At 46.5% G+C, this 72,089-nt stretch overlaps 3 protein-coding genes and 1 long non-coding RNA gene across 6 annotated transcripts; 3 read left to right on the top strand and 1 right to left on the bottom strand.

Moving 5' to 3' along the window:
* The first annotated feature begins 3,998 nt into the window (after positions 1–3,998).
* On the top strand, positions 3,999–14,727 carry LOC125517133 (disease resistance protein RGA5-like). Its single transcript, XM_048682319.2, has 5 exons — positions 3,999–4,494; positions 4,983–6,144; positions 6,763–7,191; positions 9,070–9,072; positions 13,179–14,727. Exons 2-5 carry the CDS (start codon positions 5,288–5,290, stop codon positions 14,725–14,727), a joined length of 2,838 nt encoding a protein of 945 aa, XP_048538276.2. The 5' UTR covers positions 3,999–4,494; positions 4,983–5,287.
* A 4,839-nt stretch (positions 14,728–19,566) lies between these two features.
* LOC125516211 (phytosulfokine receptor 1) lies at positions 19,567–23,255 on the top strand. Its single transcript, XM_048681697.2, has one exon. The coding sequence runs from the start codon at positions 19,896–19,898 to the stop codon at positions 23,136–23,138; it is 3,243 nt and encodes a 1,080-aa protein (XP_048537654.2). The 5' UTR covers positions 19,567–19,895; the 3' UTR covers positions 23,139–23,255.
* A 17,032-nt stretch (positions 23,256–40,287) lies between these two features.
* LOC125515761 (uncharacterized) lies at positions 40,288–43,877 on the top strand. Of its 2 annotated transcripts, XR_007287115.2 has the most exons (8): positions 40,288–40,519; positions 40,611–40,853; positions 41,251–41,303; positions 41,376–42,532; positions 42,648–42,713; positions 42,788–43,022; positions 43,107–43,182; positions 43,314–43,877. It is a non-coding gene; the product is annotated as an uncharacterized LOC125515761 (long non-coding RNA). The 2 variants fall into 2 exon arrangements; XR_007287114.2 differs by lacking the exon at positions 41,251–41,303 and having other exon boundaries at positions 40,291–40,519.
* A 1,181-nt stretch (positions 43,878–45,058) lies between these two features.
* On the bottom strand, positions 45,059–48,635 carry LOC125513355 (uncharacterized). Of its 2 annotated transcripts, XM_048678451.2 has the most exons (4): positions 48,315–48,633; positions 46,977–47,023; positions 46,865–46,892; positions 45,059–46,439 (listed from the first exon to the last, which is right to left on the bottom strand). In XM_048678451.2, the coding sequence occupies exons 2-4, from the start codon at positions 47,004–47,006 to the stop codon at positions 45,364–45,366; spliced, it is 1,134 nt and encodes a 377-aa protein (XP_048534408.1). In that variant the 5' UTR covers positions 47,007–47,023; positions 48,315–48,633; the 3' UTR covers positions 45,059–45,363. The 2 variants fall into 2 exon arrangements, with proteins under 2 accessions (XP_048534408.1, XP_087385524.1); XM_087529398.1 differs by having other exon boundaries at positions 46,865–47,023; positions 48,315–48,635.
* Positions 48,636–72,089: the final 23,454 nt, after the last annotated feature.

Raw genomic sequence — 72,089 nt, forward strand, 5'->3', positions numbered from 1 at the left:
CATATGAGACAAAGTAAAGTTGATTATATATGGGATATATACTAGAAAATTATAAGGCGTCATATGCAAGTTGTCTGGAAATTCTGGCGAATGCATTGACTTTGGCCTCACACGGGGCAAGACATGAACATGATGCCTGATAGTTATCATCACTGCACCTTTGGAACTGTTCTTTTTCTTGCAATATCCTTCATCTAATGAGAGTTGTTACCATGCACATGTTAGCAATGCAGGTGAAAACGCTACCACAAAGCTTGGTTAAGTCTATTTTTGTGCAAATGAAATATATTTCCTTGGATTAATGATTTAGTAGATATTGGTTCAATACTGCTATCATTGATTTTTGTGCTAAGGGATAACTAGGGTAATTTTCTAGCCATGTCAGTAACATGCCTTGAGTATTCAAACTTGGTATTACAAATTTCTCAAATTGATATTTGATTCTTTCAAGGAATATTGTTGTTTGCCAAAATAACGAGATACTCGAGTCACTTAAGAAAAATGGTACGCCTTTGGAGGTGTTCACAGCGAAGGCTGCTGGTGTTGGCATCGCTGTTGTTTATAAGCTAAATGATCTTTAGCGTGATGGGAAGTTATCAACTCTCATGGTGATCACTAATTATCTTTAGCGTTGCATAGTGAGGATGAGATTGGACCACCCGTCTTCGGTAGAAAATTGATTCCCATTTGGTTAAGTTGTAGAGGGAGCATATAATGGTTATTATTGTCATTAATTGCATTGTGCTTTCCCTTCTTCAGCGGAATTGACTTTATGCCCATTACATAATCTGCACAGAAAATGTAGAATGCTATTGGCATAATTACTTTTCCTCTAGAGCAGTGTTTCTAAGCAAACAAAAATGGCCACTTGTTCTTTATAGTGCATGCAGAGGAGAAAGGTATGTGCTACCATATCCTGGTCGTCAATAGTAAATGTGTGTATGATCTTCACAAAGTCATAGTTCTGAAGTGTCTTTGCAACTTTAGATAGTGATTTTACTGTTACTATTTCTTTCATGTTAGAAGGCACACAATATTTTTATCATTTAATCTTTGCACATGAGTAATTATTATTTGTAATCAGATAGTGTGAGAAATGAAAGATTTATTTGTCTTAGCATTAGATGTTAAATATGCATGGTATCATATTCAATACACATATCATTTCCTTTCGTTATTCTGTGCCCATGTCAGAACTAATGCAAGAATAAGTATTAGAAATAATGCGATGGTGCCCATGTCAAGTCTTGCAGTGGATTAAAGAGGTTACCATGTAAAATCATTTTTGTTTGTTGTACATAGTATAATCATTAATTTGTGTGCTCCCGAGTCGTGGAGTAAATCAACCAGGATGAAGTTTGAAAAGTTATCTTAGCCCGTACTCCCTCCATTTCTTTTTACTCCACATATAAGATTTGGTCAAAGTCAAATTACACAAAGTTTGACCAAATTTATATAAAAAAATATGAACATCTACAATACTAAAACTATATAGTATGAAAATACGTTTCATGATGTATCTGATAATATTGATTTCATATTGTGAATGTTTATATTTTTTAATATAAAGTTAGTCAGACTCTACAAAGCTTGACTTTGACCAAATCTTATATGCGGACTAAAAAGAAACAGAGGGAGTATAAAGGTTATGATTTTCCTTTAATGTTTAAGCTTCTAGGATATTTACTGTAGCCGCCAAACATTAATAGAGGTGTGAGAGAGAGATAGAGGGTGAAACCCAGAGAGAGAGAGAGAGGGGGTGGGAGAGATGGAGGATGGTAGACAAAGAGAGGAGTATGCATTTTATTCATATATGTGTAATCAAAAAAAGTCGTGGCAACGCACGGGCGTTCTACTAGTTGTATGTAAGGGCGGAGATCCAACCAGAGAAAAAGGCATCTCACCACGGGGATCGTCTTGAGATGTTGTCCTTGGGCGGTGGGATATTAGAGAAATACAGAAGGTAAAAGAAAATAGCGTCGGGTCCTTCCCCCCAAACTTGGCCACCTGGGTCATGCCTGTCAGGTCGGCACGTTAGCACGCACCGCCATGAGCCAGGCACGACACAGGCTAAACAGGTTGTGCCTGACACGCGGCATGCCTTGGGCCATGCCTAGGCCTGAAGGTTGGGCACGCGGGCCAACACAACGTGGTCTCTTTTTTAATAAAAAAATCAAATATTTTTTAAATAGATGACCTAAAATATAGCTGAATAGGCTTAAAAAATAGCTCAACAGGCAAAAAAATATGCAGCCTAGTGTGCTAAACGTACCACAAGCCGACCCGTTTATTAACTGGGTCGTGTCTAGGCTAGAGGACACAACACGCGGACTGGCACGACACGACCCGACTAATAATCATGCCACAACGGGTCGTGTCGTGACATGCCCAATTAGGGTAGGCCGTACCGTGCCATGCCAGGCCGACACGTTTGGCCAGCTTTGCTTCCCCTAGGATACACATGCGCTTTTGGTTTGTACTGAGTCTTGGACCAACCACATATCGACACCTATATGTACCTACTAATAAAGGGATTAGTACTTCTGCCTGTTTGTCATGAAATTGCCCCAAAATTATAAAATATTACCCACCGATGCAACCTATAAGTGACAAAAAAAACATTTCACACAGGGGAACACCCGCCTGGGCCATCCCACGCAGTAGGGACCTCCTATACGGTGGTTTGCGTATTGGGAGAAGACACAACGCGCCCGTTTGGGCCGCCCATGTGCGGTCGGCCTGATTTTTTAATCTGGTTATTCTTTTTTCTTTTTCTTTTCTGTTGTTTTTTTCTACTTTAAATAAATTGGTATTTCAAAAAAGTTCCAAAATTTTAAAAATTGAGAATTTTGAGATAAAATGTTTAGTAAATCATTAATTTTTTGAGGATTCAAAAAAGTTCGTCATTTTCAAAAATTGTTCCCGATTTTGGACAAAAATTGCCAGGAAATAAAAAACTATCCAAGATTTTGAGAAAAAGTTCGTGTATTATTTTCAAAATAAATTTAAAAGGTTTGCTAATTCAAAAAAATCATGAATTTTTAAAAATGTCCTGAAAGTTCAAAAGTTGTTCATGAATTACAAAATAGTTTCTTGATTCATAAAATATTTGCTGATTCAAAAAATTATCATGCATTTCAGAAATTTTTCGTTGAATCAAAAAAATGTTCAACAATTTGAAAATTTGTTCCACCAATCTCCAAAAACAAAAATGTCCGTTGATTCTAAAAATGTTCACAGATTCAAAAAAAATTAAAAATGTTCACAATTCTATATAAATATTACTAGTAAATAGTATAAAATGTTCATGACTTCAAAAAATGTCCGTGATTTTAAAAAAAGTTTGCAAATTTGTAAAAAAAACACGAATTTTAAAAATATTCTTGATTTCAAATATGTTCGTGAGTTTAAAAAAATGTTCATGATTTTCAAAATTGTTAACAATTTCACCAAGATATTCACAAATGTGAAAAGATGTCCACAAAAAATAAACAGAAATATAAAAGGAAAAATAAAAAAATAGAGAAGAAAAAGAAAATAAAAAAAGAGTTTAGGGAAGGTTCTAGAACCTTCTCAAAACCATGAGGAAGAAATCCAAAAATGGACCGGCCCAAAGCAGGATCAAAGGCAGGACGGGGTGCATGCTAGGACTCTACACGCCAAATAGGAAACCCCCATCATACAGTAATGGCTAGAGAAATACTCCCTCCGTTCCAAAATAGATGACTCAATTTTATACTAACTTTAATACAAAGTTGAGTCATCTATTTTGGAATGGAGGGAGTACGTTTTAGGTTGGAGAATCTGCCCACCTGGGCCGGCCCACACAGTAGCGGCTGAAAAAATATGTTTGAGAATGCCCTACCTGGCCGGCAAACGCAATGAGAAAGAGAATGGTATTGTATCTCGATGATGCTGCCAAATATGATCCATTAAAAATTATGATTTTTTTTCTGTCGCAACACAGGGCCATTTTGCTACTAGTGAGTACTAGACTTGGCCATAGGCAGCCCGGCCCGACCTTGTCCATGGGCTGGGCTCAGGCCTAGATTTCAAGGCCGACGGCCGGGCCAGGCCTGGGCCCGTCATATTCATGCATTAACGAGGAGGCCCGGCCTGTGACCCGAGGCCTGACAGGCTTTTACTATCATGGGCCGGGCTCGGGCCTGATTTTTAGGTCCGATGGCTGGGCCGGGCTTAGGCCTCGGTTTTTTGCATCGGGCTTTGGTAGGCCCGGCCCGGCCCGACAGATGGCCAGGTATGGTGAGGACCAATGTCCCCAAACATCTGCACTCCAATTTGCTCCTCTTGTCGCGTTGGGTAATCCAAAGCAGGAAGGAAAGGCTCCAAGCCTCCAAGCGGTCGGAGCTTCGGAGGCGTCGGTGCCCGAAATCAGTGGATGCCAACAGGAAGCCTTCCCTTCTCCCCCCAGCCCTTGCCCGGAGCGCGGCCGGCCAGATCCGCGGCAGGGGGCGGCCACCGAGGGCACCGGAGGTGATTACTGACTCCTGGAGTAATTGCCTAGCACAGTTACTGATTTCTAGTTCGGTCTATTTCTGTTTCTTCGTCTTAATCTTAATCTCGGTGTTCATCTTGACATGGAGTAGAGCGTCAAACTTGCAATTTTGTTTATCTGCATGCAAATGCTACAGTACCAATTAGTATGTCAGCGAAGTTAATCATTAAACGAGGTCCAGTCGAAAACGGAAATTTCATCAAATCTCTTCTTGTGATCAAACGCTGTAGCCGTGTAGCAGGTTCTAATTGATTCAGGCACACATATGCTGCATCAACAAGAGAGGCAGCGTCAGTCATATCACATCACACCGCAGGAAACGAACCCAATGAATGTTTGGCATCTAACTCCCAAGTTTTACTTTTGGTTTGGTGTCGTGCAAAGAGTATCTCATTCTCCATGCATGCTAGCCTGTTGTTACAGAAATTAACAATGGGTTTATTTGTCTCTGTTGTGATGAGTTCAGGATTGGGGAGAAAAAAATAGCAGGAAGAGGCCACAAACATCAGCTGCTGTTTGCTCGGTAACTGACAATAGTAATCTTTGTGCTGTGCGCTTGTGCCTCCTTCGTTCCACACGCGTCATTTCATTTCAGACCCCAACTCAAGAAGAAACAGAAATAGTGGAAGAAATGATAAAAGGAGAGGAAGAAGCAGAGAAATGGAGTGCAACTTCTGTGCTATGCCTCCTTGGTTGATCGCTTCATCTCCAAGTCCCTGAGCACTGAGCAGTGACACGGCTTCTTGAGTGGAGGCTAACAGAGGAAAGGCCATGGAAGCCGCGGTGGTGAGCGTGTCACACGGAGCCATAGGCTCCCTTCTTGGGAAGCTCGGCGATTTGCTCGCCGGCGAATACAAGCTGCTCAAAGAAGCAAAGGGCGAGATCATGTTCCTTAAAGCCGAGCTCGAGAGCATGCGTGTGTTCCTAGAGAGGACGTCGGACGCGGAGGAGGAGGAGGCTGACAAACAAGAAAAGTGCTGGGCTGAGGAGGTTCGTGACCTGTCTTACGACATCGAGGACAATGCCGACGACTTCATGCTCCGGGTGGAATGCGAGTCAAATAGCAAGCCACATGGCTTCAAGGGGTTCATTGAAAGGAGCAGGTTCATTGAAAGGAGCATGAACTTGCTGACGACAATCAACACTCGGCATAAGATCGGCAAGGAGTTTCAAGGTCTGAAGAGACGTATCATGGAGGTGAGCGAGAGGCGCATGAGATACAAGCTTGACAGCACTGCCTCAAAGCCAAACAGCACGGCCATAGATATACGCCTGTTGGCGCTCTATGTGGACGCAGCGGGCCTCGTCGGTATCAATGAACCGAGGGACGAACTGATTAAGGTGATGCTGGACCAAGATGGTGTTTGTGCACAGCAGCTGAAGGTGCTCTCTGTTGTGGGATTTGGAGGCCTTGGTAAGACCACACTTGCAAATGAGATTTATTGCAAACTAGAGGGGCAGTTTCAGTGCCAGGCTTTTGTTTCTGTGTCCCAAAAACCTAATATAAGGAAGATTCTTAGAAACATACTCTCTCAAGCTGGCTATGTGGTCCTGGATCAAACTAATATGGAATCATGGGATGAGGATCAGCTGATCAGGACACTTCGAAGATTTCTTGCAGACAAGAGGTACTCCCTTCTGTAGTCTATAGTGCTCGGTTTAGTTTTGTGGGAATATATTCTTTCAGCTTGCTTGTATGCTGTTTGTAGAAATTCCTGTGGATGTGGGTAAGAAACTTACATCTTAGATCCTCTGGATGGGCACTTTATTAGTGAAATTAGTTACGCCATCAAGTTCCACGAAACCTCTATAATCAAGTAATTTGTTCCATATTTGATTTCTTTTGTTGTCACTGAAAAACATGACACTAGATTAACACTAGTTTGCAAGTCAGAAATGTTACAATTAATTTTCATATATTCTAAAAGTAAAATTCCTCAAATGAACATCTCAATTCTTACAAATGCCTGCATAATTATTTTTTTAAAAGAGGCAACGCCTGCATAAGGTTCAGTTTTAAAGCATTTACTCATTGATTCACAGAAAAACAAGGCAACACGAGCTATCATTTATGCAATTCTAAAACCAAATGGGCCATTTTGGCACCACCAAGGCTCAACTATCATGTATATGCACTTTTGGAAAACTTAAAGGAGGTTTTCTTGGGTGTGTTTTAGCCTTTTAAAGTTCATTTGAAGAAAGTGAGGATGCTTATGATGCTGCATATAATTTAACCTTCTTGGCAGGTACTTTATTGTAATCGACGACATATGGGATGCAACCACGTGGAGTATTGTTAGATGTGCTCTGCCAGAAAACAGCAATGGCAGCAGAGTAATAACAACTACACGAATCGAGACCGTGGCTACAGCGTGCTGCTCCAATAGCTATGATTATCTTTATAAGATGAAATTACTTAGCAATGAAGAGTCAAGAAAGTTATTTCTCAGAAGAGTTTTTGGTTCAGAGGATGGTTGTCCTACGTATTTGGAAGACGTTTGGGCTGAAATTCTAAAAAGATGTGGTGGCTTGCCACTCGCAATTATCAGTATATCCAGCCTATTAGCTAGTCAACCAAAGATGCTGAAGGGGCAATGGGAGGATATATTGAATTCTTTGAGCTCCAACTTTGAAGTGCATCCCACCTTCGAAGGAACGAGAAAAATACTAAACCTGTTGAAAATATTAGCACTTTTCCGATTAGACTTATCCACGAGTAAACAGTAAGCATGACATAAAAGGTATGCATCTCATAGCGATACCTAAGCATACTAGCACGTACAGAACATAGAATCGAACCATCTATGAGCAGCACATATACGGCTAGCATAAGTACGAGTAAACGAGGGATGAACAGATCATACCCTCCGGTTGGCCAGGCCAACGCGGCGGCAGCAGCAGCCTCGGCGTCGTCCGTGGCCTTCTTCTTGGAGGCGGCGTCGTCGGCCATGGTGTCGATGCAGGGGAAGTAGTGGAAGCAGAGGCAGACGAAGTTGGGGACGGATCAGGAGCAGTCGCGTCGAGACGCTCCCCAAAAACCTTATTGCCGTTCTTCCGGGCAGGATCTCGAACGACAGGGTTCCGGAGGCACCTGCTCTCCCGACCAACCGTGCATGCGGTCGCCGGGATGGGATCGCCGGAAGTAGCACAGAGAGAGGAACAGTAGCTGACGGCTAGGGTTGTACGAGAGGGAGTGAGTGAACTGAGTTAGGGTTCACTTCACTGGCCAGTGCCTTCTTATATAGGCCGTCAAGTAGATGGGCCTGGGCTAGGCCCACGACCGAGTCCGCGAACAGCCCACGGTCCAACGTCTCGGACAGTGGCGCTTCCGTAAGCGACTCGTTAATTAATTAACCATTCCTGCGCGGCAAAAATAATCTTCGGCTCGGCTCATTCCCGCAACTCGCGGCGCGCGCGCGTCGTGACGAGGCGAGGCGAGGCGGGTGGCGGAGGAGGAGGAGCGTGCGTGTACCACTCCTCTTCCCAAGCTCCCAATGGCAAGTGGTAGAGCAGCCCTTATAAAGGGGTCTCAACTCTTCTCAAATAGCAAGGTGGGACTAAACTTCCCACCACCTGCCATCTCATACATGGGCCTCAAAATTAACCAGGGATTAGTGTCTTATATGGGCCTAAGCCCATCCATAATCCAACAATCCCCCACCAGATCTCGAGGCACATAAGTTTATCAACTATTCCAAACAATGTTTGATATACCAGAATTTTCAGTGGAGACTGTTAAGTTGAACTTCCACCTAGAGCAACAGGATTAGACTTCTTCACAACTAAACAATGGACTATGCTTTGAATTGTTAGTTTGGCGTGCAGAAGTTTCGCCTATTGTCAGCTGATACATGACTGCCGAAGGCTAAACCCCACGGGTGGAGCTTATTAGTCATACTCCGTACCTTCTCATGAGCTTAATAGAGATTACCCAATCTCATAGACTGTGACCAGTAGTCGGGCTCACATAGGTGTGTTCCTCCAAAGAATGCTCTGTAGGTTAGCATCTTGCTTACACAAGCTTTGGAACGCATTAAGACAAAAGTCAGCCTGCCTTACAAAATTGAGAGTATTGTGCATCTCCAACGGAGTGGGTTAATTAAGGATACTCTCCTCAGTTGACCGCTGAATTGTTTTCCCAGGTCCTAATTCACGGGATCTCCGATCACATAGGTTGGGTTACCCCCATGGCAACTTATATGGGTCTCATACCCATCTCCCTCGATGCATTTTCTATCACAATCCGTGATAGCCCTTTCGTAAAAGGGTCTGCCAGATTCTTAGCCGTCTGGATGTAATCCAACGCTATTACTCCGGAGTTTCTTGATTTTCTGACAGATTTCAATCTTCTTCTTATGTGCTTTGTGGATTTCATGTTGTCCTTTGAACTCTTAGCCTTGGCAATCACTGTTTGATTGTCATAGTTCATAAGGACAGCCGGCACTGGTTTATCAACCATCGGCAAATCCATCAAAAGCTCTCGAAGCCATTCTGCTTCGACGTATGATGTGTCTAATGTTGTGAGTTCTGCTTCCATAGTCGATCTGATTAAGATCGTCTGCTTGCAAGACTTCCAGGAAACAGCACCACCACCAAGTGTGAAGACATGTCCATTTGTGACTTTCATCTCATCAGCATCAGATATCCAATTCGAATCACTATACCCCTCAAGTACCGTTGGGTAGCCAGAATAGTGAATTCCATAGTTCGCAGTACCTTGCAAATAACGCATCACTCGCTCTACAGCATGCCAATGCACATCTCCCGGATTGGAAACAAACCGGCTCAGTTTGCACACAGCAAATGAGATGTCAAGACGAGTAGCACATACTAGGTACATCAGTGAACCAACCACTTGAGAATATCTCAATTGATCTACAGCCGTGCCTTCGAACTTTCGAATCCGCACACTAGGATCATATGGTGTTGCAGAAGGTTTGCAGTCCGAATATCCAAAACGGCTCAAAATCTTCTCAACATAGTGGGATTGCAAAAGTGTAATTCCACCCTCATAATTTCTCAGTAGCTTGATGTTCAGGTTAACATCAGCCACACCCAGGTCCTTCATCTCAAAGTTGTGAGATAGAAAAGACTTGACCTCCTCAATGACCTTGAGGTGGGTCCCAAATATCAGTATGTCATCGACATATAGACATAGTATAACTCCTTCGCCCCCACCATAGCGATAGTATACACATTTGTCAGCTTCGTTCACAACAAAGCCAGCAGATGTCAGAGTAGTGTTGAACTTCTCATGCCATTGCTTAGGCGCTTGTTTCAGGCCATACAAAGATTTCACTAGCTTACACACCTTTCTTTCCTGACCATTTACTACAAAGCCATCCGGCTGTTGCATGTAAATTTCCTCATCTAGCTCTCCGTTAAGGAAAGCCGTCTTAACGTCCATCTGATGAACGAGAAGACCATGCGAGGCAACCAAAGCGAGTAACACTCGAATGGTTGTCAGTCTAGCCACAGGTGAATAAGCGTCAAAGAAATCCTCTTCTTCTTTCTGGGTATAACCCTTGGCCACAAGTCTAGCCTTGTACTTCTCAACAGTACCATCGGGCCTAAGCTTCTTCTTGAACACCCACTTACATCCTAATGGTTGACAACCATAGGGACGATCAGTGATCTCCCATGTCCCATTAGCCAAGATGGAATCCATCTCACTACGGACCGTAACCTTCCAGTAGTCAGCATCCGGAGATGCATAAGCTTCTGAAATGTTACTGGGAGTATCATCATCCACGAGGTACACTAGGAAATCATCACCAAAGGACTTTGCAGTCCTCTATCTCTTGCTCCTAACAGGAACTTCCTCGTCATCCTCCATGGAACTCTCATCACTTTTATGTTCATAGTATTCCATCGGAATAGCAGGTTCAGGAGTCTCATCAGATTCCAGTCTAGAATTGCTTTGCATATCTCTCATGGGGAAAATATCCTCAAAGAATGTAGCATCCCTAGACTCTATAATTGTACTGACCTTCTGGTCAGGTACCTCAGATTTTACCATTAGAAATCTATAGCCAACGCTATGCTTGGCATAGCCAAGAAAAACACAGTCCACAGTCTTTGGTCCCAACTTGCGCTTTTTGATTATCGACACGTTGACTTTCGCCAAACAGCCCCAAGTGCGCAAGTAAGAGAGTGTGGTTCTTTTCTTTTCCCATTGCTCATAGGGAGTAGTCTCATTATCCTTTGTGGGAACTTTATTCAGGACATGACAAGATGTCAATACAGCCTCCCCCCACCATACCTTGGATAAACCCGATGTATCTAACATGGCGTTAACCAAATCAGTTAGAGTACGGTTTTTCTGTTCGGCAACCCTGTTTGACTGGGGTGAGTAGGGAGGCGTCCTCTCATGAATAATACCATGTTCCGCATAGAATAAATCAAACTCATTAGAAAAGTACTCTCCACCACGATCAGACCGGACTCGTTTTATTTTCTTCTCAAGTTGGTTCTCAACTTCAGTCTTATAGACTTTAAAGTAGTGTAGAGCCTCATCCTTAGTATTTAACAAATACACATAGCAGAATCTAGTGGAATCATCAATCAGAGTCATGAAGTATTTCTTTCCACCTTTAGTCAACACACCATTCATCTCACAGAAATCTGAATGTATGAGCTCTAGAGGTGCCAGGTGTCTCTCCTTCGCAGGCTTGTGAGGCTTACGAGGTTGCTTAGCTTGCACACACGCATGGCACTTAGAGCCTTTGGCTAAAGTGAAACTCGGGATTAAATCCATTTTAGCTAGCCGCGTCATTCAACCGAAATTTATGTGACAAAGACGTGAATGCCAAACCTCAGATTCGTTCACATTAGAATGAATTTGGTTCACGACTTTATTGCAGAAATCCTCTAGGGAAAGGCTGAACAAACCACCACAATCATACCCTTTTCCAACAAATAGTCCATACTGAGATACGACTACTTTGTTAGACTCAAATACTAACTTAAACCCTTCTTTACATAGAAGGGAGCCACTAACGAGATTCTTCTTTATGGCGGGGACATGCTGCACGTTCTTCAGTTGCACGATCTTTCCCGAAGTAAACTTCAGATCTACCGTGCCAACACCATGAACAGAAGCATGCGAGCCATTCCCCATCAGGACGGAACAATCTCGTGCGACCTGGTAGGAAGAAAACAAAGACACATCAGCACACACATGAATATTGGCCCCAGTGTCAATCCACCAATCAATGGACTGACAGACTGAAAGTATGGTAAACAGATTACCATACCCAGATGCCGCATCATTGTTGCTCAAAGTGACATTCACAGACTTGGAGTCCTGTGCTGGCTTCTTATACTTGTTTGGGCACTTGTTCGCCCAATGTTCATCTGAACCACAAGTAAAGCAGCCATCTCTCTTTTTGTCTTTCTTCTTACCCTTCTTCTTAAAGGTAGTATTCTGCTGGATAGAGTTCTTTCCCTTGAACTTGTGGAAGTTCTTCTGCACCACATTGGCGCTAGAAGAACCCTCTGCCCCTTTCACGTGCGAGTCATTTGCTCTCGAGTTCTGCTCAACACTGAGATGACCAATGACATCCTCAACAGAGAATTCACGTCTCAAGTGCTTGAGAGAAGTAGCCAAGTTCCTCCAACTAGGAGGGAGTTTTGCAATAATGCAACCCGCGACAAACTTGTCCGGTAACTCACACTTCAGGAGCTCTAGCTCCTTAGCAATGCATTGTATCTCATGAGCCTGGTCCAATACAGAACGGTTATCAACCATCCTATAATCATGGAACTGCTCCATGGCATACAGCTCACTGCTAGCATCAGTTGCGCTGAATTTGACTTCGAACGCATCCCACAAGTTTTTGGCAACGCCCATATGAATATAGGCGTCAACCAACTTGTCTCCAATCACACGCAGAACTGCTCCCAGAAAGATTGTGGTTGCCTCCCTAAACGCCTTCTCCTGTTCAGGAGCAATCGTTTCTGTGAGGGACACACCACCAACCCAGAACACGTTCATTGCTGTGAGCCACAAGGTGGTCCTAGTCTGCCAACACTTAAAATGCGTCCCGGTAAACTTTTCCGGTTTCAGAGTAGCAGCAAAGCCTTGAATCGAAAAGTGCCTAAAATAAGGTTTTTGGATTGTTGGAAATATTAGCATTTTTCCGATTAGACTTATCCGCGAATAAACAGTAAGCATGGCATAAAAGGTATGCATCTCATAGCGATACCTAAGCATACTAGCACGTACAGAATATAGAATCGAACCATCTATGAGCAGCACATATACGACTAGTATAAGTACGAGTAAACGAGGGATGAATAGATCATACCCTCCGGTTGGCTAGGCCAACGCGGCGGCGGCAGCAGCGTCGGACAGTGGCGCTTTCATAAGCGACTCGTTAATTAATTAACCATTCCTGCGCGGCAAAAATAAGCTTCGGCTCGGCTCATTCCCGCGGCGCGGCGCGGCCGCGGAGGAGGAGCGCGCGTGTACCACTCCTCTTCCCAAGCTCTCAATGGCAAGTGGTAGAGCAGCCCTTATAAAGGGGTCTCAACTCTTCTCAACTAGCAAGGTGGGACTAAACTTCCCACCACATGCCACCTCATACATGGGCCTCAAGATTAACCAGGGATTAGTGTCTTATATGGGCCTAAGCCCATCCATAATCCAACAAAACCTTAGCTACACAAATCTTCCTCATTATTTGAAGACATGTATGCTGTATTTGGGTATATATCCAGAGGGTTATACAATCAACAAGAATGATTTGGTCAGGCAATGGTTAGCCCAGGGTTTTATAAGTATATCACACGTGCGGGAACCAGAGGCTGTTGCAGAGGGCTATTTCAATGAACTTGTCAACAGGAGCATTGTTCAACCGGTAGATACAGATCATAATGATGAGGTGTTGTATTGCAAAGTGCATGATATGATGCTTGATCTTATTATGCACAAGTGCAGAGAAGAGAATTTTATCACTGCAGTAGAAGACTTACAAGCCTTGATTGGACTGCAAGGCAATGTTCGCCGACTCTCCCTCTACTTGGATGATGTAATAGATGGCGCTACATTGGGAACTGCCAGGCTCTCACAAGTAAGAGCGCTAGCAAGATTTGGCATCTCCACATACACACCTCCTCTATCAGAGTTCAAGCATCTCCGAGTTTTAACTCTTGAATTTCCAACTAAGCGTGTGACACTTGACCTCACAGGAATGTGTCATTTGTTCCAGTTGAGGTATCTAAAAGTTGTAGCAGCTTATGGTGAAATAGTGCTACCAAGGAAAATTCGGAGACTGGAGCAATTAGAGACGCTGGAATTAAGAACTTACGAATATAGCATGGTTCAAGTTCCGTCAGATATTGTTCATCTGCGCCGGTTATTGCACCTGATCGTTCCTATTGGGATAAGTTTGCCCTCTAGGATCGGCAGCATGAAATCCCTACGGACACTGCGAGGCTTCGACTTGGGCATGAACTCGGTAGAAAACATCAGAGACCTCAGAGATCTGACCAATCTGAAGGATCTTGAAATATGCCGTGTCTACCGGAAGCAGTTGGATGAAGCAGAAGCAACAAAACTTATAAATATTCTGAGATTCTCCCTAGAAAAACTTTGCAACCTCAGATACCTGTGTATGGAATCTTATCTCCCCAGCGCATGCTCGGATGCATTGGGTTCACTATCCGCTTCTCCCCGCCTTCTTCGCAGGCTCCATTTACGGGGTTGCATGTTATCGAGGGTTCCCAAGTGGATTCAGGAGCTCCATAACCTCTATGACCTTGCACTAGGGGTTAAGGAGGTGTTGGATGATGATGTTGGAATCATTGCACAGTTGCACTCCCTCATCCACCTGAACGTGTACATCTTTGGAACTCCTAAAGAGAGGGTCACCATCTGCGGAACAGGATTCCTTGCTCTCAAGCATTTCGAAGTCACCTGCCGTTGGACATCATACCTGACGTTTGCGGCAGGGGCAATGCCCAGGCTCCAGAGGCTCGAGGTCGCATTCAACGCGCGCGGATGGGAGCAGCACGGTGCTGCTTTTGGCGGCGTCGAGCACTTGTCAGGCCTCAAGGAAGTCTCGGTGCGCATTGGGGGATATGGCGCCGAGGAATCAAGTGCAAGAGATGCGCAGTCCGTGCTTAGGGATGCCATTGGCATGCACCCGAGTTGTCCTGCAGCTAACATCAAGTGTCTTGAAAACATGAATTTCACTTTTGATGACTAGAAAAAAGAGGAGGTTGTGAACTCTAGCACTTGAAGGCCAAATTCTGGTAAGAACCACCCAATTAGGCGGCAACAGATAACCCTAACACCATCGCTCTCTCGTTGATTTTTAATAATCTCTTATGCTTGCGCCCTTTATTCCCTGCAAGTTTTATTTCGTGTCATGCCTGAAATGTGAAACTCTTTCCACATTTCTACATGAATCGAAGATTTTCATGTGAAGTTCATGCAAAAAAAAATCAAACATGCTCTTAATCCTGATGTGTTTGATTGTTGTCAACAGTATTTCTGTGTCTCACCCACAAAAAAAAACAGTATTTCTGTGTCAAGCTGGACTGACCAAGTTGTTATCCTGCAGCGGCATCTTGGCACCCCACTCGCTCCATGTCATCATTTGTAACTGATGAACTCTTCGCTAAGAGATGTGGAAGACGTGGGCCTCTGTATACGCAGGTACATCTGCGTGCTTCATCGTCACAAGATTGTGCTGCCACCATTTACCATATTTCTGTTAAGAACCTATTTTTGAAGATCTGTTGTACGCACTGTTCCTAGATTGAATCACATGTGAAATTTATTCTGCTTGCTAGTTGTGAGCTTGAGTTGTGTGTTTGTGTATAATCGAACGATGAATTGGTGAAAAAGTGATATGTTTCTGAAATTTCGAAACATTCAGCTGTTATATGTAAATCAGTGTGTGTGTTCATGGGAAAGCTTATCCATGTATTGATCACGATCGGCTTCTTCCACCGATCAGATGTGCAGATTTCACATGTTCCATTTTAGTCTTTGCAACATCTGAATGAAAACTGCAGGCTGTTGGTGCCAGAAAGAAATGGTTTCAGTTTTTATCTTGTTCTTGCCGGTGAATGCGCAGCTGTTAATACTGATGTGTGCTGTTATTATTTGAGGTGTCCCTTGCCCGATCCGCTGATGCTACAGCCAACAGCCTTATGTGGTGCTGGTTAGTTTTTGCTGATGTTTAGACTGATGTTTTTGCTGGTCACCGGCTCACCACTGGCCTCGCTGACAAACGCCCATCACCGGCGCCAGCAGTCACTGGTAGGCGGTGACAGTGCCATCTTGAATCCTACAAGACAAAGGATGTTTGATCACACATCAACAAAACACAAGGATCTCCCTAGTGGTTTCAGTCAATGGAAAATGAATCCTGTAAAACAAAGTGCAAATTAATCCTTAAGAAAAATTTGCATATGCATTGCACTCAACAACAACCAACAAGATTTTATTTACAATCCTTCAAAATTCATTTGAACCAATGAGGCCCTCTTTTTAGATTAATGCCGCCTTTTTGTAAGGGAAAATTTATTTCTCCATGGCCCTCATAAAACCCAACTGAGTCTCTACAGAATCATCCATGGCTACCAACAGGTGTGGAAGAAATTAAATAGAACAACTTCCTGGTTGGACTTTTTTCAGTCCACAAATGAGTGGCCAAAAGCCTGATGTCTGCTCCACTTGGGAGCCTGTCTACTCACACACTACACAGAGGCCACCAGATGATGCTGCCGGCCCACTGTCTGCAAGTGCTGCAGTCTTTTCTCCTGCACCCCTTCCACAAAGCAATGGATGATGGATTCCCAAATCCCCTCCTTTTTTTCATTAGCAAACACCTGTAAGTGTGTGCCTGGTTACAGTTTAATCTAATCATCATTGTCCACCATATGCATGATATGGGCATCTCACCGCCACCACAAGAGAACACTAGGATTATCGCATTCGGTTTCAGTCATTTTAGCTAATGCGGGAGAATAATATTATGTGTCGATCCGGGAGTGAGCGTCGTACTGTCATGGGAAGGGATTTATTAGGAGTGGCTATTTAGTTGGTGCTTGACACTTGTGGGTGCAATTGCAGAGCTTTCCCCTGTCCACCAATATTATGTGCTGCCTTTTCTTCTCTGAATTTAAAGAGTGCCAACTTCAGCACTAATCAGTGCAGCAGCATAGTGCTGGAACCTTCCAGACTAACTGAGTGGAGTATTCTGTTTGATGAAACTTATGTTCACTAAATCTGTTAAGAGGCCCATTCTTTTAGGAAATCCATTCTGTCTTGTAGCAAGTTCATGAGCTGTACAGAATCTCTGAAATCATACCATATTATCATATTTGTGGACATATACTATACGAGTCTTGTATTTTTTTTCAACCCAAAAAACATATATATGAGTTTTCAGAGAATTAAGCTATAAATTTTAGGTGTATGTAAAGGACAGCATGAAGTGGCCATGAAGATCTGCAACATCCTCTATCTTAACATATATATTTGCCTCTTAGCCAGACAACAAGTGGATTCCACCACCTCCATCCCAACAACATGCTTTATGCCTGCACAGACAGTTGACATGTTCTGAGCCGTTGCTTCAATCCAGTGCTCCTCATAGGATTAAGCAAAGCCAATTAAGCAAAAGAGAGCACCATCATCGATCATCCATCCCTCAAGGAAGAAGCACAAAGATATCAGGAAATTCAGAAGATAACATTTCCATGAACATCAGGTCTACTTGGCAATAGTGCTATGGCTGACCCATAATAATCATGCGGTTTTGTTTAGCATATCCTCCATGCGCCCTGCCATTCCGACGCTAACTTTGCGGGTGCATGAATGGTTATCAGAATATCAGAAAGGTGGCTGGAATTTGTCTAGTGGAAAATAAAGTTGACATATACTTGATATATGAAACCTTGGACCAGGGAGAGGCAAAGGTTGATTAGTTAATTAGAAATTAGTAGATGCAGCTATCTTATGGCCAAATGGTAATAAGTGATATGGCCACCTTGCTCTGATCAGTTGGTCAGCTGCAAAGTATGCCACTTTCTTTCAGACTGGCCATGAAGCATGCCTTTCGGTCCTCTGATCCGAGAAAAAATAATTAGTATCAGTACATCTGATTAGCTATCTGATCATAGATTTTGTGGCTGGTAAAGATGGCACTTGGAGTGTAGCTGAAGGGACTGGTAGCTCCTGGATTTTTGTTTGGGTGAAGAAAATTTGATCATGTAATTTAAATTTTTCTTGTGCTTATATAGTACATATGTCAGAAGTTTCCCGTATGCATCATATGCAGGCCATTTTCAAGATATACGTTCTATTTAATTATTTTCGGCAGTTTTTCCGGGTTGACCATTTCTGTCTTAATCATGAGAACAAGTTATTTTAGGTCAGTCATGCATCACAAGTAACTAAACATGGGAAAAAACAATTTCAAAATTCAAAAGAAATACCGCAGCTAGCCCTATCCCAGTTAATTTATTTAGCACCAACTCCTCTGTATAACATTTTGGTTGATATGAATTATGAAATCTACTTGGTTGCTTCATCAAGAGACCTTCCATACCTGAATATCTGAAAGTGACAGGTCAATCCTTGAGGTTTGGACTTCTGGCCATTCCTCATATCATTGTTCAACTTGTCAATTGTTTTTCCCTTCAGAAAGTAGACTAGCCAAAAAAAAAAACAGTTTTCTTGCAACAGACTGCAAGTGGCTGATGTGCTAATCTGCACCGATCTATGTCCACATCTACATGCATCATCCTTAATTAATCTTTTGTGAGGTTCACCTTACCTACCCAGTTCAGTTCATCTCATATTTTCACAGTGGTGTCCAAGTCCAGGGCAGAGCGCAGCTAGTAACCTGGTAATTACCTCGTTGGATCCATTAAACCTGTATGATCCAGAGGTCTCAGCCATGCAGTATCCTACAGGCCTAGACTAATTTTCATCTGATGTAGAGTAGTGCTTGGCTTAATTATATCTGAAGGCAAGGCATAGATCGCGGAGTTAGGAAACTTGTGTTAAGAAACATTACATCTGATCTGACTTTCTTGCAGATAGGTGCATGCACAGAAACAGGAAGCTTCTGATGTTAGTTAACTCTTGAGTGATCTGAGCAAGTCACCGGCGCCGGCCGGCTGTTTTCTGAAGAACAATAAAATAAAAAAGTACACTTGCTTAGGAAGGCGTGACCAAGGCGTAGACCTGAATCTTTGTTGCCGGTAGAAATTTCCTGCCGCCCTTGCTGTTTTCTGAACTTTTACTTTTGTGCATTTTCCACCAAGCCGTAGACCCGCATTTCACTGTTTTCTGAATTTTTGATGCAAATACATTTTTCTCCATAATTCTCACAGGAAATTCAGCTGGTTCAAAGCTCATTCTGAATAGTGACAGCGCTGTGATTAGTACTGATCACTCAGCAGAGTAGTAATCACTCACGGTTGGAGTAGAGTAGAGAACTTGGGTTGAAGAAACATTACGGCTGATCTGACTTTTGTGCAGGTAGATGCACAGAAAGAGGAAGCTGCCGATGTTAATTAATCCCTAAGTAATCCGAGCAAGTCACTGCCGCCGCCGGCTGTTCTCTGAAGAAAAACAAAGATAAAATACACACACTTGCTCAGGAAGCATGCATGAATGGCCAAGGCGTAGACCTGAATTCTCGTCGCCGACACGACATTTTCTACTGCCACTTGTAAATAATTTTTCCTCCTATATATATATATAGACAGATAGATAAATAGATAGACCTGCGACTTAGATTGCGTAGTTCTCATGAAATATTCACCTGTGTTCAAAGCTCATTCTGACTTGTGACAGTGCTGTGATTAGCACTGATCACTTAGGTAAATCCTCTGTGTTCATTTGCGTGCGTGATCTCACGATTGGAGCTGGGGGCGCCACGTGTCAGCCATCCACGAGCCGTTGACCTCGCTCCTGTCCCGCCTGCCCACCTCCCCTACCTGACCTGACCGCCATTAAAGTAAGCAATCAAGCTCCTCATCCACTGTGATCAGAAAGGAACCATGAAAATGACGCAGCACAAAACAATGCCCCCGATCTAGTCTAAAGTCTAAACATACTGGCTGGCTAGTAGTTAGTGTAGGTGTATATATACATATATATACACATGAATCCACCTACATCCAGGAATTCCATTTAATCAGGGGAAGACGACGACGAAGAAGAAGAGGAGGAGGAAGAGGAAGCAAGGTTGGTTAGTTAGCCAAGAGTCAAACCCCGCCGCTGAGTCTGACAGACAAGCTTGGATAGTTAGCTACAGCTGATCAGCAATCTCCATCCTTCGACGACAAGGAGGTTTGCTTCGATCGATCCACCGATGTGGGTTCTTGAATGAGCGATCGTTAGCTGGGAATGGCGGGACGAGGTAGACTGGCGGCGGTGGCGGCGCTGCTGCTGCCGGTGGTTGTGCTGCTGTCGCGGTGCCGGAGCGGCGCGGCGCAGTCCTCGCCGCGGTGCGGGGCCGGTGACCTTGCCGCGCTCAGAGGGTTCTCGGCCGGTCTTGATGCCACTGTGGATGGGTGGCCGGCCGTGCCTGACGATGACAACGGCTGCTGCGCGTGGCCCGGCGTGGTCTGCGGCCGCGCGGGCGTCGTCGTCGGGGTGGTGCTGCCGAACCGGACGCTGCGGGGGGAGGTGGCCGCGTCGCTCGCCGGGCTCACGGCGCTCCGCGTGCTCAACCTGTCCGGCAACGCGCTGCGGGGCGCGCTCCCGCCCGGGCTCCTCCGGCTCCGCCGCCTCGAGGTGCTCGACGTCAGCTCCAACGCGCTCGCCGGCGCGATCGGGCTCGGGCTCGAGCTCCCGGCGGCGCGGGTGTTCAACGTGTCCTACAACGCGTTCAACGGCAGCCACCCGGTGCTCGCCGGCGCCGTGAACCTCACGGCGTACGACGCGTCTGGCAACGGCTTCGAGGGGCCCCTGGACGCCGCCGCGGTCTGCGCGTCGCCGCCGGGGCTGCGGGTGCTGCGGCTGTCCATGAACAGGCTCTCCGGCGACTTCCCTGTCGGGTTCGGCCAATGCCGGTCGCTCCTCGACCTCTCGCTCGACGGCAACGGCATCACCGGCGCCCTCCCCGATGACCTCTTCGCCGCCACGTCGCTGCGGTACCTCTCCCTCCACACCAACTCCCTCTCCGGCGAGATCCCGCCGGGGCTCCGCAACCTCACCGGCCTCGTCCACCTCGACCTCTCCTTCAACGCATTCTCCGGTGCGCTGCCCGAGGCGTTCGACGCGCTCGCCGGCACGCTCCAGGAGCTCTCCGCGCCGAGCAACCTGCTCACCGGTGGCCTTCCCGCCACGCTCTCGCTGTGCGTGAACCTTCGCGTCCTCAACCTCCGCAACAACACGCTCACCGGCGCCATTGGCCTCGACTTCCGCGCCGTCAATAGCCTCGTCTACCTCGACCTGGGCGTCAACAAGTTCACGGGCATCATCCCGGCGAGCCTCCCCGCGTGCGCCGGCATGACGGCGCTCAACCTCGGCCGAAACCTCCTCACCGGCGAGATACCGCCGTCGTTCGCCGCGTTCCCGTCGCTCTCCTTCCTGTCCCTCACCGGCAACGGCTTCTCCAACGTCACGTCGGCGTTGAGGATACTACAGCGCTTGCCCAACCTGACGAGCCTCGTGCTCACCAAGAACTTCCGCGGCGGCGAGGCGATGCCAGAGGACGGCATCGATGGGTTCGCCAAGATGGAGGTGCTCGTCATTGCCAACTGCGAGCTCACCGGCGCGATCCCGGCGTGGCTCGCTGGGCTGCGGAAGCTCAAGGTGCTCGACATCTCGTGGAACCGGCTCGCCGGCCCGATCCCGCCGCTGCTCGGCGAGCTCGACCGCCTCTTCTACCTCGACATATCGAACAACTCGCTGCAGGGGGAGATCCCGGTCAGCCTGACGCGGATGCCGGCGCTGCTGGCCGGCGGCGGCAATGGCGGCGGCGACGGCGACGACGAGAAGGTGCAGGACTTCCCGTTCTTTATGCGCCGGAACGTGTCGGCGAAAGGACGGCAGTATAACCAGGTGAGCAGCTTCCCGGCGTCGCTCGTGCTGGGGCGGAACAACCTCACCGGTGGCGTGCCGGCGGCTCTGGGGGCTCTGGCCAGATTGCACATCGTCGACCTGAGCTGGAACGGCTTCTCGGGGTCCATCCCACCGGAGCTGTCGGGGATGACGAGCCTCGAGTCCCTCGACGTGTCGCACAACGCGCTCTCCGGCGCCATCCCGGCGTCGCTGACGCGGCTCAGCTTCCTCTCCCACTTCGCCGTCGCGTACAACAACCTCTCCGGCGAGATCCCCATTGGCGGCCAGTTCTTCACCTTCTCCAGCGCGGACTTCGCGGGGAACCCGCTCCTGTGCGGTTTCCACGTGGGACGGAAGTGCGACAGGAAGGGGGTTGATCCGGCCACGGACGGCAGCACGACAGGGAGCAATGACGGCCGAAGGAGCGCCGCCAGCGCCTGCGTCGTGGCGGCGATATGCGTCGGCACAACGCTGCTGGTCGCCGTGGGCCTCGCCGTGACGTGGCGGACGTGGTCGAGGCGGCGGCAGGAGGACAACGCCTGCAGGGTGGCCGCCGGTGACGACGAGGAAAGCACCGACTCGTCCGCGGCGAGGTCGTCGACGCTGGTGCTCCTCTTCCCCGGCGACGAAGAAGAGGAGCAGACGACGGCGGTGATCACGCTTGACGAGGTGGTGAAGGCGACGGGGGACTTCGACGAGACCCGCATCGTGGGGTGCGGCGGGTTCGGCATGGTGTACCGCGCGACGCTGGCGGACGGGCTTGACGTCGCCGTGAAGCGCCTCTCCGGCGACTTCCACCAGATGGAGCGCGAGTTCCGTGCGGAGGTGGAGGCGCTCTCCCGCGTGCGCCACCGCAACCTCGTCGCCCTGCGCGGCTACTGCCGCCTCGGCAAGGACGTGCGCCTCCTCATCTACCCGTACATGGAGAACGGCAGCCTGGACCACTGGCTCCACGAGCGCGCGGACGCCGGCAAGGACGCCCTGCCATGGCCGGCGCGGCTGGGGATCGCGCGGGGCGCGGCGCGCGGGCTGGCGCACCTGCACGGCGGCGGGGGCGGCGCGCGGGTGATGCACCGGGACGTGAAGTCGAGCAACATCCTGCTGGACGCGGCGATGGAGGCGCGGCTGGGGGACTTCGGGCTGGCGCGGCTGGCGCGCGGGAGCGACGACACGCACGTGACCACGGACCTGGTGGGCACGCTGGGGTACATCCCGCCGGAGTACGGGCACTCGCCGGCGGCCACGTACCGGGGCGACGTGTACAGCATGGGGGTGGTGCTGGTGGAGCTGGTGACGGGGCGGCGGCCCGTGGACATGGCGGCGCGGCTCGGCGCGCGGGACGTGACGGCGTGGGCGGTGCGGCTGCGGCGGGAGGGGCGGGGCCACGAGGCCGTGGACGCCGCCGTGTCGGGGCGGCAGCGGCACCGGGAGGAGGCGGCGAGGGTGCTGGAGCTGGCGTGCGCCTGCGTCAGCGAGGACCCCAAGGCGAGGCCCACGGCGCAGCAGCTCGTCGAGCGGCTCGACGCCATCGCCGCCGCCGGCGCCGCCCCGGAGATTCGCTCCGGCACGGTAGATAACTGAAGCTTGTGTAGATAACTGAATCCATACTACAGTAGCTAGCTGTGACAGTAACATCTCGTGTAAATTTTGACAAGAGTTGATTCGTGTATACAGATTGAATGGATGATGATTAACTCAGCGGGATTGCTAAATCTCAGTCGAAGCTATATTCCCTTTTCATGAAGATCTGTGTAAAGTTTTCTTTGATTTTTTTATATATGTTCTATAAGTTTATCAAGATTTAGTTAAATCTCGGCCAGCTAAGATCTAGCCACACCCTTAATTCAGAATTTCAACTCTGCACCGCATCCAGGAAGTTAATTTAAATAAAAACAAGCAATACATTTCCCACAAAAAACAAACCAACAAGCAACAATTTTTTGGCCAAAAGGCAAAACATATATACTGCATTTAGTTAACCATAAAAACACAAGCAAATGCAGGGTATATCGATCCCGCACCGATTTCAAAGGGATCATTTGAAGTTTTGATGCCTTTGAAAACATAATTGACAAACTGGTATCTTAAAATAGGTTTTCGATCCATTTTATAAATAAAGCAACAACTAAAGAATTAGCCACGGCACCTAAAACAACTGATTTTGCCATAATGGACGTACTGGACGCTGCCCACCGGTGTCTCATGGAAGCCCTTTGAATGGATGATGATTAACTCATCGGCATTGCCAAATTTCAGTCGATGAAGTTTTATATGAAGATCTATGTACATTTTTTCTTTATTTATTTTCTTACATGTTCTATCAGTTAACCAAGATTTAGTGGCCTACTTCTGTACATCATATATACATACGTTTGTACATGAAAAATACAACACGTAATTTTCACGTCACACATGGTATCAGTTTCCGGGTTTTAATCCTAGCCTTCCGCTGTCGCCGCTGCCGCTCACGCGCCACCCGCGCCAGCCGCCGCTCCTCCTATCCCTGCGCGCGTGCACTTTCCCCGATCGCCCGCCCCTAGTCGCCCGCCCGCACTTTCCCCGATCGCCCGCTAGCCTCGCCAGCCGCCATACCTGATCGCTAGCCCCGCCAGCCACTGCACTCGCACCCGATCACTAGCCCCGCCAGCCGCTGCACGCCGCACCCAATCGCTAGCATCGCCAGCCGCCGCACCCGATCGCTAGTATCGCCGGATGCCGCCCTCGCATCCGATCGCTAGCCGCATCACTCCTGCCTGCCTCGCTGCCGAACCCGCCGCATCGCCCGAAGCCGCTGCTGCCGCCGAGCCACCTCATCCTCGCCATGTCGTCTGTCACGTCTTCTGCGTCCACCAACTCCAACCCATTCGCCGACACCAACCCTCCCGACATGAGCGACATCCGCAACCTGAACATCTTCAGCGGGGCCGGTTCGTCTTTCCCAGGCGGACTCCTCCTACTACACGTGGAAGACGTATTTCTCCCTCGTGTTCCGGGAGTATCATCTCATCGACCGCGTGGACGGCACCGTCGACTCCAACCCCCCCCCTCCCCCGAGTTTCATGACTGGTCCACCATCGACACCACGATCATCCGCTGGTTCTTCCTCACCATCTCGCCGGACCTCTTCCAGACGGTCGTGCAGGACGATGATGATGCCTGCGCTGTGTGGACCAAGCTGAACGGGCTCTTCACCGACAACCAGCTCCAGCGGCACGTTTTTTTGCAGGAAGAGTTTTTTGGGTGTCACCAAAACAAGACCTCCGTCGACAATTATTGTCACCGCCTGAAGACTTTCGCCGACAAGCTCCGTGATATTGGCACGAAGATCGATGATGACCTCCTCCTCAGCACGCTCACCGCCGGGCTCAACGAGGACTTCGGCAACGCCGCCGCGAACCTCAGCCTCATCCCCAACCCGACCCTTCGCCAAGTTCGTTGCGTACCTCCGCTTGAAGGAGCGGCGGATGAAGCAGGTGAAGGCGCGGGTCATCCACACCGCTCTCGCCGTCGGCACCACCCGCGGCGGGCCCTCAGCGCCTCCCGCTGCCCCGGCCACGCCCCCGCTGCCGCGCCACCCGGCGTCCTTCTTGGCGCTGCCACCGTACCCGGCGCCCCAGCAGCCGGGGCTGCTTTTCGCTGCCCTATGGCCCGCCCACCCCTCCCGCCGAACGGCGCCGTGGGGGCCGGCGCCGTGGGAGCCGCCGCGGCGGTCAGCAGCAGCAGCCGCAGGGCACCGACCCGCCCCGTCAGCAACAACAGTTCCAGGTTCCACGGGCTCCTGTGCCGCCTCGTGAAGGACACTCGAACCAGGATGGTACTTCACCGATGTGACAGCCTCGACGAGCTCTATCTGGTGCACCCGCTGTCCACCTCCACCATCGCACCGGTTGCTCTCTCCGCTGGCGTCGATCTCTGGCATGCTCGTTTGGGTCATCCCAACCCCGTCACACTTCGTCATATTCTTAGGAGTTTCAGTTTCAGTTGTAATAAGATAGAGGATCACACCTGTCATGCATGTCGTGTCGGCAAACATGTTAGCCTCCCGTTTAATAACTCCACCACCATAGCTTCATTTCCTTTTCAGTTGATTCATAACGATGTGTGGACCTCTCCGGTTCCTAGTAATCCGGGCTATTTATATATCTGGTTATCCTTGATGATTATTCTCACTACGTGTGGACGTTTATTTTAGGACGAAAGTCGGATGCACTCTCCACTTCGATGGCTTTTTACTCCTATGTCAGCATACAGTTTGGGCGTCCTATCCTTGCTCTTCAGATTAACAATGGAAAAGAGTTCAACAACCTTGCTTTCCGCACTTTTCTGCCGCCCCACGGCACAGTTTTTCGTCTCACATGCTCGTATACTTCACAGCGTAACGGGCGAGCCGAACACGTACTTCGCACTCTGAACGACTGTGTTCGCACACTCATGTTCCATGCTAATGTGTCGCCTCGTTTCTGGCCAGACGCAGCTACTGCTTCACTTCTCCTTAACCTTCGCCCCTGCCGCCCATGATGGGACTATGCACCTCACCATCTTCTTGTCAGTACGCCCCCATCATATGATGGCTTGCGTATTTTCGGGTGCCTTTGCTACCCTCGCACTGCCGACTCCGCTCCTCACAAACTCGCACCTCGTTCTGTCGCTTGCATCTTCATCGGCTGCCTCTCTAACTCCAAGGGATATCGGTGCTACGATCCCGTCTCCCACCGTGTGTTCACTTCCCGGCACGTTTACTTTGATGAGCATGTGTTTCCATTTTAGTAGGTACCCCCGGCTGTTCCTCCCGCCACCAGTGACACGGGCTCCTCGACGCCTCTCCCAGGGAGCTTGCACGCCTCTCTTGGCCCGCCCCCGGTAATGGTGCCCGCGGCCCCTCGGCATCCTCTTCACCGGCGCTTGTGGCCGGTCCGGTCACCCGCGCCCGTACGGGCGTTTTTCGCCCGAGCTCGCGCTACGCTTCGGGTGACTACGTCCATGCGGCGTCCACCTCTGAGTCGTCGCCGTTGCCTTCCTCCGTTCGAGCCGCTCTTCGTGACCCGCTCTGGATGGTTGTGACGCAAGAGGAGTTTGATGCCCTGTTGCGCAACCGGACATGGCAGCTTGTTCCCCGTCCCCGGCACGCCAACATGATTACCGGGAAGTGGGTCTTCAAACACAAGCTCCGTCCTTATGGTACCCTTGATCGCTATAAAGCACGCTGGGTCGTTCATGGCTTTCGATAGCGTGCTGGCATCGACTTCACCGACACCTTCGCTCCGGTCGTCAAGCCCAGCATGATACGCATGGTTCTCCATCTTGCGGTCTCCCGTACTTGGCCGGTGCACCAGATGGACGTCTCCCACGCCTTCCTTCATGGGCACCTCGAGGAGCAGGTCTCTTCTGCCGGCAGCCCACCGGGTTTGTTGATCCGGCACTTCCCGACCACGTGTGCCTGCTTTCATGGTCATTGTACGGACTCAAGCAGGCTCCGCGCGCTTGGTACCAGCGCATCGCGGCGTTTCTACACCAGCTTGGGTTTCGCTCCACCCGCTCGGACGCATCGCTCTTCGTCTATCATCAGGGCTCTGACACGGCCTACTTGCTGCTCTATGTCGACGATATCATTCTGACGGCATGTACGACTGGTCTTCTCATTCAGCTCATGGCTTGTCTTCGCGCTGAGTTCACCATCAAGGACTTGGGTCCTTTGCACTACTTCCTCGGTGTTGAGGTGGTGTGCCATCCGGATGGCTTCTTTCTTCATCAGCGGAAGTACGCTCATGAGCTCCAGGAGCACGCTGGCATGCTTAACTGCAAGCCCGTCACTACGCCTGTTGATACGAAGGCCAAGCTTTCTTCCACGGATGGTTCTCCTGCTTCGGATGTTGCTTTCTATCGGTCTATTGTTGGTGCTCTTCAGTATCTCACTCTGACTTGACCAGAGATCCAGTATGCCGTGCAGCAGGTGTGTCTCCATATGCATGCTCCTCGGGACGTTCACTGGGCTGCTGTAAAGCGGATTCTCCGCTATGTCTGCGACACTATGGATCTTGGCGTCATGCTTCACGCCTCCGCCGACACCGCCCTCACCACCTACTCCGATGCAGACTGGGCGGGCTGCCCTGACACTCGTCGCTCCACCTCGGACTATTGTGTCTACCTTGGACCCCCACACATCTCGTGGTCGTCCAAGCGACAGCCTACGGTCTCTCGTTCCAGTGCTGAGCTGAGTATCGTGAGGTGGCCAACGCCGTCGCCGAGTGTTCTTGACTCCGTTAGCTGCTTCAGGAGCTCTCTTTCCCTGCTGACCGTGCCATGGTGGTCTACTCTGACAACGTCTCAGCGGTCTACCTCTCAGCTAACCCGGTGCATCATCGACGGACCAAGCATATTGAGTTGGATATTCATTTTGTTCGGGAACAGGTGGCCCTTGGCCATATTCGTGTTTACACGTCCCTACTTCCCAACAATTTGCAGATATCATGACCAAGTGCTTGCCTATGGCGTCATTTGAGGAGTTCCGGTCCAGTCTTTGCGTCAGCCGCGGTGCCGCTTCGACTGGGGGGGGGGGTGTTGAGTATATGTGTTGTGCATATCTGTGTATTGGGCCCACCTCCTAGTTGCCTTGTATAGTTGAGATCGTGGCCCACTCATGTACATCATATATACGTGCGTTTGCACCTGAGGAATACAACACGTAATTCCCACATCACACAGACTGAAATATAGTCACACCCTTTATCCGAAATTTCAACTCTGCGCCGCATCCAAGAAGTTAATTTAAATAAGAGCAAGCAATACATTTCCCGCAAAAAACAAACCAACAAGCAACACTTTCTTTCGCCAAAAGGCAAAACATATATACTGTATTTAGTTAACCATGAACACAAGAAAATGTAGGGTATTTTGACCCCGCACCGATTTCAAAGGGATAATTTGAAGTTTTGATGTCCTTGAAAACATGATTGACAGACTCTTGAAATAGGCTTTTGCCTCGCTTTATAAATAAAGCAACAACTGAAGAAGTAGCCACGCCATCTGAAACGACTAATCTTGCCATAATGGACGTACTAGACGCATCTCATGTAAGCCATTTGCGGTCGAAACGAAGGATAAGCTAAACTGGTTCATGGGGAAAGGACTAATAGTCGTTTTTCCAAATACTCGTTTGTCCGGTTTTTGGGAAACCAAGTTTTTCCTATCCATGGATTAGCTATACTAACCAAACGTGGTTTTGGGTGGTTAGATGCCTAAACATGATTAGCAGAAACTGGTTTGGTATAACCTGTTGGGGAACGTAGCATAAATTCAAAATTTTCCTACGTGTCACCAAGATCTATCTATGGAGAGACCAGCAACGAGGGGAGGGAGAGTGCATCTACATACCCTTGTAGATCGCTAAGCGAAAGCGTTCAAGAGAACGGGGTTGATGGAGTCGTACTCGTCGTGATCCAAATCACCGGAGATCCTAGTGCCGAACGGACGGCACCTCCGCGTTCAACACACGTACAGCCCGGCGATGTCTCCCACGCCTTGATCCAGCAAGGAGAGAGGGAGAGGTTGAGGAAGACTCCATCCAGCAGCAGCACAACAGCGTGGTGGTGATGGAGGAGTGTGGCAATCCTACAGGGCTTCGCCAAGCACTATGGGATATGAGGAGAGAGAGAGGGAGGGCTGCACCAACGAGAGAGATCAAATCGCGTGTATTGGGCAGCCCCTAGGCCAAGTATATATATAGGGGAAGGGGAGGGGGCTGCGCCCCCTCTAGGGTTCCCACCCCTAGGGGGGCGGCAGCCCTAGATGGTTTTGGGTGGCGGCCAAGAGGGGGAGGAGAGGGAGGCGCAGGGAGCATGGGCCTTAGGGCCCATCTGCCCTTAGGGTTTGCCCCCTCTCCCCTTTCTAGGCGCATGGGCCATGGTGGGAGGCGCCCTAGCCCACCTAGGGGCTGGTGCCTTCTCACACTTGGCCCATGTATGCCTCTGGGGCCCATGGCCCCCCCGGTGGACCCCCGGACCCCTCCGGTGGTCCCGGTACATTACCGATAAACCCCGAAACTTTTCCGGTGACCAAAACAGGACTTCCCATATATAAATCTTTACCTCCGGACCATTTCGGAACTCCTCTTGACGTCCAGGATCTCATCCGGGACTCCAAACAACATTCGGTAACCACATACAAACTTCCTTTATAACCCTAGCGTCATCGAACCTTAAGTGTGTAGACCCTACGGGTTCGGGAGACATGCAGACATGACCGAGACGTTCTCCGGTCAATAACCAACAGCGGGATCTGGAGACCCATGTTGGCTCCCACATGTTCCACGATGATCTCATCGGATGAACCACGATGTCAAGGACTTAATCAATCCCGTATACAATTCCCTTTGTCTAGCGGCATTGTACTTGCCCGAGATTCGATCGTCGGTATCCTGATACCTTGTTCAATCTCGTTACCGGCAAGTCTCTTTACTCGTTCCATAACACATCATCCCGTGATCAACTCCTTGATCACATTGTGCACATTATGATGATGTCCTACCGAGTGGGCCCATAGATACCTCTCCGTCACACGGAGTGACAAATCCCAGTCTCGATTCGTGCCAACCCAACATACACTTTCGGAGATACCCGTAGTGTACCTTTATAGCCACCCAGTTACGTTGTGACATTTGGCACAGCCAAAGCACTCCTACGGTATTCGGGAGTTGCACAATCTCATGGTCTAAGGAAATGATACTTGACATTAGAAAAGCTTTAGCATACGAACTACACGATCTAGTGCTATGCTTAGGATTGGGTCTTGTCCATCACATCATTCTCCTAATGATGTGATCCCGTTATCAACGACATCCAATGTCCATGGTCAGGAAACCGTAACCATCTATTGATCAACGAGCTAGTCAACTAGAGGCTTACTAGGGACATGGTGTTGTCTATGTATCCACACATGTATCTGAGTTTCCTATCAATACAATTCTAGCATGGATAATAAACGATTATCATGAACAAGGAAATATAATAATAACTTATTTATTATTGCCTCTAGGGCATATTTCCAACAGTCTCCCACTTGCACTAGAGTCAATAATCTAGTTCACATCGCCATGTGATTAACACTCACAGGTCACATCGCCATGTGACCAACATCCAAAGAGTTTACTAGAGTCAATAATCTAGTTCACATCACTATGTGATTAACACTCAATGAGTTCTGGGTTTGATCATGTTGCTTGTGAGAGAGGTTTTAGTCAACTGGTCTGAACCTTTCAGATCCGTGTGTGCTTTACAAATCTCTATGTCATCTCCTAGATGTAACTACCACGTTCTATTTGGAGCTATTCCAAATAACTATTCTACTTGGAGCTATTCTAAATTGTTGCTCCATTATACGTATCCGGCATCTCTACTCAGAGCTATCCGGATAGGTGTTAAGCTTGCATCGACGTAACTTTTTACGTTGAACTCTTTATCACCTCCATAATCGAGAAAATTCCTTAGTCCACTAGTTACTAAGGATAACTTCGACCGCTGTTCTGTGATCCATTCTTGGATCACTCTTGTACCCCTTGATTGACTCATGGCAAGGCACACTTCAGGTGCGGTACACAACATAGCATACTATAGAGCCTATGTCTTAAGCATAGGGGACGACCTTCGTCCTTTCTCTCTATTCTGCCGTGGTCGAGCTTTAAGTCTTAACTTCATATCTTACAACTCAGGCAAGAACTCCTTCTTTGACTGATCCATCTTGAACACCTTCAAGATCATGTCAAGGTATGTGCTCATTTGAAAGTACTATTAAGCTTTTTGATCTATCCTTATAGATCTTGATGCTCAATGTTCAAGTAGCTTAATCCAGGCTTTTCATTGAAAAACACTTTCCAAATAACCCTATATGCTTTCCAGAAATTCTACGTCATTTCTGATCAACAATATGTCAACAACATATATTCATCAGAAATTCTATAGTGCTCCCACTCACTTCTTTGGAAATACAAGTTTCTCATAAACTTTGTATAAACCCAAAATCTTTGATCATCTCATCAAAGCATACATTCCAACTCCGAGATGCTTACTCCAATCCTTAGAAGGATTGCTGGAGCTTTGCATACTTATTAGCATCTTTCAGGATTGACAAAACCTTCCGGTTGTATCACATACAACCTTTCGTCGAGGAAACAATGTTTTGACATCCTATCTGCAAGATTTCATAAATAATGCAGTAATCGCTAATATAATTCCAACAGACTCTTAGCATCGCTACGAGTGAGAGAGTCTCATCGTAGTCAACTCCTTGAACTTGTCAAAAAACATCTTAACGACAAGTCGAGCTTTTTAATGGTGACATTTACCATCATTGTCTGTCTTCCTTTTAAAATCCATCTGTACTCAATAGCATTACGACCATCGAGCCGTTCTGCCAAAGTCTACACTTTGTTTTCATACATGGATCCTCTCTCGGATTTTATGGCCTCGAGCCATTTATCGGAATCCGGGCCCACCATCGCTTCTCCATAGCTCGTAGGTTCATTGTTGTCTAGCAACATGACTTCCAAGACAGGATCACTTACCACTCTGAAGTAGCACACATCCTTGTCATCCCACGAGGTTTGGTAGTGACTTGATCTGAAGTTTCATGATCACTATCATAAGCTTCCACTTCAATTGATGTAGGTGCCACAGGAACAACTTCCTGTGCCCTGCCACACACTAGTTGAAGAGACGGTTCAATAACCTCATCAAGTCTCCACCATCCTCCCACTCAATTCTTTCGAGAGAAACTTTTCCTCGAGAAAGGACCTGATTCTAGAAACAATCCCTTATTGCTTTCGAATCTAAGACAGGAGGTATACCCAACTGTTTTGGGTGTCCTATGAAGATGCATTTATCCGCTTTGGGTTCGAGCTTATCAGCCTGAAACTTTTTCCACATAAGCGTCGCAGCCCCAAACTTTTAAAGAAATGACAGCTTAGGTTTCTCTAAACCATAGTTCATATGGTGTCATCTCATCGGAATTACGTGGTGCCCTATTTAAAGTGAATGTGGTTGTCTATAATGCCTAACCCATAAACTATCGTGGTAATTCGATAAGAGACATCATGGTATGCATCATATCCAATAGGGTGCAGTTATGATGTTCGGACACACCATCACACTATGGTGTTCCAGGCTGTATTAGTTGTGAAACAATTTCCACAATGTCTTAATTCTGCGCCAAACTCGTAATTCAGATATTCATCTCTATGATCATATCATAGATACTTTATCCTCTTGTCACGACGATCTTTCAACTTCACCCTGAAATTACTTGAACCTTTCAATAATTCAGACTCGTGATTCATCAAGTAAATATACTCAACATCTACTCAAATCATCTGTGAAGTAAGAACATAACGATATCCACTACACGCCTCAGCACTCATTGGACTGCACACATCAAAATGTATTACTTTCAACAATTTGCTTTCTAGTTCCATTTTACTGAAACCGAGGCTTTGAGTCATCTTGCCCATGTGGTATGATTTGCATGTCTCAAGTGATTCAAAATCAAGTGAGTCAAAACGGTCCATTTGCATGGAGTTTCTTCATGCATATATACCAATAGACATGGTTCGCATGTCTCAAACTTTTCAAAAACGAGTGAGCCCAAAGATCCATCAACATGGAGCTTCTTCATGCGTTTTATACCGATATGACTTACGTGGCAGTGCCACAAGTAGGTGGTACTATCATTACTATCTTTTGGCATGAACATGTGTATCACTACGATCGAGATTCAATAAACCATTCATTTTAGGTGCAAGACCATTAAAGGTATTATTCAAATAAACAGAGTAACCGTTATTCTCCTTAAATGAATAACCGTATCGCGATAGACATAATCCAATCATGTCTATGCTCAACGCAAACACTAAATAACAATTATTTAGGTTTTAATACCAATCTCGATGGTAGAGGGAGTGTACGATATTTGATCAACCTTGGAAATACTTCCAACACATATCGTCATCTCACCTTTCAGCTAGTCTCCGTCTATTCCGTAGCTTTTATTTCGAGTTACTAACACTTAGCAACCGAACCGGTATCTAATACCCTGGTGCTACTAGGAGTACTAGTAAAGTACACATCAACACAATGTATATCCAATATACTTCTATCGACCTTGCCAGCCCTCTCATCTACCAAGTATCTAGGGTAATTCTGCTCCAGTGGCTGTTCCCCTTATTACAGAAGCACTTAGTCTCGGGTTTGGTTCAACCTTGGGTTTCTTCACTAGAGCAGCAGCTGAATTGCCATTTCATGAAGTATCCCTTCTTGCCCTTGCCCTACTTGAAACTAGTGGTTTCACCAACCATCAACAATTGATGCTCCTTCTTGATTTCTACTTTTGTGGTGTCAAACATCGCGAATATCTCAAGGATCATCATATATGTCCCTGATATATCATAGTTCATCACGAAGCTCTAGCAGCTTGGTGGTAATGACTTCGGAGAGACATCACTATCTCATCTGGAAGATCAACTCCCACTTGATTCAAATGATTGTTGTACTCAGACAGTCTGAGCACAAGCTCAACAATTGAGCTTTTCTCCCTTAGTTTGCAGGCTAAGAAAAATCGTCGGAGGTCTTATACCTCTTGACATGGGCACGAGCCTGAAATCCCAATTTCAGCCCTCAAAACATCTCATATGTTTCGCGACGTTTCAAAAACGTCTTCGGTGCCTCAATTCTAAACCGTTTAACTGAACTATCACGTAGTTATCAAAATGTGTATGTTAGATGTTCGCAACATCCACAGACAACGTTCGAGGTTCAGCACACTGAGCGGTGCATTAAGGACATAAGCCTTCTATGAAGCAATGAGGACAATCCTCAGTTTACGGACCTAGTCCGCATAATTGCTACTATCAACTTTCAACTAAATTTTCTCTAGGAACATAACTAAACAGTAGAACTGAAGCGCGAGCTACGACATAATTTGCAAAATCCTTTTTGACTATGTTCAGGATAAACAAGTTCATCTTATGAACTCCCACTCAGATAGACATCCCTCTAGTCATCTAAGTGATTACATGATCCGAGTCAACTAGGCCGTGTACCATCATCACGTGAGACGGACTAGTCAACATCGGTGAACATCTTCATGCTGATCGTATCTACCATACGACTCATGCTTGACCTTTCGGTCTTCTGTGTTCTGAGGCCATGTCTGTACACATGCTAGGCTCGTCAAGTCAACCTAAGTGTTTCGCGTGTGTAAATCTGTCTTACACCCGTTGTATGTGAACGTTAGAATCTATCACACCCGATCATCACGTGGTGCTTCGAAACAACGAACTGTCGCAATGGTGCACAATTAGGGGGAACACTTTCTTGAAATTTTAACGAGGGATCATCTTATTTACTACCGTTGTTCTAAGCAAATAAGATGTATCAACATGATAAACATCACATGCAATCAAATAGTGACATGATATGGCCAATATCATATTGCTCCTTTTGATATCCATCTTCGGGGCTCCATGATCATCATCGTCACCGGCATGACACCATGATCTCCATCATCATGATCTCCATCATCGTGTCTTCATGAAGTTGTCTCGCCAACTATTACTTCTACTTCTACAGCTAACGGTTAGCAATAAAGTAAAGTAATTACATGACGTTTAAGTTGACACGCAGGTCATAAATAAATAAAGACAACTCCTATGGCTCCTGCCGGTTGTCATACTCATCGACATGCAAGTCGTGATTCCTATTACAAGAACATGATCATCTCATACATCACATATATCATTCATCACATCCTTTGGCCATATCACATCACATAGCATACCCTGCAAAAACAAGTTAGACGTCCTCTAATTGTTGTTTGCATGTTTTATGTGGCTGCTATGGGTTTCTAGCAAGAACGTTTCTTACCTACGCAAAGACCACAACGTGATATGCCAATTGCTATTTACCCTTCATAAGGACCCTGTTCATCGAATCCGATCCGACTAAAGTGGGAGAGACAGGCACCCGCTAGCCACCTTATGCAACTAGTGCATGTCAGTCGGTGGAACCAGTCTCACGTAAGAGTACGTGTAAGGTCGGTCCGGGCCGCTTCATCCCACGATGCCGCCGAATCAAGATTGGACTAGTAACGGTAAGCATATTGAACAAAATCAACGCCCACAACTACTTTGTGTTCTACTCGTGCATAGAAACTACGCACAGACCTAGCTCATGATGCCACTGTTGGGGAACATATCATAAATTCAAAATTTTCCTACGTGTCACCAAGATCTATCTATGGAGAGACCAGCAACGAGGGGAAGGAGAGTGCATCTACATACCCTTGTAGATCGCTAAGCGGAAGCATTCAAGAGAACGGGGTTGATGGAGTCGTACTCGTCGTGATCCAAATCACCGGAGATCCTAGTGCCGAACGGACGGCACCTCCGCGTTCAACACACGTACAGCACGACGATGTCTCCCACGCCTTGATCCAGCAAGGAGAGAGGGAGAGGTTGAGGAAGACTCCATCCAGCAGCAGCACAACGGCGTGGTGGTGATGGAGGAGTGTGGCAATCCTGCAGGGCTTCGCCAAGCACTACGGGATATGAGGAGAGAGAGAGGGAGGGCTGCACCAACAAGAGAGATCAAATCGCGTGTATTGGGCAGCCCCTAGGCCAAGTATATATATAGGGGAAGGGGAGGGGGCTGCGCCCCCTCTAGGGTTCCCACCCCTAGGGGGGGCGGCAGCCCTAGATGGGTTTGGGTGGCGGCTAAGAGGGGGAGGAGAGGGAGGCGCAGGGAGCATGGGCCTTAGGGCCCATCTGCCCTTAGGGTTTGCCCCCTCTCCCCTTTCTAGGCGCATGGGCCATGGTGGGAGGCGCCCTAGCCCACCTAGGGGCTGGTGCCTTCTCACACTTGGCCCATGTATGCCTCTAGGGCCCATGCCCCCCCCGGTGGACCCCCGGACCCCTCCGGTGGTCCCGGTACATTACCGATAAACCCCGAAACTTTTCCGGTGACCAAAACAGGACTTCCCATATATAAATCTTTACCTCCGGACCATTCCGGAACTCCTCGTGACGTTCGGGATCTCATCCGGGACTCCAAACAACATTCGGTAACCACATACAAACTTCCTTTATAACCCTAGCATCATCGAACCTTAAGTGTGTAGACCCTACGGGTTCGGGAGACATGCAGACATGACCGAGACGTTCTCCGGTCAATAACCAACAGCGGGATCTGGATACCCATGTTGGCTCCCACATGTTCCACGATGATCTCATTGGATGAACCACGATGTCAAGGACTTAATCAATCCCGTATACAATTCCCTTTGTCTAGCGGCATTGTACTTGCCCGAGATTCGATCGTCGGTATCCTGATACCTTGTTCAATCTCGTTACCGGCAAGTCTCTTTACTCGTTCCGTAACACATCATCCCGTGATCAACTCCTTGATCACATTGTGCACATTATGATGATGTCCTACCGAGTGGGCCCAGAGATACCTCTCCGTCACACGGAGTGACAAATCCCAGTCTCGATTCGTGCCAACCCAACAGACAATTTCGGAGATACCCGTAGTGTACCTTTATAGCCACCAAGTTACGTTGTGACGTTTGGCACACCCAAAGCACTCCTACGGTATCCGGGAGTTGCACAATCTCATGGTCTAAGGAAATGATACTTGACATTAGAAAAGCTTTAGCATACGAACTACACGATCTAGTGCTATGCTTAGGATTGGGTCTTGTCCATCACATCATTCTCCTAATGATGTGATCCCGTTATCAACGACATCCAATGTCCATGGTCAGGAAACCGTAACCATCTATTGATCAACGAGCTAGTCAACTAGAGGCTTACTAGGGACATGGTGTTGTCTATGTATCCACACATGTATCTGAGTTTCCTATCAATACAATTCTAGCATGGATAATAAACGATTATCATGAACAAGGAAATATAATAATAACTTATTTATTATTGCCTCTAGGGCATATTTCCAACATAACCATCATATCCAAACAACGCCTTAGTGTTGAAAATTGCCTCCATGTAATTCCAAAGTTGCCTACCTATGATGCTCAGTTGCCTATATATGACGAAAGTTGTGTGCTATCATTTCTAAGTTTTCTACAATATACTTGCTAAGTGAATTCACTAGTACACATGATTCAGGAAAGTTGCTTATGTTTAGCACTAAAGTTGCCTCATCTAGCATTGAAGTTGATTTTGAAAAAAAAATCACCAAAACATATCCATGTGATCTAGTTTTGAAGAGCTCGTCGTGAAAAGCCTAAGGGTAAAAACGGATCTTCGGTGGTCCACTATAGAGCTCGTATGTAGTCGTTTGTTTTCTCGCTTAACTAATATGTCGTTGGTGCTCTTCAGTATCTCACTCTGACTTGACCAGGGATCCAGTATGCCGTGCAGCAGGTGTATCTCCATATGCATGCTCCTCGGGACGTTCACTGGGCTGCTGTCAAGCGGATTCTCCGCTATGTCTGCGACATTATGGATCTTGGCGTCACGCTTCACGCTTCACGCCTCCGCCGACACCGCCCTCACCACCTACACCGATGCAGACTGGGCGGGCTGCCCTGACACTCGTCGCTCCACCTCGGACTATTGTGTCTACCTTGGACCCCCACACATCTCGTGGTCGTCCAAGCGACAGCCTACGGTCTCTCGTTCCAGTGCTGAGCTGAGTATCGTGAGGTGGCCAACGCCGTCGCCGAGTGTTCTTGACTCCGTTAGCTGCTTCAGGAGCTCTCTTTCCCTGCTGACCGTGCCATGGTGGTCTACTCTGACAACGTCTCAGCGGTCTACCTCTCAGCTAACCCGGTGCATCATCGACGGACCAAGCATATTGAGTTGGATATTCATTTTGTTCGGGAACAGGTGGCCCTTGGCCATATTCGTGTTTACATGTCCCTACTTTCCAACAATTTGCACATATCATGACCAAGTGCTTGCCTATGGCGTCATTTGAGGAGTTCCGGTCCAGTCTTTGCGTCAGCCGCGGTGCCGCTTCGACTGGGGGGGGTGTTGAGTATATGTGTTGTGCATATCTGTGTATTGGGCCCACCTCCTAGTTGCCTTGTATAGTTGAGATCGTGGCCCACTCATGTACATCATATATACGTGCGTTTGCACCAGAGGAATACAACACGTAATTCCCACATCACACAGACTGAAATATAGTCACACCCTTCATCCGAAATTTCAACTCTGCGCCGCATCCAAGAAGTTAATTTAAATAAGAGCAAGCAATACATTTCCCGCAAAAAACAAACCAACAAGCAACACTTTTTTTCGCCAAAAGGCAAAACATATATACTGTATTTAGTTAACCATGAACACAAGCAAATGTAGGGTATTTTGACCCCGCACCGATTTCAAAGGGATAATTTGAAGTTTTGATGTCCTTGAAAACATGATTGACAGACTCTTGAAATAGGCTTTCGCCTCGCTTTATAAATAAAGCAACAACTGAAGAAGTAGCCACGCCATCTGAAACGACTAATCTTGCCATAATGGACGTACTAGACGCATCTCATGTAAGCCATTTGTGGTTGAAACGAAGGATAAGCTAAACTGGTTCATGGGAAAAGGACTAATAGTCGTTTTTCCAAATACTCATTTGTCCGGTTTTTGGGAAACCAAGTTTTTCCTATCCATGGATTAGTTATACTAACCAAACGTTGTTTTGGGTGGTTAGATGCCTAAACATGATTAGCAGAAACTGGTTTGGTATAACCATCATATCCAAACAACGCCTTAGTGTTGAAAATTGCCTCCATGTAATTTCAAAGTTGCCTACCTATGATGCTCAGTTGCCTATATATGACGAAAGTTGTGTGCTATCATTTCTAAGTTTTCTACAATATACTTGCTAAGTGAATTCACTAGTACACATGATCCAGGAAAGTTGCTTATGTTTAGCACTAAAGTTGCCTCATCTAGCATTGAAGTTGATTTTGAAAAAAAAATCACCAAAACATATCCATGTGATCTAGTTTTGAAGAGCTCGTCGTGAAAAGCCTAAGGGTAAAAACAGATCTTCGGTGGTCCACTATAGAGCTCGTATGTAGTCGTTTGTTTTCTCGCTTAACTAATATGTATAAGGCGATAAAGCTGAGATTAGACAACGGTACGAGCACTTAGCACAATGTGCCACTTAACCGCTTCTTCAACCCCAGGATGCGATGAGTTATAACTTCAAAATAATTGGAACGGAATAAAATGGAACGACATCGTGACATGCTTGCATTCCTTCAAAATAAAAAAGGATTCCCAGCAATCGAATAACAAGGTACACCCACCCGCCCCACCATACCTGCGTTTACTTTCCAAGAATCAGCATCACAGTCGCACGAGCGCGCCGAGATCCAACAGCTTGGACAGGATGCACTCACTGCCATCAAAAAGTGTAGCTGCACTACATGTATTTAGGATAACTCAGTTCCTCGATTTATCATGCATGCAAGTGACAAAAAGGCTACATGCCACAGGTACCGCTAGACAAGACCTAGCAAGTGACGTGGAGTAACTGGGCACGAGCTCAAATGAGCCCGATATCCAGTTCGTTCGTTGGTTCATCTGGATCCGAGCCATTTGTTTATACGGGCGTTGGTGGGCTGCTAGAAAATGCGCACTGTGGAGATATACGTACGTCGCAGCGGTGGGTGGTGGGCCATGTTGGCGCATTAAAATAGCATTCTTTAACGGGCAAGCCTACGCCCGTTCACCGCCGACAAGGTGAGCCGTGGATCAGAATCAGCGGGCCCGTCTGATCCGTCGGGAAGTTCGCTTTCCGTTCGGCGGGTTGGGTACTGGCGGAAATTGAATGCAGGGTCCAGTATCTTCTCTGCCTAGAGCGGTGCTCATTTGGAAGCTCGGGCCTGCAGCGTAGAGAAGAGGAGCGGTGGCGGCGAGGCACCATGGATTTCCTGATGCAGCCAATCGACGGGTATGTAGATCCTCACTTGTCTGGCGATTTCGTCCCAAATCTTAGACGGCTGGCTATGGTGACTGAAAGGATTTTGTCTGTGGTGGATCAGATCCACTCTCCTTGCAGAAGTAGGCGAGAGCTTGGTGCCGGTCCCTGTGCCGCAAGCGCCGTCGGGAGGCGCTATGGTGGAGGAGTAGGAGGTGGCGGAGCAGCAACGGGCGGTGGACAGCGCAGACGCTCAGATTTTCGCGGCCAAGGAGGCGGCGGCGGATAGGAGGGAGAGCTCGCCTCCGACGTCGGAGCTGTCAGTTGGGAAGATGAATCCGCGGGTGGTGACTGCGTGGAACAAGAGGTTAGTGCTGGAATTGTTCTTGCTGTCAGTGATCTAGAGATTTTACAGAAAAGTTGGGATGAGTGAATAAATCGTGCCATTAAAACAACTAGGGATTTGCAGTCAATAAGTAGAATCATGCTTACTGAACCCAGAGAGTTGAACTGAGAGAATACTACTTACTGAATTCAGGCACTTAAAATGTGAGTTGGCTGCGTTAGAACAACTAGCTTAGTGCTAGAATTGTTCTTGCTGTCAGAAAAGTTTGGATGAGTGGAGGATAAATCATGGCTTTAGAACAAAGAGGGATTTGCAGTCAATAAACAGAATCATGCTTACTGAACCCAGACAGTTTAATTGAGAAAAATACTGCTTACTGAATTCAGGCACTTAATATGTGAGTTGGCTGCGTTTGCAGGCTGAGGATAGGCAGGTGCTGCCGCACCGAGCAGACCACCCTGCCCAACTCGCGTCAGTGCGATTATTATTAGTTGCAGTTATTCTGTAGTTTCTGCATTCTAAAAATATTGATTACATATGCAGGGTAAAGTTGGTGTTAAGAACACAAGGTCTTGCCGTTGCAAATGTCAGACGCTGGGTGGTACATCACAGAGCATTGGGAGAGCCACAACCATTCCCTTTCACCAAACTTTGGCGAGATGGTGCATTGGCCATGGCACAAGCATATATATCTGATAAAGCAGTTGCGGCAAAACAATGCCAACCTTGCGAAGTTGTATGGTATCATAGGGAACTTCTTTGGATCAATGGAGAATGTGCCATTCACCAAAAGGTCTTTGCGCAATCTCCGTGGGAAGATAAATACGGAGCAGGTCGATGATGATGGAGGTGTTTGCTGAAATTGGGGCCAAGGATCCGCATTTCACATACAAAATTCAGGCTGACAATGAGGGCGGGATTAACAACCTGATGTGGGCAAGTGGAAACAGCAGGCTGCAGTACACATTTTTCAGGGATGTGATAACATTTGACACCATGTACTGGACTAATTTGTACGAAATGTTGTTCAGCCTATTGTTGGTGTTAATAGTCATTTCCAGAGTACCATCCTGGCAGAGGTGCTTGTTTGTGATGAGACAACTGAGAGTTCTGAATGTTTTCTCAGAATTTCTTAGAGTGATGGGCGGCGCTCCTCTGATGACTATACTTACTGGTAAGTTCTTGCTTTCCTGGTGTGCTTTGCAGACCCTATTCAGGCTATGGAGCTGGCTATCAAAGAGCATTATGCCAGACACCACATGCTGGCGGTGCAAGTATCACATGCTCAAGAACGCAAAGTAAACGTTGGGCCCTCTGTACACCAAGAAGAGTGAATTCAAGCAGAGTCCCATGAGGTGGTGAACTACATGCTCACGGTAGATGGGTTTGAGAATGGGTGGGTGATGCTGCTGGATGAATACAAGCTATGGAGACGCCCGTACATGACTCAACTTCTCGAGATCAGAAAGAAATGGACAAAGCCGTATTTCGAAGGTGTTTTATGTGCAACGATGAGCGCATAAAGGAGTGATGGTGTCTAATGGATATGTTTGTGCAGAAGTATATGATGCTTCTGTTCGACAGACTCGGGCGAGAACTATTGAGGAGAAGAGAACAAGAATTTGTTATTTCAGTTTGGAAAATTTGGTTACAACTGGTTCCTGATTTAGGGGAGATCTTTGATGAGGGTGCTTCGACAGGTATGATACTGAGAAAAGTAGTATTGTGTCATACAGTTCATATTAAGTTTGTGGTAGAGACAAGAACACAATTCTCCCAATCATGTCGCTGACATAGGTATTGTGTCGATCATAGGTGGAGTTGTTGGGAGAAATGTGGCTGCCGGAAACAGTAATCGTCGCTGGCAGGCAAAAATTGTAGGTTAGTCAACTGTGGTATAAATTTGTCAATTGAAATGTGCTTGAAATACATACTTAAATAAATGTGGTTCGCAGGACGGAGGTATGTTGGTGGTGCCTCCGAGACAGGGAACATGGGTTCTACTAAAGCGGTCTTGGAGACGGTAGGGGAATAAGAAGTCAGAAAGAGGCAACAAAAGGCGGAGGAGAGTGAGGTTCTCGAACATTGTTGAAACGATTTGTCGATCGGAAACCTCAGAAACCGAAGACACTTCAAGTGATAATCACAGCATGGCAAGTGAGGATGATGACCTTCGTGCGCGTCGTGCAGGTAATATAAAATTGAGTGCCCGTGAAAAGAGTCTGTGTTACCGATATGACCAACCCATTGACAAGCAATGTGCTTCATCCTCAGGAAGTGACAAGGAGCAAGGTTATAAACTTATAATACAGTGGTGGCACTGGAAAGGGTGGCGACAGAGTCCAAAAGGGTGGGTGAACCAGAGATAAGCATCTCAGATGTTTCAGCTAGCGGTGGTGCCGGTGCATGTCACGGTGTCTACCAGCTTTGATTAGTCAAGGGCTATTTGTTTTGAAAAAACTGTCCTTTCCTTTTGTACAGGTGGAGGTGTTGCTGCTGCACTTGGTTCTGGAATTGGCATGGAAGGAGGGGCAGCTGATGCTGGAACTAATTCTTGTGGGAGGATCCAGCGTCATGACTGTGAGCTTGGATACACATTCAGGGGTTCTTTAGGTTAGTGGAATTGTTGAATGTTTGAGAGTAGTATATAGTGCCTATCAGGGCGGATGTACGGATAACTTGTGTCGACCACAATGTCAGAGGTTGGAGGTAGCTCAAGCCAAGGAGGATGTGGTGGCAATGCAAATGTTGAAGGTGCATAAAATTTCCGGAATGAATAATTCGGGAGGGAAAGGGTTGCCATAAAATTTTCATTGCCAAGACAGTGTTGCATGTAAGCTGCCGTGGCAAAACTTTTGGATTGCTGCTGCAGTGATTGAGCGACACTGCCATGGCCGAGTTTTTGCCGACGTAGTCGATGCTCAAACAGTAGACATGTGCGGGATGGACATGAAACAAAATTGCCACATCAAGGGGGTGTTTTTTGATTGACCTGCAGATTATTGCTTAAAATTATTACATGGAAAATACATTCTGTATATTGGAGATTGTGGGTGGTGCTGCTTAATTACTTGTTACTTAATTTTGTGTGGCGGCAGTGCATCTTGAACAAGATAAGGTGGTCATTGTTTCTGATCTGGCACTTTGCACGAAAATGTCCTCCTGCACCAAGCTCAAATGCAACATCATGAACACAAAAATGAAAAAATAGTAAAAAAAGTCAAATGTTTTGGCAACAAGCATTGATGAATTTATACATACGTGTAACCATTTGTGAGGAAAAGATTCCTATTGCTTTGAAAAAAAAGCAAAATCATTACTTCAAAATGCTTTTAAAAATAGTCGTTTTGAAGCATTGTTTTTTTTTTCTCTCAGAGCATTTAGGTATGTTTTTTCTTCGGTGATTTTTGTACGTGCGTAGACAATTCTATAATGTTTGTTGCAAATAAAATTGGATTTTTTTTAATAAATAATACTTTTACTGGTCATGACAGAGGAGAAACTCCATGCGCAATTGAGGAAGAAATAATAATGGGAGGGGACGAGGCGAATGAATCTTGCAGAGGAAAGTGGGTTGATGGATTGGTGGCTGCAAATAAATGAGTGGGTTTGGACAATGTTTCCGTCTGTGCGTGTCATCTGAGCACCGTCTGAGACGTCAAGCATGAGACGGCGGCCGTCACATTAAGTCTGGTTGGTGGGTAGGCCATGGTCTGCAAAAGAATTGCATATACTACTTTGAATACATAGGCATATACGTGGTGGGAATCTTGGCGCTAGTGGACGTAGGAGATAAAGGAGCATATATGAGCCCGAGCTCATAATAGCACTTCCCGTGACCGAGCAATATCTTCCACGTCTTCCACGTGACATAGTAATTATATGCACATGACCAGACAATTTGTATGCCATAGTAATTATATGCACAATTTGGATGCCATAGTAATTATACACACGTGACCGGACAACATCTTCTTTTTTCGCCATAGTAATTATATGTTCCACATGACCGGACAATTTGGATGCCATAGTAATTATGTGCACGTGAGCAGACAATTTGGAGAACACGACTACGTGCACAGACAAATGAGAGTGAAAAGCAGACATGGTCATACAATGTCCAGATATGTCCGTGGACATAGCCCAGTTCACGGACTAAGATAGCCCCGTGGTCAGCACTCGGCAACGACAGTGAAGCACGGAGAAAGACCTCCCTCCTCAGCAGGTTCATTCGAAAGCACGTCATTGCAGGATGATGCAGATTTCTAGCCAATCGTCCACAACCTCATATAGTCCGACGAGCAGTTCCCACACAACCACGCACCAACCACACGCCATTACAGAATATAGAGATTTGACATGTTAGACGGAAAAGAGACCAAACAGAAAAATCGACGTCAAGCCGGCAGCAACAACTTTTACCATGGACGAGTCTCCGTCTCCTAAAGCCATGGATGTTTTCGGTCCGAAACAGTAATCAGAGATTGACAGCCTGCATGATGCAAGCAATCACCTGCACCATGGATGTTTTCTAAAGATTCAGCGTTGTGCTGCTCGTCGCCGCTTCCTTCTCCGTCCCCGACGGCGCTGGAGGTTTCGTGGACAGTGGTAAAACCTGGGCAGGAGCCATGGCGGCTTGCCCGGCCGCCATCACGATCTTGTGCGACAACTCACGGTTTGAAGGCATGTGAAGAATACCCTTTGCTTGCGGCGTGCTGCTCCCAGCAGTAGACGCAGCAGTGGTGACGGTCAGCTGGGAGGCCAGAAGCGGCGGCTTTACTTCCTTTTTGGGCTTCTTGGCCCCGCGACGCTTGGCGGAAGGAAGTGGCAGCGCTTCAGGCGTCTCGCCCAGCAAACTCTTCCGATGCATGGAGCAGTGATCCGTCCCCCATTTTGCGCTGGAGTTGCATCCTTGGAACTGGCACCGGGTGCCGCCACCATGCTTGATGCAGAAATCCGTGCGTCCTTGTGCGCTCTTTGTGCATCCTTCGGATTTGCACCGCCTTCCCCCGCCGTGCCTGATGCAGAAGTCTGTGTTCCCTTGTGCGCCCTTCACGCACCCTTCGAACTTGCATCTCTTGCCGCCACCATGCCTCACACAGTGCTCGCTACGGCCCTGCCCACATGCAGCGTTTGGACATCCAGCAACGATGCAACGCTTCCCTCCTCCATGGCCGATGCATAGAGGTGTGCCACCATGTGCGGCTTTCACACAGTCCCGTACTAGGCAACCCTTGCTACCACCACTATGTAGCTTGCAGTACAGTGTGTTACTCTGGGCCTGCTTTTTGCAGTTGTCGTGCTTGCAAAGCGTGTCAGGGCCACCCAAGACTAGTTGCCCAGTGTTTCCCTGAGTATTCCCAGATCTATCATTGAGTTTGCCTTGATCATTCCCCTCATACTTGATACTTACATCTTGCTCTGCACTGGCACTGGGTTCAGTACACTGTCTGCCTTTAACAGGGGGCATGTATAAATCTGAGGTTTTCTGTGAACTCTGGAGGTAACCAAGCTGTTGGGATGAATGCCCTCTAGTGTGACTATTGCAGTACATTATCCTTCCACTGACAATTTCATCGCAGCCAGGTTCCTGGCAACATTTCCTGTCTATTTTACAAAAAAGGAAACACGTAAGGAATACAAGGTACATCCATATAAAGAACAACATACAAAAAAATAGGACTGAGCTTCAGTGCCGTAACTGCACCTGCAGTTAGGTCACTGACATGTGGTCCTAACAGATAGCTGGCCCACATGTCAGTGACCCAACTGCAGGTGCAGTTACGGCACCAAAGCAGCGTCCAAAAAAATAATGCAACTTGGAATCCTCTGTGTGTAATTAACTTCATCAGTACCTTGAGGCTGAGAATCATCTCCACAAAATGGAAACTTGCATAACGAGTGACTATGTGGATTCAATACACAAGAAGAAATAAAGAAACGCAAAAATAAACACACTTCTTCTCTATTTGATATGAAGAATTATGCGTGGAAAATCACATGCTTCTAGAAAACTGCAGCAGAGAACATACCAGCAACAGAACCATCCGCCGTGAGCTTCTGTACCCCCAAAAAAGTAAGAACAAGAAATGTCAGGATAAAGTGATTATAGAGACATATAATACTTGAGACTGACCAACTTACCTCTATATGAGTGATATGATCATGCCCCATTAAGATTATATGTTTATCTGCAACGGATCAAAGCATATAGTATGGTTAAAACATAGAAATAAGTTAGCATTGTTAGATGAGCAACCTATCTCTATTGTATAGCCCAAGGGGGAATATATATATTACAAGGGACTTGGATTACAAGCAAGGAAAACTAGACTGATACGAATACGTAAAGAAACCTAGACCACCAATTAATACTCCTTGCATTTGAAGAATATAACACTAACAAATAGTGAAATCCAAAATCAGTGTCTCTATAGTGTCAGTTGTAGCATGGAGTCTTCAAAAACCTGTTGAGTAAAGCCAAGGTGGGCTAGAAGAAGCATGTCGCAAAAATCATAGCACAAGAAACCAGCGGCAGAAGAAGCTCGGCGACAAGAGAATGGGCATAGATCAACAAGAATGCAAAAGGAGGCCACTGAAATCCTCTAGAAGAATATCATAACCAGAAGGGCCAAATTGTACACAAAAGGATCAGGACAAGAAAGAAGGTTGACATGACAATAAAGGTTTGACGGACTCGCATGACATGATAAACATGAAAGAGCAACGGACATGGTGAACAGGACGGAAAATAGAAAGCTAGAAGCTAGGAAGCACACAGGAGTCAATGATGTAGGAGCCACTGTGGTGCGAAGCATCCCATGGATCACCATGAACCCCACAAATTCCAAGTGGGCCGTTGACAAGAGCTCGTGGGCATGCTATTGAAACCGAGGTGACTTGGTTCCTCTATGAGCCCCCTATACTTGCATGTGAGACATGGCTACTACCTCATCCCGGAACTTTGGGAATTCTCAGGCGTAAAGGAATCAAGCAAAGAGAAGAAGGGACTGGGAGGGGAAGCAGGGACCATCATCAAGAAGCAAAGCTTGCCGAAATCTGCCAAGTTGGACAGTCCGACCTAGGGTCTGACCCTACGTCCAACTTAACCAGATGCACACTGGACCGTGTCGGAATGTCCAAACTCATGTGATATGTGAACAATATTGAAGTACTTGCACACATATAGCACGGACTTCTGAAAATAAATTGCACAAATATGGCAGTACATTTTCTGCATAGCCAAAGATGTACATTTTCTGAAAACTGTGCACACATAAGCACTCATGGCAGTGCATTTCCATACATACATCAGTCTCCAATAACCTACGAAATAAAATTGCACACATATAGCAATTTGCACACACACAGAACTAGACCTAAGTAAAAAAGTAAAAAATTAAATAAATAATGCAGTGTGCATTCACAGTAAAAAACAAGATGAACCAAACCATGGAGAAGAAGAGCAGGGGAGGAGCTCACCTTGGTCGGGACGGGGAAGAAGAGCGGTCGTCCTGGTGCTTCTCCTGGCTCGGGATGGTCTCTCGGGCGTCGGGCTAGCTCCTCTAAGCCATGGTGTCGCAGCTCCTCCCACCCCGCGCGACCGGCGGCGCCGAGGACGGGATCCGGCGGGAGTCAGCCTGGGACGGCCGGATCTGCTGGCGGGGGAGAGATTCCGGCCGGCGACGGGGGCGGCTAGGCCTGGCGGCGGGAACGGCGGCGGCGGCGACTTACAGGAGAAGACGAGGGAGAGGGGAAAGATGAGAGCGAGCAGTGTGCGGGATCGAGAGTAAATCTGAGATCGTTTTTTTTTCATTATTTTTTTAACAGTTGGGTGTGTCCTACACAGACCTGGCCAAACGGGCCGGCCCAAGACGGCCCATGCTAATCGTGCCAGGCCCGGCCCGGCCCATGGAGGCACGTTTAGTAAGCGGGCTGTGCCGTGCCGACCCACGTGCTGCACCTTCAGGCCCAGGCACAGCCTATTTAGTAAACGGGCTGGCACATTGGCCCGTTTAGCACGATGGGTTGCACATTTTCAGACTGTTGGAAAGAAAATGTATTTTACATTTTCAGCCCGTTGAGCTGATTTTTAGGCATATTGGACTGTTTTTTACGTGTGTGTGTGCATATATATAACCCGCGTGCCTAGCCTACAGGTCAAGGCACGGCCCGTTTAGCCCGTGTTGTGCATGGCCATGGCAGGTCATGCCAGCGTGCTCGCCGACCGGTCTGGTTGGCTCGGCCCGTTTGCCTAGCTATAGTCCTACAGGCTCAAACCGTGGTTGCCCAATCGGTTATTGACATTGGTTTAGGTCGCTCCTCTACTCGCCCTGTTCCTCGGGATCGCCTCTTCCGTGTTATTGTAGCCACCGCCGCCTGAGCTCTGACGACAGAGGCGGTGGCCTTTCTTCCATGTTGCTCCTCCCCTCTGCGTCCGCGACACCGTCGCCGCCTTCCACTACTAGGGAAATGCCTATACACATGAGCTTAGTAGTAGCGCGGGTAAAAAAGAACGCTACTACTAAAAAATAGCACAGGGCCTTCAAACATGGACAGCAGTTTGAGCCACCGCGGCGATGGAGAGGCACCGGCGATTTAGCACAGGGCCGCGGTGAGCCGACGAATTGACGAGGCACGACAACTTGTGGCCGTATTGGCGGTTTAGTAAAGATAGCAGGGTGAGGTGAGGCCCGCTAGGCCGGATCGATGTGGCATGATAGTGGAGGCTATTTACGGTGACTGCGGCTCGATGATAACCCACAAGTATAAGGGATCACAACAGCTTTCGAGGGTAGAGTATTCAACCCAAATTTATTGATTCGACACAAGGGGAGACAAAGAATATTCTCAAGTATTAGCAGCTGAGTTATCAATTCAACCACACCTGGAAACTTAGTATCTGCAGCAAAGTGTTTAGTAGCAAAATAATATGATAGTGGTGGTAGCGGCAACAAAAGTAAAGACAGCAAAAGTAATGTTTTTGGTATTTTATAGTGATTGTAACAGTAGCAACGGAAAAGTAAATAAGCGAGAACCAGTATATGGAAAACTCGTAGGCACCGGATCAGTGATGGATAATTATGCCGGATGCGGTTCATCATGTAACAGTCATAACATAGGGTGACACAGAACTAGCTCCAATTCATTGATGTATTGTAGGCATGTATTCTGTATATCGTCATACGTGCTTATGGAAAAGAACTTGCATGACATCTTTTGTCCTACCCTCCTGTGACAGCGGGGTCCTATTGGAAACTTAGTGATATTAAAGCCTCCTTTTAATAAAGAACCGAAACAAAGCATTAGCACATAGTGAATACATGAACTCCTCAAACTATGGTCATCACCGGGAGTGGTCCTGATTATTGTCACTTCGGGGTTGCCGGATTATAACACATAGTAGGTTACTATAGACTTGCAAGATAGGATCAAGAACTCACATATATTCATGAAAACATAATAGGTTCAGATCTGAAATCATGACACTCGGGCCCTAGTGATAAGCATTAAGCATAGCAAAGTCATAGCAATATCAATCTCAGAACATAATGGATACTAGGGATCAAACCCTAACAAAACTAACTCGATTACATGATAAATCTCATCCAACCCATCACCGTCCAGCAAGCCTACGATGGAATTATTCACGCACGGCGGTGAGCATCATGAAATTGGTGATGTAGGATGGTTGATGATGACGACGGCGACGAATCCCCCTCTCTGGAGCCCCGAACGGACTCCAGATCGGCCCTCCCGAGAGGTTTTAGGGCTTGGCGGCGGCTCCGTATCGTAAAACGCGATGATTTCTTCTCTCTTATTTTTTTCTCTCTGAAAGCAAATATATAGAGTTGGAGTTGGCGTCGGAGGGCATCGAGGGGGCCCACGAGCTAGGGGGGCGCACCCTAGGGGGGGCGCCCCCCACCCTCGTGAGAAGGGTGTGGGCCCCCTGGTCTTCATCTTTGGCGAGGATTTTTTATTATTTTTTCTAACATGTTCCGTGGAGTTTCAGGTAATTCCGAGAATATTTGTTTTCTGCACATAAAACAACACCATGGCAATTCTGCTGAAAACAGCGTCAGTCCGGGTTAGTTCCATTCAAATCATACAAGTTAGAGTCCAAAACAAGCGCAAAAGTGTTTGGAAAAGTAGATGCGACGGAGACGTATCAACTCCCCCAAGTTTAAACCCTTGTTTGTCCTCAAGCAATTCAGTTGACAAACTGAAATAAAGAAAGAAAAACTTTTACAAACTCTGTTTGCTCTTGTTGTTGTAACTATGTCAAGCCAGCATTCAAGTTTTCAGCATAAATCATAACTAACCACATTTGCAATAATTCTCATGTCTCACAATTACCCATATCAATAGCATAATCAACTAGCAAGTCATAATAATAAATCTCGGATGACAACACTTTCTCAAAACAATCATAATATGATATAACAAGATGGTATCTCGCTAGCCCTTTCTGAGACCGCAAAACATAAATGCAGAGCACCTCTAAAGATTAAGGTCTGACTAGACATTGTAATTCATGGTAAAAGAGATCCAATCATAGTCATACCCAATATAAATTAGAGTACATATCTGATGGAAACCATATATTCAGTGGAAGTATGGAAACTTGATCCCGTGCCGTTGGATAAGGAGTGTACGTTGTGAGATGAAAATATGGAGGAATCGCAAAAGAACCCCCGTAATCTTCAACATCCCCGATGGAAGATGAGCCATCCCGTGCCTTTCCCCTTGGAGCTACCCCGATTCAATTTTTCCCCATCAACAACTAGGGTTAGGAGATGACACCAGCGGCCGGCGGCCGCAGCTAATTCCCTCTCTCCTCTCCGGCGGCTGGCCCACCGCGCCAACCCAGCACAACGCCCTCGTTCCGCGCAGGGCCGGCGACTGGCGCGACTAATTCTTCCTCGGCCTTCTCTCCTCTCCGACAGCTGGCCCAGCGAGCCAATCGTCCTCTGGGCATTCCCCATCGGATTGGTACTGGATCTAGGTCTGAAGGTATGGACCTTTCTATTACATTGTTCATTTTCTCTGTTATGTTTTGCCACGTTCTTCTTATCGTAGCTCAACTAGTGTTTTTATCTATCGGTTGGGCTAGGTTTGCAAAGCAAAAGAGATGACAAGGTCGTGGGTTCTGGTTGTCTCCTCCAAGATTAGCACTTCTAGTTGGGATAGGTATGCAAAGCAAAGCAAATAGAGTAGGGGAGGGAATGAGGTAGTAGTATCTTGGCTGGAACTGCTGATTGCCCCTAACTCTATTGTCCAGATTTTGGTCTTCAAGAAGTTGGTAAAGACTAATGCATTGGGTAAGTAAGTTTTATATTAATGCAGCAACATGGAGACCCCATCATGCTAATTTGACAATACTGTTTACCATATTGGTGGTTCTAGGCATATTTGTTACTATATAGTTGTTAAATGAAGGAAACTATCAGGCTTAGTTTGGCAGCACAATTTTTACAAAACTCTGGTAATCCAAAACCGCAGTATTCCAATGCCTAGGCAAGAAATACTAAATGTTCTTGAAATTGTAGTTTTCCTCAGTTTTACCAAAAATATCGAGGTGTTTGGATGTTGTTTTACCATGGTTTTGACCAGCACAACTGGCATGAAATTGCTTAATTAATCTAACCTGGAGGTACATGATTGATCAAGGTTCACCAATCAACTAGATCAAAAGTAATTGTGACGACAGCTGGAAGAAAATGGATCCGAGAGCACAACTTAAGCAACCCAAAATGGCTAATAAGCAAGAGATATATTACAACTAATTTACCATATAACAGAATGAGGAGAAATCAAAGGTAGAGATCACATCTATTCTTGTCTGGTCATGGATAGGGACATAAACAATTTCGTCTCATTTGGTTTAGAAAAAATGGGCCGGGACCTCTTTTCTAGACACACAAAAAAACCCCACGGTTTTGAGAATACTACAGGTTCTAAAACTTCAGCCTTACTTCTTGTAGACTTGTGTGTAGTATGATGGGCATAAGAAAGGAGTTGAAACTGGTTGAGCATAGAAAAATTGTAGAAATGATTTTAGCTGTCAGTTTTAATTTATATTGCAATTGATCGGTGAAGTGAGCTGAGATTAGGTACTGCTAACACTTGAATGTTCTTTCTAGCAGTTTATTTTATTCTATGTTATTCTGGAAGGCACATATTGGCTGGCTCCTATGAGAGTGTGCTTTCGACTTACAAACTGTATTTCTTCTCTTTGTGGAGTAATTATGGAATGCCACAGTGAAGTGAGCAAGGCACCACCTTTGGCTATTTGCAACTCCCAGTCTGATGCAGAATAAGCCATCCACACTAGACCAAGCCCGGAAATTGTATTTGCCACACAACAAAAAATGTATAGTGCACCTTTCTGTGTAAGTACTTGTCTAACTAATATGTGCATGCTTATAATTTCTTGTATTCCAGCATGTTAAACCATTGTGCTTTTCATCCACATTTCATGGCTCATCTTGTACTCCGGAGTGTGATGATGACATCAGGCCAGCCATAGGGATGACTTTTACAGATTTGAACGCAGCCAAGGATTTCTATGAAGCTTATGCACATCATGAGGTAGAATAAAAGGACTAAAGGGATATAAGGATAAGGGTGGAAAGCGAAGACAGAAAGACAAGAACAAGAACAAGGAAGTGCAGCAAACATGATGGCGGTACATTCCTCTGGACTTAGTTTGAGAATATTTCTAAAATTTTGCTTCCTAATAAATACACATGCACTGATGTATCTATGTTCATACATTAGGATTAAAAATTGACTTAAAAAATTAGGTATAAATTCTTGCAATTTTTCCTACTGCTTGACCAATTAATTTTTTTGTTTCAGATTTCTTGGTGGCCCTACCGACCTCTGCAAGTTTTTAGGACTAATAGTATTACATTATTATGTTCTTGGCTAGTGTAATGGAGCTATTAGCTATTGGCGCCGAACTTCTTCAAGTTGTTAGCTAGTGTACTGGAGGTATTATCTGTTGGGGCCGGGCATCTGCAAGTTGTTAGCTAGTGTACTGGAGCTATGTGTTCAATGATTGATGTATAAAGGTGTAGATTTGCCATCACTGTTAATGATGCATCTATTTTGTAACCGTGTATTGGAGTGTGGGCATTATTTAAGTGACTGAATCAGATGCATGAGTTTTGCTTTACTTAAATATATTCTAGGAAATTGTTTCAATTGCTGGAAATGTGCTATGTGAGGTGCATGAGTTCTTCAACTGGGCAATGGTTTTGGTTGTGGTTTCGTCATTTATCTGGGCAATGATTTTAGCTAATGTATTTTACTGTTTGTTCTACTTAAATTTACAAGGGACGCAATCAACACAAATAGGTGGGGACATGTGCCGAAGCCCCACACGTGATGGGGTAGCTAGCTGTAATACTTGTATGCGTCAGGGGGTCATGTCCAGAACAACATTGCTGGGGCGGGCGTTTTTCTGCAAAACTGCATGTAGCAGTTATGGATGGATCTAGTTGTTGGGGAACGTTGCAGAAAACAAAAATTTTCCTACTCGTTTCACCAAGATCCATCTAGGAGTTCATCTAGCAACGAGACATCAGATGCATCTACATACCTTTGTAGATCGCGTGCGGAAGCGTTCAATGAACGGTGATGATGTAGTCGAACACGACGTGATTCAAATCACCGATGACCAAGCGCCGAACGGACGGCACCTCCGCGTTCAACACACGTACGAGACGGGAGACGTCTCCTCCTTCTTGATCCAGCAAGGGGGGAGGAGAGGTTGATGAAGATCCAGCAGCACGACGGCGTGGTGGTGGATGCAGGGCGTCACAGTAGCAGGGCTTCGCCTATACTACGAGAGAGAGACGTAACATGGAGAGAGGGAGGCGCCAGGGGCTGGGTATGAAGTCCCTCCTCTCCCCCACTATATATAGGGGTGCCATGGGGGGGGGCGCCGGCCCTAGTAGATGGAATCTACTAGGGGGGGGGGGGCGGCCAAGGGTGGGGGGCTTGCCCCCCAAGCAAGGGGGCGCCCCCTTTAGGGTTCCCCCCCAACCCTAGGCGCATGGGCCCTTGGGGGGTGGCGCCCCAGCCCACTTTGGGCTGGGTTCCCTCCCACTTCAGCCCATGGGGCCCCCCGGGATAGGTGACCCCACCCGGTGGACCCCCGGGACCCTTCCGGTGGTCCCGGTACAATACCGGTGACCCCGAAACTTGTCCCGATGGCCGAAACAGCACTTCCTATATATAATTCTTTACCTCCGGACCATTCCGGAACTCCTCGTGACGTCCGGGATCTCATCCGGGACTCCAAACAATATTCGGGTTACTGCATATACATATCTTCACAACCCTAGCGTCACTGAACCTTAAGTGTGTAGACCCTACGGGTTCGGGAGACAAGCAGACATGACCGAGACGACTCTCCGGTCAATAACCAACAGCGGGATCTGGATACCCATGTTGGCTCCCACATGCTCCACGATGATCTCATCGGATGAACCACGATGTCGAGGATTCAATCAACCCCGTATGCAATTCCCTTTGTCAATCGATATGTTACTTGCCCGAGATTCGATCATCGGTATCCCAATACCTCGTTCAATCTCGTTACCGGCAAGTCACTTTACTCGTACCGTAATGCATGATCCCGTGACCAGACACTTGGTCACTTTGAGCTCATTATGATGATGCATTACCGAGTGGGCCCAGTGATACCTCTCCGTCATACGGAGTGACAAATCCCAGTCTTGATCCATGTCAACCCAACAGACACTTTCGGAGATACCCGTAGTCTACCTTTATAGTCACCCAGTTACGTTGTGACGTTTGGTATACCCAAAGCACTCCTACGGTATCCGGGAGTTACACGATCTCATGGTCTAAGGAAAAGATACTTTGACATTACAAAACTCTAGCAAACGAACTATACGATCTTGTGCTATGTTTAGGATTGGGTCTTGTCCATCACATCATTCTCCTAATGATGTGATCTCGTTATCAATGACATCCAATGTCCATAGTCAGGAAACCATGACTATCTGTTGATCAACGAGCTAGTCAACTAGAGGCTTACTAGGGACATGTTGGTGTCTGTTATTCACACATGTATTACGATTTCCAGATAACACAATTATAGCATGAATAAAGACAATTATCATGAACAAGGAAATATAATAATAATGCTTTTATTATTGCCTCTAGGGCATATTTCCAACAGTCTCCCACTTGCACTAGAGTCAATAATCTAGTTACATTGTGATGAATCGAACACCCATGGATTTCTGGTGTTGATCATGTTTTGCTCTAGGGAGAGGTTTAGTCAACGGATCCGCTACATTCAGGTCCGTATGTACTTTACAAATCTCTATGTCTCCATCTTGAACATTTTCACGAATGGAGTTGAAGCGACGCTTGATATGCCTTGTCTTCTTGTGAAACCTGGGCTCCTTGGCAAGAGCAATAGCTCCAGTGTTGTCACAGAAGAGCTTGATCGGCCCCGACGCATTGGGTATGACTCCTAGGTCGGTGATGAACTCCTTCACCCATATTGCTTCATGTGCTGCCTCCGAGGCTGCCATGTACTCCGCTTCACATGTAGATCCCGCCACGACGCTTTGCTTGCAACTGCACCAGCTTACTGCCCCACCATTCAAAATATACACGTATCCGGTTTGTGACTTAGAGTCATCCAGATCTGTGTCGAAGCTAGCGTCGACGTAACCCTTTACGACGAGCTCTTCGTCACCTCCATAAACGAGAAACATTTCCTTAGTACTTTTCAGGTACTTCAGGATATTCTTGATCGCTGTCCAGTGTTTCTTGCCGGGATTACTTTGGTACCTTCCTACCAAACTTACGGCAAGGTTTACATCAGGTCTGGTACACAGTATGGCATACATAATAGAACCTATGGCTGATGCATAGGGGATGACGCTCATCTCTTCTATATCTTCTGCCGTGGTCGGACATTGAGCTGAGCTCAATTTCATACCTTGTAACACAGGCAAGAACCCCTTCTTAGATTGATCCATATTGAACTTCTTCAATATCTTATCAAGGTATGTGCTTTGTGAAAGACCTATGAGGCGTCTCGATCTATCCCTATAGATTTTGATGCCTAATATATAAGCAGCTTCTCCAAGGTCCTTCATTGAAAAACTTTTATTCAAGTAGGCCTTAATGCTGTCCAAGAGTTCTATATCATTTCCCATCAATAGTATGTCATCTACATATAATATGAGAAATGCTACAGAGCTCCCACTCACTTTCTTGTAAACGCAGGCTTCTCCATAAGTCTGCGTAAACCCAAACGCTTTGATCATCTCATCAAAGCGAATGTTCCAACTCCAAGATGCTTGCACCAGCCCATAAATCGAGCGTTGGAGCTTGCACACCTTGTCAGCATTCTTAGGATCGACAAAACCTTCCGGCTGCATCATATACAATTCCTCCTTAAGGAAACCATTAAGGAATGCCGTTTTGATGTCCATTTGCCATATCTCATAATCGTAGAATGCGGCAATTGCTAACATGATTCGGACGGACTTTAGCTTCGCTACCGGCGAGAAAGTCTCATCGTAGTCAACCCATTGAACTTGTCGATAACCCTTAGCGACAAGTCGAGCTTTATAGATGGTCACATTACCATCCGCGTCTGTCTTCTTCTTGAAGATCCATTTATTTTCTATGGCTCGCCGTTCAACGGGCAAGTCAGTCAAAGTCCATACTTCATTTTCATACATGGATCCTATCTCGGATTTCATGGCTTCTAGCCATTTGTCGGAATCCGGGCCCGCCATTGCTTCTTCATAGTTCGAAGGTTCACCGTTGTCTAACAACATGATCTCCAAGACAGGGTTGCCGTACCACTCTGGTGCGGAACGTGTCCTTGTGGACCTTCGAATTTCAGTAGGAGCTTGATCAGAAGTATCTTGATCATCATCAACAACTTCCTCTCTAGTCGGTGCAGGCACCTCAGGAACATTTTCTTGAGTTGCGCCATTTTCCGGTTCAAGAGGTAATACTTCATCAAGCTCTACTTTCCTCCCACTTACTTCTTTCGAGAGAAACTCTTTCTCTAGAAAGGACCCATTCTTGGCAACAAAGATCTTGCCTTCGGATCTGAGGTAGAAGGTGTACCCAATAGTTTCTTTTGGGTATCCTATGAAGACGCATTTTTCCGACTTGGGTTCGAGCTTTTCAGGTTGAAGTTTCTTGACATAAGCATCGCACCCCAAACTTTTAGAAATGACAGCTTAGGTTTCTTCCCAAACCATAATTCATACGGTGTCATCTCAACGGATTTCGATGGAGCCCTATTTAAAGTGAATGCGGCAGTCTCTAAAGCATAGCCCCAAAAAGATAGCGGTAAATCAGTAAGAGACATCATAGATCGCACCATATCTAATAGAGTGCGATTACGACGTTCGGACACACCGTTACGCTGAGGTGTTCCAGGCGGCGTGAGTTGTGAAACTATTCCACATTTTCTTAAGTGTGTGCCAAATTCGTGACTCAAGTATTCTCCTCCACGATCTGATCATAGAAACTTGATTTTCCTGTCACGTTGATTCTCAACCTCACTCTGAAATTCCTTGAACTTTTCAAAGGTTTCAGACTTGTGTTTCATTAAGTACATATACCCATATCTACTCAAATCATCAGTGAGGGTGAGAACATAACGATAGCCACCGCGAGCCTCAACACTCATTGGACCGCACACATCAGTATGTATGATTTCCAATTAGTTGGTTGCTCGCTCCATTGTTCCTGAGAACGGAGTCTTGGTCATTTTACCCATAAGGCATGGTTCGCACGTGTCAAATGATTCATAATCAAGAGACTCTAAAAGTCCATCTGCATGGAGCTTCTTCATGCGTTTGACACCTATGTGACCAAGGCGGCAGTGCCACAAGTATGTGGGACTATCATTATCAACCTTACATCTTTTGGTACTCACATTATGAACATGTGTAGTATTACGTTCGAGATTCATAAAGAATAAACCATTCACCATAGGAGCATGACCATAAAACATATCTCTCATATAAATAGAACAACCATTATTCTCGGATTTAAATGAGTAGCCATCTCGAATTAAACGAGATCCCGATACAATGTTCATGCTCAAAGCTGGCACTAAATAACAATTATTAAGGTTTAAAACTAATCCCGAAGGTAGATATAGAGGTAGCGTGCCGACGGCGATCACATTGACCTTGGAACCATTCCCGACGCGCATCGTCACCTCGTCCTTTGCTAGTTTCCGCTTATTCCGCAGCCCCTGCTTTGAGTTACAAATGTGAGCAACTGCACCGGTATCAAATACCCAGGAGCTACTACGGACACTAGTAAGGTACACATCAATTACATGTATATCACATATACCTTTTGTTTTGCCGGCCTTCTTATCTGCTAAGTATTTAGGGCAGTTCCGCTTCCAGTGACCGCTTCCCTTGCAATAAAAGCACTCAGTCTCGGGCTTGGGTCCATTCTTTGGCTTCTTCCCGGCAGCTTGCTTGCCAGGCGCGGCAACTTCCTTGCCGTCCTTCTTGAAGTTTTTTTTACCCTTGCCTTTCTTGAACTTAGTGGTTTTATTGACCATCAACACTTGATGTTCCTTCTTGACTTCTACCTCCGCTGATTTCAGCATTGAGAACAACTCAGGAATGGTCTTTTGCATCCCCTGCATGTTGAAGTTCATCACAAAGCTCTTGTAGCTTGGTGGAAGCGACTGGAGGATTCTGTCAATGACCGCATCATCCGGGAGATTAACTCCCAGCTGAGACAAGCGGTTATGTAACCCAGACATAGTGAGTACGTGCTCACTGACAGAACTATTTTCCTCCATCTTACAGCTGAAGAATTTATCGGAGACTTCATATCTCTCGATCCGGGCATGAGCTTGAAAAACCATTTTCAGCTCTTCGAACATCTCATATGCTCCATGTCTCTCAAAATGCTTTTGGAGCCCCGGCTCTAAGCTGTAAAGCATGCCGCACTGAACGAGGGAGTAGTCGTCAACACGTGTCTGCCAAGCGTTCATAACGTCTTGGTTCTGTGGGACGGGAGCTTCACCTAGCGGTGCTTGTAGGACATAATCTTTCTTGGCAGCTATGAGGATGATCCTCAGGTTCCGGACCCAGTCCGTATAGTTGCTGCCATCGTCTTTCAGCTTGGTTTTCTCTAGGAACGCGTTGAAGTTGAGGACTACGTTGGCCATTTGATCTACAAGACATATTGTAAAATATTTTAGACTAAGTTCATGATAATTAAGTTCATCTAATCAAATTATTAATGAACTCCCACTTAGATTAGACATCCCTCTAGTCATCTAAGTATTACATGATCCGAGTTAACTAGGCCGTGTCCGATCATCACGTGAGACGGACTAGTCAACATCGGTGAACATCTTCATGTTGATCGTATCTTCTATACGACTCATGCTCGACCTTTCGGTCTTCTGTGTTCCGAGGCCATGTCTGTACATGCTAGGCTCGTCAAGTCAACCTAAGTGTTTGCATGTGTAAATCTGTCTTACACCCGTTGTATGTGAACGTCTGAATAAAACACCCGATCATCACGTGGTGTTTTGAAACAGCAAACTGTCGCAACGGTGCACAGTTAGGGGGAACACTTCTTGAAATTATTATGAGGGATCATCTTATTTACTACCATCGTTCTAAGTAAACAAGATGCAAAACATGATAAACATCACATGCAATCAAATAATAAACGTGACATGATATGGCCAATATCACATAGCTCCTTTGATCTCCATCTTTGGGGCTCCATGATCATCTTGTCACCAGCTTGACACCATGATCTCCATCATCATGATCTCCATCATCGTGTCTCCATGAAGTTGCTCGCCAACTATTACTTCTACTACTATGGCTAACGCGTTTAGCAATAAAGTAAAATAATTTACATGGCGTTTCTCAATGACACGCAGGTCATATAAAAGAATAAAGACAACTCCTATGGCTCCTGCCGGTTGTCATACTCATCGACATGCAAGTCGTGATTCCTATTACAATAGCATGAACATCTCATACATCACATATAGATCATTCATCATTCATCACAACTTTGGCCATATCATATCACAAACCACTTGCTGCAAAAACAAGTTAGACGTCCTCTAATTGTTGTTGCAAGTTTTACGTGGCTGAATTAGGGTTCTAGCAAGAACGTCTTCTTACCTATGTTAAAGCCACAACGTGATTTGTCAACTTCTATTTACCCTTCATAAGGACCCTGTTCATCGAATCCGCTCCAACTAAAGTGGGAGAGACAGACACCCGCCAGCCACCTTATGCAACTAGTGCATGTTAGTCGGTGGAACCGGTCTCACGTAAGCGTACGTGTAAGGTTGGTCCGGGCCGCTTCATCCCACAATGCCGCTGAAGCAAGAAAAGACTAGTAGCGGCAAGAAAGTTGACAAATCTACGCCCACAACAAATTGTGTTCTACTCGCGCAAGAAGAACTACGCATAGACCTAGCTCATGATGCCACTGTTGGGGAACGTTGCAGAAAACAAAAATTTTCCTACTCGTTTCACCAAGATCCATCTAGGAGTTCATCTAGCAACGAGACATCGGATGCATCTACATACCTTTGTAGATCGCGTGCGGAAGCGTTCAATGAACGGTGATGATGTAGTCGAACACGACGTGATTCAAATCACCGATGACCAAGCGCCAAACGGACGGCACCTCCGCGTTCAACACACGTACGAGACGGGAGACGTCTCCTCCTTCTTGATCCAGCAAGGGGGGAGGAGAGGTTGATGAAGATCCAGCAGCACGACGGCGTGGTGGTGGATGCAGGGCGTCACAGTAGCAGGGCTTCGCCTATACTATGAGAGAGAGACGTAACGGGGAGAGAGGGAGGCGCCAGGGGCTGGGTATGAAGTCCCTCGTCTCCCCCACTATATATAGGGGTGCCATGGGGGGGGGGCGCCGGCCCTAGTAGATGGAATCTACTAGGGGGGGGGGCGGCCAAGGGTGGGGGGCTTGCCCCCCAAGCAAGGGGGTGCCCCCTTTAGGGTTCCCCCCCAACCCTAGGCGCATGGGCCCTTGGGGGGTGGCGCCCCAGCCCACTTTGGGCTGGGTTCCCTCCCACTTCAGCCCATGGGGCCCCCCGGGATAGGTGACCCCACCCGGTGGACCCCCGGGACCCTTCCGGTGGTCCCGGTACAATACCGGTGACCCCGAAACTTGTCCCGATGGCCGAAACAGCACTTCCTATATATAATTCTTTACCTACGGACCATTCCGGAACTCCTCGTGACGTCCGGGATCTCATCCAGGACTCCAAACAATATTCGGGTTACTGCATATACATATCTTCACAACCCTAGCGTCACTGAACCTTAAGTGTGTAGACCCTACGGGTTCGGGAGACAAGCAGACATGACCGAGACGACTCTCCGGTCAATAACCAACAGCGGGATCTGGATACCCATGTTGGCTCCCACATGCTCCACGATGATCTCATCGGATGAACCACGATGTCGAGGATTCAATCAACCCCGTATGCAATTCCCTTTGTCAATCGATATGTTACTTGCCCGAGATTCGATCGTCGGTATCCCAATACCTCGTTCAATCTTGTTACCGGCAAGTCACTTTACTCGTACCGTAATGCATGATCCCGTGACCAGACACTTGGTCACTTTGAGCTCATTATGATGATGCATTACCGAGTGGGCCCAGTGATACCTCTCCGTCATACGGAGTGACAAATCCCAGTCTTGATCCATGTCAACCCAACAGACACTTTCGGAGATACCCGTAGTCTACCTTTATAGTCACCCAGTTACGTTGTGACGTTTGGTATACCCAAAGCACTCCTACGGTATCCGGGAGTTACACGATCTCATGGTCTAAGGAAAAGATACTTTGACATTAGAAAACTCTAGCAAACGAACTATACGATCTTGTGCTATGTTTAGGATTGGGTCTTGTCCATCACATCATTCTCCTAATGATGTGATCTCGTTATCAATGACATCCAATGTCCATAGTCAGGAAACCATGACTATCTATTGATCAACGAGCTAGTCAACTAGAGGCTTACTAGGGACATGTTGGTGTCTGTTATTCACACATGTATTACGATTTCCAGATAACACAATTATAGCATGAATAAAGACAATTATCATGAACAAGGAAATATAATAATAATGCTTTTATTATTGCCTCTAGGGCATATTTCCAACACTAGTCCATACATACAAGATCCAACAGCCTGTGGTAAAGTTTCCAACCTTTCACTAAAGATGTGGTTTTCACCTGATATCGTCTCTATAAATTAACAGTGATGAATGCAAATGACGGTTGTGCTCTCCATCTAGTGCTTTTTAATAAGAGGGTGATGACTCAACATAAAAGTAAATGGATAGGCCCTTCGTAGAGGAAAGCAGGGATTTGTAGAGGTGCCAGAGCTCAGTTTTGAAATAGAGATAAATTGTATTTTGAGCTATATACTTTCATTGTCAACGTAGCAACTAAGAGATGACGATATCTTCCATGCTAAACACATTATAGGCGGTTCCCGAACAGAATGGTAAAGTTTATACTCCCCCTCCACCAACAAGCATCAATCCATGGCTTGCTCGAAACAACGAGTGCCTCCAACATACATCAGGTCCCAGGGGGAGTTTTGTTTACAATTAATTTTGATTTAGTTTGCATAAAGCATGGGACTAGGCATCCCGGTGACCAGCCATTTTCTCGCGAGTGAGGAGCGGAGTCCACTCCTCTTGAGAATAACCCGCCTAACACGGAAGATAAGGACAGCCTTTGTTGATACATGAGCTATTTGAGCATACAAAACAGAATGTTTATTTGAAGGTTTAGAGTTTGGCACATACAAATTTACTTGGAACGGCAGGTAGATACCGCATATAGAAAGGTATAGTGGACTCATCTGGAATAACTTTGGAGTTTAAGGGATTGGATGCACAAGCAGTATGTTGGGGAACGTAGTAATTTCAAAAAAATTCCTACGCACACGCAAGATCATGGTGATGCATAACAAAGAGAGGGGAGAGTGTAATCTACGTACCATCGTAGATCGATAGCGGAAGCATTATAACAACGCGGTTGATGTAGTCGTACGTCTTCACGGCCTGACCGATCAAGCACCGAAACTACGGCACCTCCGAGTTCTAGCACACGTTCAGCTCGATGACGATCCCCAGACTCCGATCCAGCAAAGTGTCGGGGAAGAGTTCCGTCAGCATGACGGCGTGGTGACGATATTGATGTTCTACTGTCGCAGGGCTACGCCTAAGCACCGCTACAATATTATCGAGGAGTATGGTGGAAGGGGGCACCGCACACGGCTAAGAAAACGATCACGAGGATCAACTTGTGTGTCTCTGGGGTGCCTCCCTGCCCCCGTATATTAAGGAGCAAGGGGGGAGGAGGCCGGCCCTAGGAGGGGCGCGCCAGGGGAGTAGGATTCCTACTCCTAGTTGGAGTAGGTTTCCTCCTTTCCTAGTCCAACTAGGAGAAGGGGGGAAAGGGGGGAAGAGGGGAAGGAAGGGAGAGAGGGGCCGCGCCCCAAACCCCTTGTCCAATTCGGACTGGGCTTGGGAGGGGCACGCGCCACCTCCTGGTCCTTTCCACTAAGGCCCATTAAGGCCCATTGCTTCTTCCTTGTATCCTATATACCTAAGAGATTCACCCCCACTATCCTATTTATCTTAACATGCAAGCCATCCACATCATCACACATGCCACACACATTCCACCTTAGAAAAAAGATCAACAAATCATGCAACAAACCTTAGTATTTATAGTACACAGCAGTCCCTCGGTCGTTTGGTCTTCAAATGCTACTTTTATTTAGGGGAAACGATCAGCCATCCCTTGGTCGTTTGCTCTTCGATCTTCCATATCAGACTGGGTAGTCAAAGAGTCCGCCAGATGCATATAATAGGATGTTTGATCTACGCTTCTCATCCGCTTATTCTTCATAATCGATCCACCGGAATCAAGCTCAGATGTGCACAACCTCATCATCATCCTGAGATGGAGCTCGATGCTGCGCATGGACACCACAGACGCACACATGCACATCTGCATCACCTCCATGGTGCCTCACTTCAGCTTTGCGCAACCACAACGCCGCGCCTGGACGGCATCGACCGACGCCCACAGCGCCTCCATGGCTCCCCGCTTTAGCTCGGCCATGACGTGTACCTGGACGGCGCCGCAGGACGCCCGTGGTGCCTCCCTGCTGCACCCGAGATGGTTGTGTCCTGCCACAATGCCGCGCCTGGACGGTGCCGTCGCATGCCCTCAGCGCGTCACCGGCAGCCAGTGCCTTCCTAGTGCCCTGTGTTGGCTTTGTCCGACCGGCTACTTCCGATTGTCCGCATCGGCTTCACCCGTCCGCCGCTACCCTCTGTGACCACTCCACAGCATCTCAGCGCCAGCAAGGATCTTGCTGCCACTCGTCCTACATCCCCTCGACCCCTCCTCTCTTTGCTTTGGTGTGGAACTCGGCGAGCCTGGCGGCGTGGCGTATGCTGGGAGATGAAGAGGGGCTCTTTGCAGTTGGGCTGTGCTTGCCCTCTGCCATGCTTATTTAGTTCTCTTCATCAGGAATACCGCCACGCCAACCGCGGTGACCGAGGTAGTATGTAAGCTGTTTTTCTCGGCTATTGATTCGATGCAGCAGTTCTGCTCGGTTATTTGCTTGCTCAGTTATTTGCTTGGAATGCATCATGATTGATTAGTTTAGTTCTAGGTTCATTCTTGCAGAAGTTCAGAAATAATGGTTGATGCTGCTGTTCGGTGACATTTAGGTTTCAGCCAATGAGAAGTGCAGATATACACTCTAGACTAAGTTTATGTTGTACTCCCTCTGTAGGAGTATTAATTTATTTCATGCTATATCCCCAAACCTTCTTACAATTTCCATCTTTGTGCAGCATCTGCATGCACTACATTGCTTCTTGGGAGTTTCAATCGGGTCCTGCGCTACCAAATGTGAACACGTTTATTAAGATTACAGAGGTAGCAAATCAAATTTGAACATGTTTATTAAGATTCAGAGGCAACAAATCTGTTTGATTTTAATCCATTTGTAATCACCACTTCACCATAGTAGGTCTTTAGTTCTTTCTCAGGTACCTTTTGCAATTTTCGACAAATGATTAATGGTGATGATTTGTAGCAATGGCTCTTCAGGTATAATTAAGTGTCCATTATTGCTCTTAATCATGAATGTCAGGCATAATAATGTGGCCATCAAGATCAAGAGGAGCGTTGCTACTTTTCCCATTTAAAAAGATTTTTTTGGTAATATATAATAAAAATCCAACAAAAGAAATGTTGGTTCTTATCCTCTTTGTTTTACTAACACAACTTGATTTGTACAAGATCATTTATAGCACATCATTTTTTTCTTGGCGTGCCTTTTTGTATAAAATAAATTTACCATTAAATTCCCGACACCACTGGTAAAATTATTTCAACATCCACATTTTCTTATTAATAGATTTGGGCTCAGGATAGGAAGCGCTCATAATTGTGGTTTACCTTATAACTACGACTTTTTATCCAACTCTGACGTCTACTCTTTTTGTTTATTATAGATCATCATCCTTTTTCATATGGTGTTATGCGATATACTATTTGGAGCATGGCTTAGGGCTTTCAGGAATTGGTCCAGTTCTCAGGACTCAACCTTAAATCTATCAGAGGAATTTCAACTTCAATTGAGACCCAACTCTAATGATAGATTAGATGCTTGGGGTTGACAGCTGAGTTTGCCTCACATTATTCATATCTTTCTATGACATGTGCTCTTGAATATAAATTGATTATCTACCACTTTCATCTATCATGGATGTACAAGTTCAATGTATTCCATTATCTAGATTCAAAATTGACGATGAATGAACAAAGCCTTGTCACCTGGAAATTAATATCAAATACAAACACAAATTTGGTTGCATTTTTTCACTGTTTACCAACAACCCTTTGTTTGGTGCCAATCATTGTACTCTTTTGACGAATGTTGTATTTATCTATGTGGAAATTAGTCAAGTTCATCTCATAGAAAAATACTTACAATTCCTTATGAAATCTTCCTTGAAATAAGTAAATTGCAAACTTTGATGATTCAATATACCAAAGTAATAAAGTACAACAATTTATGCACGTGTTCCTGCCGCAACGCGCGGGAAATCGTCTAGTTCCCGTAACTCCCCGGTACCTCCGAAAATACCCGAATCACTCGGAACCTTTCCGATGTCCGAATATAGTCGTCCAATATATCGATCTTTACGTCTCGACCATTTCGGGACTCCTCGTCATGTCCCCGATCTCATTCGGGACTCCGAACTCCTTCGGTACATCAAAAATTAAAAACTCATAATATAACTATCATCGAAACCTTAAGCGTGCGGACCCTACGGGTTCGAGAACAATGTAGACATGACCGAGACATGTCTCCGGTCAATAACCAATAGCGGAACCTAGATGCTCATATTGGCTCCCACATATTCTACGAAGATCTTTATCGGTCAGACCGCATAACAACATACGGTGTTCGCTTTGTCACCGGTATGTTACTTGCCCGAGATTCGATCGTCGGTATCTCAATACCTAGTTCAACCTCGTTACCGGCAAGTCTCTTTACTCGTTTCGTAATACATCATCTCGCAACTAACTCATTAGTTGCAATGCTTGCAAGGCTTATGTGATGTGCATTACCAAGAGGGCCCAGAGATACCTCTCCGACAATCGGAGTGACAAATCCTAATCTCGAAATACGCCAACCCAACATGTACCTTTGGAGACACCTGTAGAGCACCTTTAAAATCACCCAGTTACGTTGTGACGTTTGGTAGCACACAAAGTGTTCCTCCGGCAAACGGGAGTTGCATAATCTCATAGTGATAGGAACATGTATAAGTCATGAAGAAAGCAATAGCAACATACTAAATGATCGGGTGCTAAGCTAATGGAATGGGTCATGTCAATCACATCATTCTCCTAATGATGTGATCCCGTTAATCAAATGACAACACATGTCTATGGTTAGGAAACATAACCATCTTCGACCAACGAGCTAGTCAAGTAGAGGCATACTAGTGACATTTAGTTTGTCTATGTATTCACACAAGTATTATGTTTCCGGTTAATACAATTCTAGCATGAATAATAAACATTTATCATGAAATAAGGAAATAAATAATAACTTTATTATTGCCTCTAGGGCATATTTCCTTCACAGTATTCCCGCTTAGTACAAGTGAAGGCTAGCAAAAGACTGGGAAGCGACCAACTAGAGAGCGACAACAGCCATGTACATGCATTAAAATTAATAAACATTGGGTGCAAGCATGAGTAGGATATAATCCACCGTGAACATAAATATCGTGAAGGCTATGTTGATTTGTTTCAACTACATGCGTGAACATGTGCCAAGTCAAGTCACTTAAATCATTCAAAGGAGGATACCACCCCATCATACCACATCATAATCATCTCAATAGCATGTTGGCACACAAGGTAAACCATTATAAGTCATAGCTAATCAAGCATGGCACAAGCAACTATGATCTCTAATTGTCATTGCAAACATGTTTATTCATAATAAGCTGAATCAAGAACGAGGGACTCATCATATTTACAAAAACAAAAGAGGTCGAGTTCATACCAGCTTTTCTCATCTCAGCCAGTCCATCATATATCATCATAATTGCCTTTCACTTGCACGACCAAACGATGTGAATAATAATAAGAGTGCACGTGCCTTGGACTAAGCTGGAATCTGCGAGCATTCAATAAACAGGAGGAGAGAGGGCAATATGGGCTCTTGGTTAAATCCACAATAATGCATATAAGAGCCACTTCAACAATTTAATCATGGTCTCCTCCTACTGACCCCAAAAGAAAAGAAAAGAAATAAAACTATTTACACGGGAAAGCTCCCAACAAGCAAAAGAAGAACGGGAAATATTTTTGGGTTTTCTTTTTAGTTATTGCTACTACAGCAGAAAAATAAACTACTACTAATTTTTTTTGTTTTTCTTAAGGTTTAACAAACAAGAAGAAAGCAGGAAAAAGAAAATAAACTAGCATGGATATTACAATGAAAAAGGTATGAGCACCGACATCTAGCAATGAGTGTGTGTGAACATGAATGTAATGTCGGTGAGAAATACGTACTCCCCCAAGCTTAGGCTTTTGGCCTAAGTTGGTCTATGGCCACGGCTGGCCTAGAGGATATCTATAATAATAGTTGTTGGGGTCGTACCGTGACGAGGAGGAATAGTTGGGATCATACTGTGATGAAGAAGAAGACTCTGATTGCCACTAGCTGACAGTCATCTCTGGATCCCAAGAATAAACAGATTGTCGTGGAGGCTCATCTTGTGGTTCCTATTCCGGGGCTGGTGCAGGATTCTTGTAAGCCTGGATGGCAGCCCACGTAACGAGGTAGGGTCCTACAAAATGAAACAAAGAAGGAGCAGGCAGGATAATAGTCTCAGGGTGATGTTTGTTAAAGAACAATTGATACTTAAGCTCTCCTGCCCTATTCTTAACAATAAAATCATGTGCCACCATACTTTTATGATCTAGATAAACACGGGGCAGCACCTTTTCTTCCTTCTTAGCATGCCTAATAGGTATGTTAAAATGTGCAGCTAGGCATGTGGCATAGACGCCTCCAAAGATGGGACTCTTAGTACGGTTCATACTTAACCGTCTAGCAATAATACCGCCCATACTAAAAGTGTTATCACTGTATAAACCGTGGTGCAGAATAATTATATCAGGAATGCTAAGGTTTCCATAGTTTCCGCATGCAATTAAGCAACGACTAGCAAATAATGCAAAGTAACGTAAAACAGGAAAATGTATGCTAGTGATTCGTGCATCGGAAACTTTTCTAGTTTCTCCTACAGTGATAGTATCAATTGTTGGAACTATGCCCTAGAGGCAATAATAAAATGGTTATTATTATATTTCCTTGTTCATGATAATTTTCTATTGTTCATGCTATAATTGTGTTATCTGGAAATCGTAATACATGTGTGAATACATAGACCACAACACGTCCCTAGTGAGCCTCTAGTTGACTAGCTCGTTGATCAAAAGATAGTCATGGTTTCCTGACTATGGACATTGGACGTCATTGATAACGGGATCACATCATTAGGAGAATGATGTGATGGACAAGACCCAATCCTAAGCATAGCTCAAAGATCGTGTAGTTCGTTTGCTAGAGCTTTTTCCGAATGTCAAGTATCATTTCCTTAGACCATGAGATTGTGCAACTCTCGGATACTTTAGGAGTACTTTGGGTGTGCCAAACGTCACAACGTAACTGGGTGACTATAAAGGTGCACTATGGGTATCTCCGAAAGTGTCTGTTGGGTTGGCACGAATCGAGACTGGGATTTGTCACTCCGTATGATGGAGAGGTATCTCTGGGCCCACTCGGTAATGCATCATCATAATGAGCTCAATGTGACCAAGTGGTTGATCACGGGATCATGCATTACGGTATGAGTAAAGTGACTTTCCGGTAACGAGATTGAACGAGGTATTGGGATACCGACGATCGAGTCTCGGGCAAGTAACGTACCGATTGACAAAGGGAATTTTATATGAGATTGATTGAATCCTCGACATCGTGGTTCATCCGATGAGATCATCGAGGAGCATGTGGGAGCCAACATGGGTATCCAGATCCCGCTGTTGGTTATTGATCGGAGAGTCATCTCGGTCATGTCTGCGTGTCTCCCGAACCTGTAGGGTCTACACACTTAAGGTTCGGTGACGCTAGGGTTGTTGAGATATTAGTATACGGTAACCCGAAAGTTGTTCGGAGTCCCGGATGAGATTTCGGACGTCACGAGGAGTTCCGTAATGGTCCGGAGGTGAAGATTTATATATAGGAAGTCAAGTTTCGGCCATTGGGAAAGTTTCGGGGGTAATCGGTATTGTACCGGGACCACCAGAAGGGTCCCGGGGGTCCACCGGGTGGGGCCACCTATCCCGGAGGGCCCCATGGGCTGAAGTGGGGAAGGGAACCAGCCCCTGGTGGGCTGGTGCGCCCCCCTTGGGCCTCCCCCTGTGCCTAGGGTTGGAAACCCTAGGGGTGGGGGGCCCCACTTGGCTTGGGGGGCAAGCCACCCCCCTTGGTCGCCGCCCCCTTGGAGATTGGATCTCCTAGGGCCGCCCCCCCTTAGGGGTCCTATATATAATGGGGTGGGGGGGGGGAGGGAGGGCAGTCGCACCCTAGCCCCTGGCGGCTCCCTCTCCCTCCCGTGACACCTCTCCCTCTCGTTGAGCTTGGCGAAGCCCTGCCGAGATCGCCGTTGCTTCCACCACCACGCCGTCGTGCTGCTGGATCTCCATCAACCTCTCCTTCCCCCTTGCTGGATCAAGAAGGAGGAGACGTCTTCCCAACCGTACGTGTGTTGAACGCGGAGGTGTCGTCCGTTTGGCGCTAGGTCATCGGTGATTTGGATCACGACGAGTACGACTCCATCAACCCCGTTCTCTTGAACGCTTCTGCTCGTGATCTGCAAGGGTATGTAGATGCACTCCCCTTTCCCTCGTTGCTAGATAACTCCATAGATTAATCTTGGTGATGCATAGAAAATTTTAAATTCTGCTACGTTCCCCAACAGTGGCATCATGAGCCAGGTTTATGCGTAGTTTCTATGCATGAGTAGAACACAAAGCAGTTGTGGGTGTCGATATTGTCAATTTACTTGCCGTTACTAGTCTTATCTTGATTCGGCGGCATCGTGGGATGAAGCGGCCCGGACCGACCTTACACGTACGCTTACGTGAGACTGGTTCCACCGACTGACATGCACTAGTTGCATAAGGTGGCTAGCAGGTGTCTGTCTCTCCCACTTTAGTCAGATCGGATTCGATGAAAAGGGTCCTTATGAAGGGTAAATAGAAATTGGCATATCACGTTGTGGTTTTGGCGTAGGTAAGAAACGTTCTTGCTAGAAACCTATAGCAGCCACGTAAAAACTTGCAACAACAATTAGAGGACGTCTAACTTGTTTTTGCAGCATGTGCCGTGTGATGTGATATGGCTAAAAGGATGTGATGAATGATATATGTGATGTATGAGATTGATCATGTTCTTGTAATAGGAATCACGACTTGCATGTCGATGAGTATGACAACCGGCAGGAGCCATAGGAGTTGTCTTAATTTATTTATGACCTGCGTGTCAACATAAACGTCATGTAA

This window comes from Triticum urartu, chromosome 6A (genome assembly GCF_056163025.1).
Source record: "Triticum urartu cultivar PI428250 chromosome 6A, HENAU_Tu73, whole genome shotgun sequence".
In the NCBI taxonomy this organism is placed as follows: domain Eukaryota; kingdom Viridiplantae; phylum Streptophyta; class Magnoliopsida; order Poales; family Poaceae; genus Triticum; species Triticum urartu.

What these genes read in the sequence shown, in the direction of transcription:
- LOC125513355 (XM_087529398.1), bottom strand. Translation starts at nt 47,006, where the DNA reads ATGGGGCATGATCATATCACTCATATAGAGGTAAGTTGGTCAGTCTCA. An exon ending in GGCGGATGGTTCTGTTGCTG is followed by an intron (nt 46,440 to 46,864) that starts GTATGTTCTCTG and finishes TTTGTAAAATAG; the next exon opens with ACAGGAAATGTTGCCAGGAA.
- LOC125517133 (XM_048682319.2), top strand. Translation starts at nt 5,288, where the DNA reads ATGGAAGCCGCGGTGGTGAGCGTGTCACACGGAGCCATAGGCTCCCTT. An exon ending in AGATTTCTTGCAGACAAGAG is followed by an intron (nt 6,145 to 6,762) that starts GTACTCCCTTCT and finishes CCTTCTTGGCAG; the next exon opens with GTACTTTATTGTAATCGACG.
- LOC125516211 (XM_048681697.2), top strand. Translation starts at nt 19,896, where the DNA reads ATGGCGGGACGAGGTAGACTGGCGGCGGTGGCGGCGCTGCTGCTGCCG.